The following is a 64,939-nucleotide window of genomic DNA, read 5'->3' as shown; positions in this document are numbered from 1 at the left end:
AATTGCTCAAAAAAGTTTATTGGTATCAGCTATTAAAACAAAATGTGGAAATTTTGGTGAGGTTGACTGCAGAAATTTTAAAAATGTACGGGAAAGTTTTCCTTTGAATCACTTGGAAAGTGATGTTAAAAATTGTCGCTCAAATCTAAATCAAACTACTAAGTAAAGGATAAGGAAATTTTCTAAATAGAAAACTTTTAGGATGCTAATGTAAAAGTTTTATATTTTCTCTGTTTGCTGTTTCGTCGATTGTTGGTTAACACTTCCATCGTTAGCAGCGTCTTCTACGTTATTTACTTACTTCTATAAAAAAACCACGTGGGTGTAAAATCAGCAAACAATCCCGCGCAGTGTGGGCTGGGCTCGAGTGCGTGTACGAATACTGAAACAAACTTTAACAGGCACTTAAACGGGGGCGTACCATGTTGTCAGTTACGCTATAACTTGTTTAGATTTTACGTCAGGTAACAGGAAACGGAGCCCCAGAACTAAACTTGACCCATATTAATTAACAAAATTTTCAGTGATACTAGCACATAAGATAGAAAGTAAGAAGTTCAAACTTTAAATCGAAATTTTCAAATTTATTGCTTTAGATGCATCTGATGCCTTGACTGAGTAATGAACATCAATTACAAAAAGCTACGTCCGTAACTGAGTTGAAAGGTTCTCGTCTTCGGCTTGAGTGAGATGTATAACGGATGTTCTAGTAAACTTAGAATAGAACTGATGTAAACCGATAGATGGTGTCAGAATTCAAACCTGTCGTTCGATTTGTAATTGGAGAAAGCTGACAAACACCGTACGAAAACAAATGGACACCTGAAAATAGATAGTGAGATGTGAATAATTAACTCAAAGAAGGAACATGACAATTATATTGTCTAACTGACGGTTTTTAATTATAACTCCAAACAACAATTTTTGTTACAGAAATAATTATTTTTTTAATTAGAAAATGAGTAATACAAAAATTTGGATGACTATTTATCGCAGGTCATATACGCGTAGTTGATCCGTTCAATTAACCTTAAATTGAATGCAATAATATCTTCTCCATACACCATCGTGTATTTCATCTGAATGTTTTTAATCTCGTCTTAGTGCTTGTTTTCCCAAGAATGAAGTTACAATCTCAACCTGCTTTGGTTTAATGTCAAAAACAAATGACCCTTCTTCTATGCACTATGCCGCTTCGACAGAACTTCCTTGAAAGCCAGACTTTTTTTTTAAAATTGTACTGCGAAAATTTCGCCATATCGATCTATCATGACGCTGTCCTTAAAAATGTTACACACGTAGAAGTCACAGTTTTAATACGGATGAGGCCCGTTACGACCTTTTTTCAATAGTTAAGGAAATCAGAGAACTGTATGAAATACAATTGAAAAGCCGATTAAATGGACAGTAAAAATCTGTAATTGATGTCCTTTAGTGAGGAAGAAGTCAGTTGACAGATGTAAAAGTGAAAAGGCCAGCGTTTTCATGGTTATAAATTGTCTTCTGATCTGATACAAAAGAACTGAAAAACAAAACAAAACAATTAAAAAAAAGCTAAAGATTTTACGAAGCAAATCAGTCGACCAGCCTTACCAAAAACGATCTTCGATTAAAAAAATATAACTTGACTAATGTTTCTGACGGGCTGTACGCAACCGAACTGATTTAAGCCTCACCTAAGTGGCATGTGTACAGAGGAGATAGGAATAGAACAAGGCGGATTAAACATCCGCTGATGTGGGTGGGGTATGACGCTGTTCAATATATAGATTTTTTACGTATAACTCGATAACTAATATAGAAAACCAAACTAACGAGATGCTGATTTCAAAACTGGTCTCATATCGAGCTGTCAACCAACTAATTGCCTAGAGTTCAAAAAATAGTTGGTATGTTTAAGGATTTTGATTTGGATCAAAAATGATATGAAGATAGATATTAAGTTCAACATGGTGCCAAAGTTCCTTTAATGTTAGCAGGTTAGCTTCACTCAGGTACTTTTTTTGGGAAAAGTTTTCACTTATCATGGAAGCTTGAAATTTCGAAAGTTCTGCTTTGAAAATATATATTTTTATGTTCTGTCGACATTATAGTTTAAATCAATTACCAGCTTACCCGGAGAGAGAGATGACGATATAACACCAGGACAAATCAATATTGCATACTCATTGTGACTAATAAAACATCACACGAGCACTACGAGTAACATACGAGTGACAGACGGATACATACGAGTGCATACGGCTATATACGAGTAACATACGAGTACATACGAGTGACTTACGGCTATATACTAGTGTCATACGGCTACATATGGCTACAATACGAGTGACATACGATCATCTACAGCTACATACGAGTTGACATACGAGTATATACAGGTACGCAGGAGCGATATTATCCATTTTTTTTATTTAAAGTGAATCAGGAGCCATCGGAGGTCCTACCAGATCGATACTGATACGATGCCACACAGTGTCCTTTACTTTAATCGGGTGTAGCTGGGCAGAAGGCTTTTCGAATTTCTTTAAAGTTCTCTAGCAAACAACGTAACGCTTGACAATTTCATTGTAGTCCTCCAGCAATCGAGCCCAATAGTATAGAGATGTAACCTGGAAGATAAACAGGTACACAACAGTTAAGAACGATAATTTTATATTGTAACTACAATTTTAAAGATCAAGAGAAGCATCACTGAATTTAGTACAAACCTTTTCTCTCGTCTTGTCACGGCCAAAGTGCTCGACGAGTTTGTCAGAGTGACGAGCTTTCAGTATCTGCTGCTGCTCGTCTCGGCTGTGAGCCCATCTTTTAGGCTGACCGTTCTTCTGGCCATTGAAAAAACAGCGCACCATCTTCAAGAGAGGAGTTTGGGCTTTCTTACGTAAATTCTTTTCTGATGTTTCGAAAATCGATCGGATACTCGTTATCGCGGAGATAGTAAAAAAACTTCGTTGAGCGCTTTCGTTTCGGCCATCGCTGACGGAGGAATCACGAGGGTAATGGTAAAGTAGAATGAAACCTTTTGCAGTAGGCGGAGCAACTGAATTTCATTGTGGAAATTACTCAGTGCCGATGACGCGTTTCACGCAAATAAACTTTTCCCTACTAAGACGATTGATTAGCGCCTTAAAGCGAATTAGTGTCTAATAAATCTATTTATCGCTTCATACCGATAATTTGTCAAGGATGATGTCATGTGTTCAAAAGAAAAGGTTGGAAGTAAATGTTTGTGAAAAGTGCAATTTACTGTCTATCATTGTAAATATTGGAAAATCAAGGAAATACTGTCTTAATGAAAACATTAATGATCCCTCTTTATCAAATGAGACAAACGGGAACGAGTTTTGAGTGATAAACTAAGCCCAGACTGCCACTGTCATTTTGGATTTCCGCCTGGGTAGATTTTGGTCACGTGCTAGGCAACGTATAATCAAGAACAAGATAGAATTTCATTACAGGCCTATTTATCAATTTGTGGTGTATAACTTTCGCATTTTAGTACGTAATGTTTATTTGAATCTTCAATATTCTTGAAACTTAAAAGAAAAGTGTTCTTTAAAATTCACTGAAAATCGGTAGCCAAAATTATTTGTCTAGGTGGTATTTGATTTTCGTGTTAACCTGTAATTTCGTTAGTCGCACGCACCTTTTGTTGCTTCACACAGAAAAAACAAACGATACGAAATGTAACGATCGATTTTGTTCCCAATCTCACGCCATTACAGAAAAAGCTTTTGAACACCTGTAAACTCCGAGCGCTTCGGAGTAAGTGATATTTTTAATGACTCTTCGGATCGTTTTCAAGTTCAAGAAATGTAATTACAATTTTATTGAAAACGAAGGTTGTTCTCTTTTTTTTTCAGTGTGAATCATCGCACGCCTGCCAGTCGCTGACGCCGCTTGTTGAAACTAAAACGAAAAAAAAACTCTTTTTAAGATTATCATCGGCTTCTTTTTCACCCCACCACTCTTCTCAGCCAAAAGGTCGCCATTTCGTTTGTTTGTTTACTCGCCAAAAACTATCAAATGCACTCAAAAGCTTAAAATCGAAAAAAGTTTACAGGAGTCGACCAATCGAGCGAGCGAGTGCCAATCCTCCACATCATATCTACAACTCGCTCTTGCGCATGCGCGCAATTCACGAGTTAAAAAGGGACACCCAGCATAAATGCGGCTCAACTAACCACAGGTATCCCAAGCTCACATCTCGGAAAAGCGAGCCATTAATTCTGGACACGTGCGCATTTATTCATGATAGCGTCTCACGGTGTGTGACGTGTGTAAGGTTACGGAACCGTTTGGAATTTGAACAGTTAAAAGGAATGGTCTGGGGAATCGAAAAACGGACTATTTACATAGCTAAATATTCCGAAATATGAACATTTTACACCTAAGATCAAAAAGCTTACTCCTTTTCACTGAGTTCACTGGACAAAGTTTCGATTGGAGTAAAGGAACTTATATCAGGTCCTTTTCAAAGTCTAATGCTGACAAGCAAACTCACTTCTCAGAAATATGAGAGTTCTGAAAAAAAGGTGTTACTCCCAGTTTAATCACGTTTCTGGGCATTATTCTCTGGCGAAAGGAAAAATAAACAACTGGTAAGTGAGGTCACTTATTATTATTCGTAGTTATAGTTTCTGCCCAGAAACTGTCAATTACTCAGCAGTAGGCATTGTGTAGCGTCTTTTTTTTTGCTTTTTTTTTTTCGAATTCCAGTACCTCGCACTTCGTCTTTGGAACTGTTGTCGTGGGGAGAACGATTTCTTATCTTTCATCTTCCTTCCCGAAATTTCGCATTAACAAAACAGGGAAAGCGTGGTCCGTGCTCTTCAAATTTTAATTAGTTACAAGTTTGAAGCGGGGGGGGGGGGGGGAAACGCGCCTCACGGGAAAATTCAGTGTCTTGGAGTAATGCGCTTAATCTTGACAGAGTATATCTGTAGCTGAAAATTTCGTTAGCCTTTTTGTTTGCTTCCCTTTAGGCTTGAAATAAAGCGATAATCTGCAAAACGTTTGCACTTTAATTCTGCCATATAACGATTCTTCCAATTCGCGGTTAAGAGTCACAAAAATAAAGGAATCATCATCACCAAGAATCCGAAGCTCATGATTTTTAAACATATTCTCCTTAAGAAATGTCGAGGCGCACAATTTTTCCAATCTAATTACTCCCCAGGTGAAACTTTGAAAAAATGAGATAAATTCATCGATTATTGACTACCAAGTTTGCCATGTTTTCAGCCAAAAAGTGTTTCTGAAGAAAATCCCTATTTGGTTCTTCTCCAGTCCAATTCACAACTCAGTCCATTCCCGCCCAGTAGAGTCCAGTTCAATTCACTTCAGCAGGGAAGTCCCATTTACAAAGGCATGTAGGGTCGAACATCAGTGTCCAGTTCCATGTGATCCATTCCTTTCTAAGGTTGTCCAGCTCCTTCCATCAAAGACAAGTGGCTGAACTCGCATTACCATTATAAGGACTGGAAAGGATGAACAAGAAAAGGGGTCAATGCTTCATTGGGGGTTTTTTTCCTCTCTTCCTTTCTGTTGTATGTGAGGAGGCCTGGGGGGAACAAACCAGTCAGAAGATACTGATATCCAGCTGCGTTTTTAGTAAGATTCTTTGTGGGTTGGAAGGAAGATAGGGTTAATAAAAGAGTCTTTTTTTTGCCTTTTTTTGTTTTTTTTAAGTTGAGCCTCGCAAAATTTACTTGAAGTTGACATAATTCTTAGTCAGTACTAACGTAACTAGCGGATTCCCTTGAAGTTGGGCAAGGTCCTTCCTCCAATTTTTTCTCTTTGTTCTTTGGTTTTCTTTAAATAAATATTTGGGCACTTTGCAGGTTAGTATTTTTTCTTCTTTGTCCGCTTCTTTAGTTTGTCACAAGTTTGGCCACATTTATACTTTGGCTCTTCATTAGCAGGTCTTTTGATGTTCATCAGCATCTCTTCAACTTTAGTGCATGTCTTTACCCCTATTTGCTTCCACTGCGGCCAATTACATGTTCAATTTCACTTGATTGAAGGGATCTTAAACACGGATCAAGCACTGTTTAACATAAACAAAAGTTTGGCTTAAAGGTTCAACCAGACTTCACTTCTTAATGGGAAATGGATTTACGCAATTTACCTGTGAGAGTAAATTATAATTGGGTTCTGGCTATTAAGGTTTTTACTCTGGACTGGAATACTTCATTTTCCTCTCTTTCCTTGGCCCAAGAATTAGCCGTAACATCACCAATAACGAATTTTTACTCCTGTAAACCAACGTTTAAAACTGCAGGTATACCATGTTTTAATCAAAGGAACTAAGTCCTCGTAATTTCAGTTTGTTTTTTTGTGCTGCAAGGAACAGGAACTCATGCATTAATTGTCTTTTTCAGATATAAAGATACTCTGTGGTTTTCTATTGATTCATTATGTATCTGAGTCAGAGAATCGTTTGTTTTTCTTCAACAGGCTGAATGGGAATTGACCTTACATTTTATAGTAAGCTTTTCCATCTGTGATTAATGGTGCTGTCTCTGGACTGAAAATGTTGTACATCAAAATCTCAAAATGTCATTAGTCCACTCAAATAAGGTCAGTAAAGTGTACATTTCCGTAGAGGAGGTGTTCATACTGTAATTGTTAATTTTGATACCTTTGGTCAATAATAAAAAGCTGAGTTCCTGCAATCATGGATTATTTATACCCACACTCATTAACACAACTGTGCGCTCAGTCTTCATTCAGTGAACATACTCAGCCATACGAGGGCAAGGGCTTCAGTATCTGTGGAACAATTAGTGATTATTACAGAAACTGTTTCTTCTTAAGTCATTGGCGTCTTTTTCAGAAACCTTAAGTAAGATTGTGTGGTGTTAAGTTATAAAATCTTACCTTTTTGTTTGGGCTAATGAGGACGACCTGTTTAGACATCCTCACCTGAATACGAATGTGCATCCCTGTTAAATGCTAATTGCTTGAACGAACAGGTGATATGCCTTGAGACTGAGCAGCAGTTTAATTGTCTTACTATTTCACAAACTTACAAGACTGTCGCACTAAATAGTAAAATGATGATCCTGCTGAATTGTAAGGAATTAACCTGACTGGTAAATTTATCAGGAAGTACTTAAAGTGCATGGTCCTTTGCAATTTTTCCTTCACCCTTACTGGGGGGGGGGGGGAACAATTTTCATATTCGCCAGAATGCAAGAATAGACCTCTAGTTGATTTTAACAAGTGGTAATTTAGTAATATCAATCAACTGAGTTGATAATGTAATTTGGCCACCGTTTGATAACTCTAAATTACCCTGTTATACTTTTCCCACCGACGCAGCACCACACTTTCGTTAGAAACTTACCCCCGTAAATCACTATTTGATTTTTGCTGCTTTAATTTGCTTTGGAATTTTTTTCAGATCAGCGTGTTTTCCTTTTTCAATTAAGCCACAAGTTCAGTTTCTTATTAGCGGCCGAGTTTCACGATACGTGGAGTAATTGATTTTTAGCCAAACATTGAAATGCAGTTATCAGTTAAAGGTGCCAAGTGTGGACTTAACGCGCACACGGACTTGACGCACACCGCAAATATTGGCTTACAAGGGAAAACCAAACGTTACCACTTGCAATTGAACATTTAGATTGTTTGACGTCCACGTTCCCTACTTCCACAAATAGATTCCATGTTGCCGTGTGCTTCTTGTTTTGGTAAGAAAAAAAGGCGCGAAAAATGTCAATGATGACGTCATCCCACGCGTCTGTCCTCCTGTAGATTATAACTAAGAACTAATCCAAACAAGTTGCGTAATTACGTTTTTTTAAATTATGCTTGCTATTATAAAATCTGCTAGTCTAGCAAAACTTAACAACTAGATAGGCTCGTCATTTTAAAATGCATTATTATTCCCTTTTCTTTTTACATGCACACTGTCAGGATTCTCACTTTGCATATGGTGTATCGCAGATTTTTAAAATAATTAAAGCAGTTTATTTGGTTGCAACAGTCGTGCTTTATAATCTATTTCGTTTTTAAATCGTGAATTTAGCGCATGCTCAAGAGCGAGTTATAGTTACGATGTGGGGAATGGCATTCGAATCGCCTCGCTCGATTGGTCGATTCCTGTAAAATTTTCTAGATTTTAGGCTTTTGATTGCATTTGATAGTTTTTTGGCGAGCAATAAACAGACGAAATGGCGACCTTTTTGCTAAGACTAGTGGTGGGTGTGAAGAAAGAAGCCAATGATAATCTTAAAAGTGTTTTTTTTTTTTCGTTTTAGTTTCAACAAGCAAAACCACCATTTTGGACTGACCTGATAAAGTTTTTGACATTAAAACTCTATCTTACTGATCCATAGCGTTGAATCTGTCGCTCAATTTTTATTTTCTGTTTGGGGTTTGATTTTCAGATATTTTTGAATTGTTTTTAAGCTCCTCAATATCAAGCCACTAAAGCAGAATAACTTACCCTGAGTTTCTCTTTCTGATGCCTGTGTGATGTAATCAGCAAATACTTGCGATACTCGAACATAAGATTTTTTCTAAACTCATAATAAATTAGCACATAATGCTTTTAGTTGATTGGAGGTGACGCTCTGTCGTTTATGAAAAACTACGAGATGACCAGAAAAGCGGAGAGAGGTATGAAAAATAACTTATATTGCGAGCTTTAAAGTGATGATATTGCAAAGCAACGTTTTTCTGGGAGGAAATAAATAGAATTTGAAAAAGAAGCCAGCAAAGATAAAACTTGGCGCCTACAGCTGATAACAATATTAATGACGTAACAGTGATAAGAAATAGCTCGCAACGATACCTGCAAGACTTTCTACGTCGACGAAATAGTTCCTGAGTGTATTTTAAGATGGAAAACATGTTAGAGGGAGATTTTATTCGTCAAATGTCAAATATAACTGCTTAGGACCCCTGTAGATGGCCTAAAGGTTTCGTGCGCCTCCCCATTTTTTGTCCGTTTTTCAAGGTTAGGCATATTTATTTTATATCATATTGTTGCCCTTTGTCTTTTGTGTCGTCGTCGTTTCGTTGTCGTCGTCGTCGTCGTCGTCGTCGTCGTCGTCGTCGTCGTCGTCGTCGTCGTCGTCGTCGTCGTGTTGTTTTTTTTTTCGTCAAATTTCGTTTTTTTTTTTGTTAATTTTTTGTTTTTTTTTAATTTTTCATATCATTTGCATCTATTTTTTTATTTTAAAAAAGTAAGAATGATATGCGCCCACTGCAAGACATTATTTCTCCGGACTGATGTAAGGGTTAGGGCTGAAATTGTATGGGGATTTAGAATAAAGTTGTACATCTGCACAATGTAAAATACTTCTCTTAACCTTATATTTTGTGCAAGATATTCTTATCTATATTTCGGTGCGCTCTCCCTACTTAGCTTATTATTCGAAAGTCATGTTTAAGCGTTTTTTTTTTTTTTTTTTTTTCTGTCGATTTAACGAAAAGGATTGTGATAATAAAATTCTTAATGGCGTTAAGTTAAGCTTTTGGGCTTTTGGGATGTAATTTTTATTTAGTTTGGTTAAGGTTGTAAAAGATGAAGAGTCACATACCTTTACAACTTTTTATGGAAATTTGGTCTCGCTTTTGCCCTTAATTTCTCAAAGGTGCATGCTCCTTGAAAGTTTCTAATGATATTGACCAATGTATCTTATCAATGGTGCCTAGTTTGAATAAACTGATATAAAGTTAAATTTTAATTTAATCATATACACACTGCATCAGAACCGAAACCACCAACACCCTTCCTTCCCATATAGGAAAAAAAACCCAGAACCTGGTAATTTCTACGTATAGGAAAATATACGAATGCACGCCTTTTATTAAGACCCCATTCACACCAGCCAAAAATGTTTAATTTGAACGGGATTTAGCGTGGTGAAATTCAGACACGGAGAACTGGAAAACTGAACTTTCAATAGTATTTAAGTAATCGCTGACTTGTAATTTCATTGTGCTAAACTTGAAGTCGACAGATGTTGGTTTAAGGTTCTTCTATGAAGGTGGGGGTGCTTCATATTCCTATTGTGCACGCTAATGGCGTCAGCAAACAGATCCCTCGAGAATATTTTTTACTTTTGGATTTTACTACTAAAAAACTGGTAATTTAAGACTTCGGCGGTAATTTAAGCTAAACATGGAAACAAGATCGTTTACAACGTAGCGAAATGTTTTCCTGAAACAAAATTATCAACGCACTGAAGCGTAGCAGAGGGAATATTAAACCTTTCACAACATTTAAACTATTGGGTTGAAAATGTTCAAGAAGCTAGAGTTGCTCTCGGTTACGCCTCGAGCAACTCATACTCATCTTTCGTGCTCTCCAAACTTCCCGCGTGCTTCATATCTCGATGAAGGCACGCTGACGTATGAACCAATTGTTATTTTTCACAAGTATGCCACCACCTTGACAGCTATGCTACAACAGGGATAAAGAAAACTTGTTTCACTTCACGTGTTCGTGAAAGACAAGCCGACAAAAACATAAACTGAACTACAGTAGTGAGCAGAGATGAGAAAATAAGCCACGCTTCGATGAATCGGAATTTTCTGTTCTGACTCGAAAAAGAAAAGGAAATCTTTTTTGGTTATTCCCCGCACGCTAGCCTTTTGCGTCCTATTTAGGTAAAAACAAACTTTTCGAAATATTCAAAAGTTATTCATGGTCATATGATAAAATGCTTATTGACTGAGTCAAGTCATACATAATCCCAATTTACACATATGAAGTTACCGCTTTTCCCAGGTTAGAAATCTTTGTTAAACACCGCAGTTTATATGATAGTTTGCATTTATCAGTCCGACCAGCTGAATTTTTTTTTCATGAAATTATAGTCAAAATAGATGTTTCAGTCTTTATTGCATTTGTTTTAGGCTTTCGTTCAGCAATTGTGTGCCTTGCAGACGTCACTATGAGGAAGTTAAAAATACATCAAACGCTCCTGGCCCTCCCGATGTTGCCTTAAAAATGGGCATAGGCATGGAAAGGCCTTTCTTTACTCTGAAAGTTTATAGAAATGAACAGAAAATTGTGGTATTTAAAAGGAAAAAGGCCTTTTGCACTAAGAAGAACCTCAATTTGGATGAGGTAATCGTGAACTTTGGAGACAAAGTATGAATTAGCCACTTCAAACCGTTTTGGGGAAATTATCCTGTCGAATTGAGGTTTGTTACAGATAATATCTCTAGTAACCCAATTTTTTCGCTTTTTAAACCTGATTTTAACTCTAAAAAAAACCCACACTCTGCACTGTGACAGCTAAGACTGGTAGAAAGACAATAATTCCAACCTTGCAAGGAAGTTTGACCGCGTTGAGCTATTATAAATACCGTCCCATATTCTTCTGTGATCTGACTTGTTTTCATCGAATCTCAGCGTAAGGTAAAGCTTTCGCTAGGTCTAATTAGAATTATTCAGTGAATGCTTAAACTGGCAAAAACTTTCGCTTGGATCGCGGACAGTACACATAATTGTCACAAACTCCTCGCATAAGAAAATTCGAAATACGCAACTAACTCGCAGCCAGCTGTTCCTTGAAAATAAAATGAGAGCTTTAGAGTTCTTTACTAGCAATTTTGAGAAATTTGGTCGAGCTCTCTGATTCTTATCGTGAGACAAAGTTTAAAGCTAACGGCGCCACAGATAAATTCAGCAGCACATTCGTGACTTTATCAATCACCGAAGTAGATGATTATTTTTTTCTTCAAATATTTTTGGTGTGGGAAACAGGGAGTGACGTAATCTTCGATCTTTCTCAAGTAGAGTAGTGAAACTCCACATGTACATTTATTTATCAATTGCTCTCGCCATCTTTGCGGAAAGTCATTAAGCAACACATGCACCGCACTTTCTATCGTTTACAAAATAATAACCAACTTGAAATGTTTGGAGAACCGTGTTACTGGAAAAGTTTGTGAATCACTCGCCTCTTGTGATTAACAACTTTTCGAGTGTTTTCCCAACGTTCCGAGTGGGGTATTATGCTGGTGGTAAACCGACAGAAAGTGTGGGTTTATTGCTTTTATAAAATAAACTTAAAACAAAACATATTGTGTTTCAAATTTCTCTGGGTTACCGATGCAATAAACGATAGGTTTTTGACCAATCTCGTTTATTTATAAAGCCTGATAACACAACGGTCTGGGAAATGTTGAAATAAAAATGTTGGATGAACGAATGTATTCAGCCTTAGGCAAAAAAATAATCCATTAGTAGTTGTGTCTTTCAGACCTATTGCAAACAGCTTTCCCCCTCACCTGCAGCTGTCACTTTTTTTATGTAAGAAAAGAAGAAAAAAAGGCGTCGATTTTGTACGTATTGGAAAAGACAAGTATAAAGCAAACTATAAAGGAGCCTAAGTTTCTAAAGAAACTGTGGTGCTGCGACGGCGGGGAAAAGCTGACGTTTGACCGGCTTTAGGAACACCTCTCTCGATTCTGTGTATGAACGCTGGAAGTTACATAGACCCTCTATGAAAACAGTTTTAAGTAAGGGAGGATACGACGACTATTCAATAAAAAGATTACTTTTAACTTTAAACTGATCAAGAAAGCCTTCATTTATCCATGTTTCTATCTATTCACACTGAATTCAGGGTAGACTGAAAACGCAAAAGAGTTTCAGAAATAGAATGACACGAATGAATCTTGACACTTCCCTTAATGATGCCCCAACCGAAGGCAATAAATGATGACCGTTTTGTGTATAATCCAACATTTTATTTTTCTTAGTCACTTTATTCAGACGTTGTCAAAATATCTTTTTGAGCCCATATGCATTGTTAAAGATTTGTTGAGAGAAAGGAGAATTTTCAAAATTTAGCTTGAAAGCTTGCATGGACAGCCTAAGTTTTCGATCGATTTCAATTCAAGCGAAACTTCAATTACTAAAATAATTTATTTAGGCGACAAAAGTGTGAAGGAAATGCCCTATAAAAATGATAGTCAATTTTAAACTTAAATCTATATATGCAAATTAACGTCCTCTGTAACAGGAAAAATATGAGATACGGAAAAAATAAAAGTAATATGAATTGACGCCTTCAGCTGATATGTTCGATCCAAGCTTCATGAGAAGTAAATGTGGAAACAAACTAGTGGAACTTTTCGGCAGACTGGTGTTAACGACAATAATAACAATGATAATATTAACAATGATGAAGAAAACGATGATTATGATTGTAATCACAAAATAGAAAAAACAGGAACAAAGAAACAGAGAAAACAGGTTTGACGGCTTACATTTATCTTCAAACGTTCGCTTGTCATTAATACTGTTTCTAATTTGAATAAATGTAAGTAAGTTGCTTGCGCCTACATCAACAAAATACTCATTGCATGTACAGAGTATATGGATAGCTTATACCTGTGGGAGATTAAAAAAAGTATCCGTTGATTGCAAAGGGAGACAATACAACTGTACAAGTTTAAAACTCGAACGGAAATATTAAATATGTTTATTTTTTCCGTTGAGAAATAACTTGCGGTTTGGACATACAAAAATTGGAAACGCATGCTAAATTACACCTGTATTTTACCTACAAAATGGAAAAAAAAAAAAAAAAAAAAAAAAAAAAAAAAAAAAGGTAGTTTGAGATTCTCTAGCAATACAGTCACTCGATCAGAACGATTATTTAGCTATAGAAATGCGTAGGCATTTTACGAGTTACCAGTATGATGTTTTATATTCAGTGTATTCTTCACTTGTCGTTAAGGGTTAAATATGAGGGTAGTATTCAAAGCAATTATATGTTAAGGAAGTAATGTGATTGTAACGCTGCCGTTAATCTTCATACGTCTTCATAAACCTCACTGTCCCTTGCTTGGTATTGGATAAACTTACAATTCGAGAAGACGAACTACGTTGGGTCACGCGGTTGAAAGTTCAAAAAAAAAAGCCATAAATAAACGAATATATAAAAATAATAATAGATAGATGATTACAAGTATATTTCGACAGTTCACAAACCCTGAGAGCGAATTAAAGGTGCGGGTGATGTAGTTTGCCGGAAAGGGGAAAAGGCCATTATTTTCATTTTGTTAATCTTCATCTCTCTTCATTTATTTGTTTATTCATTTACTCAATTATTTGCTTTTTTAATTTCTTCTATTTTCAGAAGGTGCTATGTCAAACTTAGAGCTACCAAGCCGAAGCTTACCTGCTGTCATAACTGAGGCAATTGCATGCGTTTCATTGAACATCACAAAACTCAAGCTTTATGCCAATTTCAAGGCTTTATCAACTGTTCACCTCTAACTGAGGCCAGTGTTTGTATCGCATTGTAACATCATAAGCGTCACTGGAAACAGTCTGGTTTGTATGGCAGCCATTAGAAACTCAAACCTGCGATCAACCACCAACCTGTATATCATTGCTTTAGCTGTCAGCGATCTGCTGTGTGGAATAGTACGATGCCGTTAGCTTCTGCCACGCTGATCTTCGGTAGATGGGTCTTTGGCGACGCTCTATGCCAATTTGAAGGCTTTGTTGATGTATTTGCCTATTATGTTACCCCAGCAACCCTTGGTTTGACAGCGTTAAACCGCTACATGAAATTGTAAAGACCCCAACTAATGTAAGTCGAATCGTTCATTATTCCATCACTGTCCCATTATTTTTTGTTTTACCGGTGCGAACATCGACTAAGCGACATTCCCTAAAGAGAGGTTTTAAAAACAACTCATATTGCGAGCTTTAAAGTGATGATATGTGCAAAGCAACTTTTTTCTGGGAGGAAATAAATAGAATTTGAAAAAGAAGCCAGCAAAGAGATAAAACTAAGCGCCTACAGCTGATAACAATATTAAGGACGTATCAGCGATAAGAATAGCTCGCAACGATACCTGCAAGACTTTCTATGTCGACGAAATAGTTCCTGAGAGTAATTTAAGATGGAAAACATGTTAGAGGGAGATTTTGTTCGTCAAACGTCAAATATAACTGCTTAGGACTCCTGTAGATGGCCTAAAGGTTTGGTGCACCCTAATTTTTTTCCGGTTTTTTAAGGTTAGGCATATTTTTTTTTATATCATAGTGTTGCCCTTGTCTTTGTGAATGCGATGGTGTTTTTTTCGTTTTCGTTGTTGTTGTTTTTTTTTTCTGTCAAATTTTGAATTTTTTGTTAACATACATTTTTCGTATTTAAAAAAAGTGGGGGAAATGAGTGCGCCCACTTTAAGACATTATTTCTCCGGACTGGTGTAAGGGTTAGGGCTGAAATTGTATGGGGATCTAGAATAAGAGTTGTCAAGATTTGTCTATGTTTCGGTGCACTCTCCCTTCTTAGCTTATTATTCGAAAGTCATGTTTAAGCGTTTTTTTTTTTTTGTCGATTTAACGAAAAGGACTGCAATGAAAATCATATTGGCGCAAAGTTAAGTTAATGGCTTTATTTAGATGTAATTTTTATTTAGTTTCTAAGGTGGTATAAGAATAGAGTGACATATCTTTACAACTTTTTATGGAAATTTGGTCTAGCTTTTGCTATTAATTACTCAGAGGTGCTTGCTCCGTTTGCGTTGAAAGTGTCTAAAGACGATTGTATTGGCTAAACAGCCGTGTAAATGGTGCCTAGTAAATGGTGCCTAGTAAATGGTGCCTAGTAAATGGTGCCTAGTAAATGGTGCCTAGTAAATGGTGCCTAGTAAATGGTGCCTAGTAAATGGTGCCTAGTAAATGGTGCCTAGTAAATGGTGCCTAGTAAATGGTGCCTAGTAAATGGCCTAGTAAATGGTGCCTAGTAAATGGTGCCTAGTAAATGGTGCCTAGTAAATGGTGCCTAGTAAATGGGTGCCTAGTAAATGGTGCCTAGTTTGAATAAAGTTAGCGGTAGTTAAAAAGGAGACTTTGGTTCCCTGGTCCCCCCCTTGCCGTATCAAACGACAAGAGTATTATCCTGAGATCTGAGAGAATTCGTGGGGCACTCCCCGGGGTTGGCTACTCCAGCTCGTGTCTGATCCCAGACGAACCTCTTCGACCGACTGGGAGTATCATCGAGCAACCAGCTCGATTCATTTTTGCCAACGGTTTAATAATTGAAGTTTTAAAATATTTACAATTCTATGTACAGCAGTATTTGTAATAAATGAAAGATTTAATTGAGCGGTTTATAATTAAGACAATTCTATATACACTGAGGGTTGCATAGGTCAGGATTTATTTGAGGACCTGCCTCCTTCAGAAAAAGAATTTAACTTTTTAAGAGCGCTTGTCTGCAGAAGTTAAACATATCGCGGCAAGGGTGGAAGATTCGATTTCTTTCTTATTTTAATATTAGATAGACTAGGCTATAACTGAAATCACTGGATACTTTTTTTGGCGAAACATTTTTTTATTTCAGAAAAAATTCAAATCACGAAATTCCGTTAAAATCGTCATTTTTAGCAGCAAATTATTACACGAGTTTGAGGGCTTCGCGTGCAAAAACGAATCACTATCTCGTCTTTTAAATACTCCAATCTTCTTTTTCGATCTCATAAGACCTCACAAAATGATTTTTGTAAACATTGCGCTCTTCTTTGCGCTTAAAATAATTTAATTTCGAAAGTATACATTTCTCTTCAATAAAAATACTTCGTGAATAAAAGTAATTTTCACCATGTGCTAAACTTCAAATGGATTAAGCTTTTGGTGGTTGAATTTCGACAAGATTTTCTCAATATAACTGTAAAAATTTGTTTGAGCAAATGATTGAGAGCGATACAAAAGCTTTTCAAAATCCGTTAAAATGCAGTTATTTGACATTTTGCGGTCAACATTCCAGTCGCGAGTCAAACATATTTTAATATGTTTCAACCAATATGAGGCCGAAAAATGGACATAGAAACATATTTATAAATGCTCTAACTTCATTTGCCGCAGAAGACCGATCCAGAGACCATTTTGGTGTGATTCATCATCATTGCTGTTATAATTATTTTTCTTAGTAATAAGTTTTTCTTCGAGTTGAGTCGCAATTTGGCTGAAACGAATATCGTAATCAAGTGAGGATACTTGATATTCTTATCATGTGAATTTTCTTAACCTGAGACGCCGAAAGCGTTCCACATTTCTTCTGATCGGTTTGGGCCTGGCTGATTTACTGGTTGGAGGACTGGCCACTCCTCTTTTTATAGCGGCATTTGAATCAGCTTCAATAACAGCATGGCGTGTTTTCAACCTTGTTGACGTGCTTACAAGTACATCGTCCATTTATGCACTTGCTGTCATTTCCGTCGAGAGAATGTTCGCCATCGGCTGGCCTCTTCGTCACAGAACTGCAAACTTTCGTGTTTATATCTGTGCCATTTAAAGCCAACATATTCCCCTTCGACACCTTAAAGGTGGATAGTGCAAATTACTTTCGAATTTGCCTATAAGAAGGCGTGAAAAGTGATACATAAGAAGTAATAAAGAATCACCACTTAATTAATCGATAACTTTATTAAATAAATAAATCACTCAATTTTAGCTCATTTGGTATAAATGTGCAATGTACTCCTCCATTTGGGTAATACGAAATATGAGAGATAGAGGGAGAGAGAGGTAGAGATGTAAATTCATTACTATCACCGTTGCCCGTTGCATTCTTCACTTTTGTATTATGTTAGTTCTTGATGTAAATTTTTAACGACTGTTGAACAGCCAAGTTGCCTCATATTGTACAGAATTCGTTATAATAAATATTGCATCTAAACAATTTGGCTACTTGCCCCACCTCACGTACCTCAATAGCTCATTGAACCACAAAAGGACAAGCTTATCGAGAATATATTTGCTTGAGCTATGACCGGGAAAGTCATTCATTTAAGTTTCTGCTATCTCTGAAAGCAGCTTGTAAAGCGGTAATTTAAACCAGGTGAAAAAAAGGCCGGATTGAATGTATAGTCTCAGGAAGATCGATGGCTCGTGTCGACTTCTTTGGTCAGTGTCAGTGGTTTAACGTCAATCTATACACTTGCAGTCATTTCATGGAGAGAATGTTTGCTATCGTAGGGCCTCTACGTGGCAGCGTCCGTCATTTCGTATATTGAAAGTGTGCTATTGCCGTACCGTGGATCATAGCAGCAATATTCACTTCTCTAACGATTCCTGACTTCGAGATAATTATAAACGTCTAAGTTACAAATTTCTTTTCCTCTTGTTCCTTCCTGACCACACCATTGCTAACGATGTGTGTCGCGTATTTTAGTATCTGGATAAAACAAAAAAATCCCCAAGGGAATCCGAAATCCCAGAGCTGCAAGAGAATCAAAATTAGCCAACATATTACTCTTCACTTTTAGCTTGATTCCATTTCAAATTTGGAATAATTTTGTTGTTTTTATAGGTTTAAGGATTTCATTAAAAGCGATGTACCTCATCATTAACTTTTAAAGTTCAGCAACTAGTTCAGCCATTTTAGCATAATTTTCCACTTCTTCTCTTTTATCAAAACGTTTACTCATCGGTGCCATCGTGTTTCCTTTCGACACCTAAGAGCTGGATAATACAAATCATCCTTGAATTTCCCACTAGGAACGTGCGAAAAGTACTATTCAATCACATTGCTTTTACCAAGCCATGCATCAAAAGTGATATGCATGCAACCAAACTGTTAGATAAGACACTTGATCCATTTTAGCTCATTTGAAATAATGTACAATCTACACTCGATTTGAGTAATAAAAAAAAAAAGTAAGTGAGTGAAAGAGATTCGGTACTATAAACGTTGTAGTGTACTCTTGTATATTATGTTAGCGCTTGATGTACATAGTTAATGACTGTTGAGCACATCTAAGTTACCTCACATCGTTCAAAATTCTTTGATCTAAGATTATAAATATTACGAATAAGAGAGATGGTAAGTTTTTGAGCTCGATGAAGAAATTAAGAAATTTTTTTTTTTCGTCTTGTTACGAGTGTGGGAAAGAAAAAATTCTGAGTCCCTGTGAAGTATCGAACCTCAGACCTTCGGATTCCGTGCTCCGATGCTCTACCACTGAGCCATAGAGACTCCACGGTGAGCGAGGTGTATTACGAAGTTTAAATGACACGCGTCCTGCATACTGCTATGATCAGTAATGTCGATAGCGTAATGTTTGTAGAAAGAGTCCCACGCTCGTGACAAGACGGAAAAAAAAAACTTATCATCTCTCTTATTTCTATCTATAAATTTGAATTTATAAAGGAGTCAAGTTTCTAAAGAAACTGTGGCGCTACGTCGGTGGGAGAGTATAACAGGGTAATTTAGTATTATTAACGAGTTGATAACGTAAATTGGCCGCCATAAAGAGTTTCAAATCTGACGTTTCAAGCAGTAGCCCGATACGTCAGGGTAGAGGGCAGAGTCAGGGCAGAGTCAGGACAGAGGAGCACGGCAAGTCGGGATGTCAATTGCCAGAACTACGCTCCGATTTAATGCTACTTGTAAAGGTCATTCAAAGATAATGAAAGCGTATTGCGTCAAGTGCAATATTCTGCTCCGTGGGCGTTTCTCTTCTCCTCGCTGTTTCAAGACGGGTCATGTATTGCGTCGCGTATGGTCACGTTTCCTATCTTTTTTTGCAACTTCTACGAACCGAAATTAGTTGTACCTGCGAATAAAAAACAAGTTCTTCATCGAAGCTAAAATTGAAAAACAAAAAAACAAACAAAAAACACAAGATACGAAGATATCGAAAAGCACGAAATAGTAACTAAATACCCAGGGTATTGAACCAGAACGAGTAAACTGAACGCATGATAAAGATTATCATTATCCAACTGCACAAAGTAGATTACAAATACCGGGCGAATTGAGTACAGATATCCTGCCATATTGTACAGTTGTTAGGACACTTGGTTATCTTGTACTGTAAAACAACCTGTTTAATCAGTCAGCTGCGCGCGTTATGTTAAAAATAATTGGTTCATGCTTTAAGCTATGCAACTTGAGAAGTTTGAAGAGCACTCATAAAGCAAGAGTTAAAACTCTTACGCTTCTCTCATGCTCTCTAAACTTTCGTGTGCATCCATTTGGCGATTAGCGAAGCATGGTTCTTGTCAGTTCGTTTACCATTAGAAACGTGGAAAGTTTCCCCGTAAAAACATCGTTTAAGGTATAAGGTCGTCACAATACTTTTCTCTGCGCCTCAATCAACTTATAATTGCTTTAATGCTAAACGAAATCATGAAGTAATCTTTGCCCAAATTCAGGTATGAATATGCATATGAATATACTCATTATTATTATTATCGTAATAATAATGATCATTATTAATAATATTTTTATTTTAAAAAAAATTATTTCAAGTGCTAAAATCTACAATGGAAGTATAATTCTATATTTTTTACATAAGTCGATAAAAATAAAATTTCAGATATAAATAAAAAACATTTTTGCTATGGAAAAAAAAACCAAACATATTTATTATTATTGGAAATAATGTTGTTTATAATAATAATAGTAATAGCATTTTTAGGTTATTACTATTATCATTATCAAAATAATAATATTATCATTATCGTTGCTGTTATAATTATTTTTCTTTGAAATAATTTTTTTTTTTTAGCGTTGAGGGGCAATTTGGCCGAAACGAAGATCTTAATCCAGTGTGGAGACTTTTGTGTTTAATAGAATTATAAACATTAATGTTAGAATTCTGTGAGGAAGCTAGATAAGCGTTATAGAAAGCCTTCCATGACCCGGCTTCCTTCTTTCTCATCTACCTAGCACAATCATAAATGAATGCACATCCGGTTCGCAGTTATTATACTTCTAACTCATAATCTGAGTGTAATATGTCTCAAATGACAACGTCGAATTTAAGGGGAGCTACATGAAACTACAATACAGCAGTCGTATTTGAAGATCTCATGCTCCAAGTTAAATCAACACAAATGCAAATGGCCCAAAAACATCATCGACAATGGCTGCAAAGCAGACAAGAACATTGAAGAAACCTGATCCATAAAATTATTTTGCCAGTCAAGAAGTCGGCAATGGCTTAAGCATCACGTGGGTTAATTAAGAACAGTTTTAGAAAATTTGAATTCAGTTTTGCTACACGCATAGTGGATTTTAGGCCATCCAATTGAAACTGATCGTTGCAGTTTGGATAAACGTTGATTATGACAGTCTCATTGAAGTAATTATTCCGATTTGTTTTAAGTCTTAATTTTACTTTCGTTTCGTTACCAGCTGCTCGGTTTATTTGGAGTCATCGCCAGAAAAACCTTCTTATCACAAGTATGATGATATTTTCTATCATAAATACTTCTAAGGCTATGAATATATTTCCTTGTGAGTGTTGCCATAGAGGATTAAGAAAAAAATCTTCTTGCGCACGCGTTCTTTGAAAAGCTGGAGTTAATTGTACTTGATATTCGTTAATTGTACTTGATATTCGGCTTTAAAGTTACATTTTAAAACACATTTCATTTGCCATTCAGCATGCATTTACGACTCCTATCGAATCTTGTTTTCCTCTGACCAAAAGACCTAATCGACACAACTCCACAGTCTCTCGAGTGAGAAACCTTCCCCATTTGTTTTCTGAAATTAATATTCCTATTTTCGATGATTTAGATGATTGCGAGTTGCGAAGTATTTCGAACAATGCGAGAAATGTCCACCCGTTTTTATGGAAAATTTATTGCTCCATCATTACTTCATTTTCTTGCATTTTCACCCTCAGTTTTCGAAACACCTTACATGCTCAGCCTTGTTTGAGTCATCGAATCAATCCCATAATGCCCGTGCGGAAAAAGAAAACAACCTAATCGAAACAATATAAATGTTCGCTACGACCGTCAAAAAATTCCTTCGCTTTCAAGTATTTGCTTGAAAATTCAAAGCCATAAGAAAACGGAAAAAGATTTGGATGTTTCCTGGAATGGGCCGCGGCCATTTTACATGGCGTCCGAGTTGGTTTATCCCGTGTATTTACCGATTCTTTAGGTGAAACGAAGTAGGGCGTCTGGGTTTATGTTAAAATGGTGCGTATACAGGGAGTGTTTCTGTAATACAGGTGAGGAATATATAGCCGAGAGATTGAATGAGGCGTCAATTCGTTCGGGCCCAGAGTTCAAGACAGGGGTCAATCAACCGAAAGCAGGGTAATAACTATAAAGCACTCTTTGGTATGTCAGTCTCGAGAACATGACACGTCCGCATGCCTAGGATTACCTTGGGCGTTCTCGAGTGAGGCACCAAAGGATTTGATATGGGCATACACCATCCTCATGTCGGCTCCACACCCAGGATTACAATCCAGAATGTTGCTAATAACTGCATTTTGCGAAGTGCAATGACTTGCTCAAGCATTTAAAAACAGACACTAACTGTGCACTACGATGCAAGTGTATGAAGGAATTGCAGGTGAAAATCATCCACAAGGCAAAATACTATGAATTCATTTAATCGCGATGTTATGCAAAATTTATTTCCAAGAAGAAAGTAAAGCTAACTTATGCAGGGAGTGTCATTCAGACTGTATACCAAATGTCTTTAAGATACTTGCTTTCGGCTGATTGTCTTGAGCTTGAGCCGAACCCGAAGACTTATTCAACTCTCGGCTACATGTTTTAGAACACTCCCTTATTACGCCATTTTACCATAACATATGCCTTGTTTCTACCTTAAAGAATCGCTAAATACACGAGAAAAATATATATATATATATATATATATATATATAAATCTTTAAATCTGTTTCCTGCCTTTTTCTTCCCCCGGCTCCGTCTTTCTGTTTCTGCTTCGCAATGCCGAAATCACCTTATCAACCCTGTATCATTGCTAAAGTTTGATGCTGTAGATATACATCCAGTAATTATGTAATGACCCTACAACGAAAAGTTATCAACCTAGATCTAAAGGAAATAAGAAAGAGAGCACAGGATGGAACGCTACATTTAACTGTAATATGATCTCACACCCTTTTAAACTACTAACCATAAACTTCAACTTGGGCCCCCCCCCTTTTTTGCTGCAGCACAAAATGATTGGTATATATCATATTGGCAACTTGGTGTTGAGGTGATTTCTGAACATACTGAAGGTAAATTGTACCGCAAGGAATGGCTCATGTAAACTCTGTGAGAAAAATGTGAACGTACTGTATGGAGATGACTTGAATTCCGTGAGTTTGTGTTAATTTTCTAAAATCTTTCCCTTTGATAAGTGTTTTTTTTGTTATTTAATTCTTGGCATCAACGATATTAATATCATGCCTGGAAGCACAGATAAGCACTGATATATACAGAGCCCTTCATATGGCCTTAATGAGCAGATGCTCCTTCAATCTTCATCTCTAATCAGCCGTTAAACAAACAGGAAGACATTGATCTTATTTCAGCTAAGTTAGGTCCCTCTTAATAATAAACAGCTGAGACATGGTTCTCTATTATAGATTTAAACCAGTTCGTGGCCTTGGCCCTGGTGTATTTTCTGTGTCCTACTTTTTTACTTCTCTGGACTTGAATTCACATTAACATTTTTTTAACACACATAATTTCAAGTATTCAAGGTATGTTATAGAAACTGCGAAAGTGGTTGAATATTATTGATATATATCTTGCATACAAATTGGAAGATACAATCCCAACTATAAAGAAAAATGAACAATGTTGGGCATGGTTTTTGATTTCTCTCATAAAGTCTTATGAGATTTAAGGAAACTACCTTGGTTTCTCAGTAATAAAATTTTTTATTTAACTCTTAAAGAAAAACATTTCAGGAGTACTCATGAGTACTCCATGATGTCTGTGGAACTTTTATTTTTTTTTTTTTTTTTTAGATTATGTTATTTTTTAAAAAAAAGGTTTCCCAGTTTGATGTACATGGGATGGAATTTTAAATCATGTTGATCTGCTTTTACAGTATGCAACAGGGGATGATGTTTTTCGTCATAGGAATTACTATGGCACTTGTTCAAGGTATGCAAAACAGAACACACAAGATACTCTATGTTGCTGTTATCCTTAATGGATACAAGTGTAATACATATTACATTGTTAGTTGTATAAAGCACTAGTCTCATTTAATCTTCACCATGATACAATGTATGTCAGACATGCATTTTGATTGGTCTTAGAATTGCTGTGAACTCAAAAATGAGCTTAGCAATTACTTATTCTTGTGAACTTAATGAACATTTCTGTAGATTGCTCACTTCATGTATGAATGTTCTTTGAAATGGAATCTGAATGATACAGTTTCATAGTTGACAGAAGAGGAATTACTAAGTCCCTTAAAATTGTTTGAACCAGTTCATTTATAGATCACTGTCCCTAAGTGACATTTGCTCACTCTTCTTATGTTCATTATTTTTCTGTAATTAGGTGGTTATGTCCGCAGACAAACCCCAGGTACAGAAAAGAAAACAGCTCTTAAGGTAAAGCTATGCCTGGCAAACAGTTAGGGAAATTGCCTGCTTTCAGTTTCACGATGAAATATATTTGTTAATGAGGGAAATAGCCTGCTTCCACTGTAACAAGGAAATAAATTTGTTAGTCAGAGAAATTGTCTGCTTTCAATTTCACAATGAAATATATTTGTTAATGAGGGAAATAGTCTGCTTCCACTGTTACAATGAAATAAATATAATTTTGTTAGAAAGGAGAGTTGCACTTTCACTTTCAATGAAATAAATTTGTTACAACCAGTCTAGAATGCCTTGAGCTCAATATAAATCTGATGGTACTTATGGTTCTCTAAGATCAACATAGACAGTTATACATACAATCATGGTAATAGTGATTTGCTCTTCTCCTTTTATGTTTGTTTGTTGACATGCAGGGTATGGCAGCCATCATGCCCGCAATGGTCATTGTTGGTTTGGCAAAGACCATCACCACACTTTACGTGGGGCTCACACTGTTTGCATTTGGTATGTTCTTTTTATAATTTTTATTAATGTTGTGGTCCTCATATAATTCCAACTTGATTCCAGGAGGAAAACTGAGCATCACAAAAAGATATAGAAAGTATATATTTATGTCAGTAACATTTTACCTCACTACTGGTTATTTTAGTCTATTTAACTGATCTCCTGGGATGGATGTCCTGTGGCCATCACAATGATAATAAATCAGTTCTTTCCATTGTCCCACTTCATTATCGACTGTATCTGCAAAGTCATTCATACAAATTTCAGAGGAAGTTTAAGGTAGTTTTCTTCCTTTTTTTTTAGGTTCAGCAACAGTGGTACCATGTTTGACAACCATGATTTCCCATCATGGTGAGGAAAAATTTCCCTCCTTCCAGTGCTTTGATTTCATTGTTAACTGATATTAGTGTTGGTGTTTGACAAAATTTGAAATCTATTTCAAGGTAATGCTGACCAAAAAGGAAAAATCATGGGGATATTCAGGTCTCTTGGAGCATTTGCTCGAGCCATTGGCCCCTTTGTGAGTTGTACAGGTATGTAATTGCACCTTCACTTTTTCTTTTTTTTTAGGTCAATTTGTTCCCTGGTTTGTTTTTGTATTGTATTTATCATTCAATTTTTAGGTACAATTGGTTTCCTGTATTGTGTTTTTTAGTCTACTGGAGTGTGGGGCCCTTTTGGTGTTACTTCGTTGGTGCCCTGCTGTTTATGATCCCCATGCGGATTTTGGTGAAGCTGCCTGCTTGAATGGGTTTCCAGGGAAGAAAATGAATTGAAGAGATCAGTTGAATAAGTTTTGTAAATTGGGAAATCCATTTAAGGGAAAGGGTCAAAGGTTTTTGTAGATTTCATTTAAACACAGATTACAGTTAAACTCCAATGTAACAGGGATCTCATTCTTACCAACGATTTGATGTTTAAGGTAGTGAAATTCATTGGAAAGTAACATTTAGGTTAGCGTTAGGGGCTCCACTCTTTCTCAGTTTAGCAAGAACAAGGAGTAACTGCAGAATACCTTGCCACTTTGGTCCACCTCAGTTAGATGTGTTGTGAGGCTTTCGAGAACGAGGCTCAACACAGTAGAAGCTATTCAATGACATGTAAATGAGTGGCAGGGTATTGTGCAGTTTAGCCAAGAACGGGTTCAAGTTCACTATTTGAGTCTCATGTGCATCAAATATATATAAAATTATCGAGAGGCAAATTTGGAAATGCGTGAGTTATTCTGTTTGTTGTCCAACCTGTCATGAATTATCGATTTCTTTATCTTGGAGATGCACCCTAATTCTGTTCACAACTGACTAATTTTCACAATATATGTATTTTAAAATGAATTCAAGGTTATAAAGATAAAAGCAAATCTAAAAGAGTAGAGCATGCGTGCCAGGTGGGATGTTGCGCGGAAGAGACGCCCAGAACAGCTGGCTTCCAGTATTAGGATAGTAAGACCTCTTGAATTGTGAACTTAGGTGATCAAAAAATTTCGTTGTCCTTGTAAGAAAATATTTTTATACAAATGTAATGGCAAAAACATGCCTTTAACAATATTTAACCTGTACCGAGACTAAATTGGTGCAGTCTTTATATTCAGTACGATTTTGTTGTTTAAAAATAAATAAGTAATTTTTAAACCCTCAATCGAAATCTCATGATGTTATCATTCTTCTAGTCATGGGGTTGAACATGTGCCATTCTTGGCTCATATCTTGGAATGATAACTTCTTCATAACTTCTAGATTTTTGGTCATATTTACTTCGGCCGATTCTTGCCCTACCATCTTTAATTATCCTTGGAATTGTTGCTTCGAGAAGTTGGTGAGGTTGTCCATGAATCCTCTGCATGCTTACACTTCAGGAATAAAACAAGTTACAAGGTGATGAAAAAGGCAGGCTGCGCGAGTTATCCCGCAAAAACAGGATATGTCTACCATTCAGGATGTTAAAATGATTGGCGCGCTTACTAAATTCATATTGTAAGATGGATGAATAGGTTGTTAAGAAGCAAACAGGAAGGCAGGAAGTATCTTCTGAAAATGCAATGGTGCTCACTATTATCGGTGTCTCTCCCCTGTAACATGAGGCATGGGAATAAAATAAAAGAGGGAGGACCGAATTAGGGGCGAGTAACAACAAGGCAACAGATGGCTCATAGTACGAGGATAATGCGAACCACTTCCGTATCAAGAAATGGCCCATTGTTCCGGGTCAACTTTCCAAACAAAAGTCCTGAGTAATTGGTAGTACTGAGGGACTTTGGCCGAAGGGAGGCGGGAAAGCTCGTAACTGATCGAGAAAATTATGGGAGTGACAATTTTGCTGCACTGGGGGAGTGGGTAGTGTAAATATGCACATATAGCGCTATGTAACACAATCGCGCTTCGCTCACAGGGATTAATTTAAAGCCGATGGTTTGCATAGCATACGTGTAGCCGTGCCCTCCCTCCCTCCGCAAGGAGAAACGGAAGGGAGAGAAGGGATTTCAACATTCGCGTCCTTGCGTGACTTTTGCGTTAAATATTAGCTTCTCAGATTTCCGACGATGAACGAAGGGGAATGATAAGGTTCTTAAAATTCAAACCAAAGCACTCATCAGTGTTTGTCGTACTTTTCCTGAGTATTTCAAGGTAAGCCCATCCACAGTATTGTTTGGGTAATTTGTGAAAGGAAAGTGTGGACAGTGATCTGATACATATAACCTTGCAGTCAAATAACCAGTATTTCTTCTTGAAACCTATCCGACCTGACATGTTGGGACATGACAGCTTCCCGAGACAAATTCTACACTTTGGATAAGTGCAAATTAAACAATTTCGACCGTTTTTGTAGAAAAAAATGTCTTCGATATTTTGTCTTTGTTCTAGAGCTACCAAGGACGGTAGTTGACGATAGAAGCGAGTGATAATAATTAGGAATTGTTCATTTCATTGGAATATGATCAAGGTTCACAAATGCCTAACATTTTGACCTTCTTTCAAGAGCAACTAGCGCTTTAGAATTCTTTACATTTATACAATAGCTCTATCTAACATGGATTTTATTATATGTCATGGGAATATTAATCATTTTGTTCCATATTTGTGGAAATACACAAGGTTCCTTTAGTATAACGAGGTTTTGTTCAGTCAACACTCGCGTGACAGCCAATCTCATGTCCCGCGTCTTGAGCAATGGCCCAAGCTGGGGGAGGCCGTACTTTCAGAGAATCCTGAGAGCATTTCTTTGAAAGCAGGCCTGCTTTGGAAGGCAGCAAAGTGATATTGCGTAGTCCTCTAATCATGGCTCTAAAAAATAAGAAGATAATATGGTCCAAAACGTTTGTGTAAATGAATGCGTTATCTCTACGTTTCTGTAAATGGAAAGACATCTAGTCTCGACGTTATCTATCGCTTGTCTTGTAACTCATCCTATGTCTTCGTAAACTTACCGCAGGAAAATGAGCCTTAGTACATGTGAAGTGGATCTTTCCTCCCAGATCGACTTTGTGGATGCAGTTCTGAATGAACTCCAGTTTCTGAGGGTTGTAGACCATTATCCAAACCTATTTGAAGGTTCACTTTTCAAAAACGCTATAAGAAGGTATGAGATGTTATGGCTACCCCTGTTCAAGAGCGCCAACGTCAATGGAAGAGAACTCCAGGCTCCACTAGATGTAGAATGGGTGTGGCAAACGCACATTTTGAATGGGGATGTTTATGAAGAGGACTGCAGAAACATTGTTTCCAGAGAAGTCGATCATCGAATAAGCACCGAATTTGAGAGAGAAGAAGCCCTATTTAGAGCACGAACACTTTGGGAGAAAGCTTATCCTACAGAACCTTTCGAGGTGGATCTAGAACAGCTTCCCAGATCCGTTCCAAAGTACATTTGCAACCTCCAGTGCGATTTACAAGAGGCTTGTTGTCGTCTACGAAACCTATACCACAACACCTCTCTTCCTCATTATAGAGACTCATTCTTTCTCATGTCCTCCTTGCGACGTTACAAGCAGCATTTGATCCTGACGAAGGAGAACCCGGACAGTAATTTGGTGCCATGTTGTGATGTTGATCTCATCTGGAAAACGCACCTTCTTCACCCTTCAATATATAAAGCAGACACGAGGAAATTCCTTGGATATGTCCTTAAACATCCCCAAACAAAAATTGGTGCTTTGGAAATTTCCAAACACCTGTCGCTTGAAAGTGACACTGAAGCAACATGGAACAAGTACGACATGGCTTTTACAAGACCTGGAGCCATCTTTCGCGGTGAGTGTCCCCCGCCTCTTCTATTTCAAACCAAGGCAATTCTTCATAATTTGGCAGTGTTTGAGTTTGCAATGGAACTTTCGAAGTTTGAGATAGAAAACTTTGAAATTGACAAAAAATTTTCCTTCGCGCTTCAGCTTGATAATGAAACAGCTATTTGGAAAAAGAAGTTAAAAGGCGGCAGTCACATCCTTGAGGGAGATCACCAACCACTTGCTCAATTTGTCGTTAATACGGATGATAAAACCAGCATCACTCTTTCCTTCCATCAAAAGAAGTTGTTTTCCAAGACTCCAAAGCTGTGCCATACTGTGGACTTAGCTGACTGTTTACAAACTGCCATCAGAATGGAGTCAGAAGAGAACATATTCCGAATACCCATCCCACTGTTTGGTCCTGCTAATAGAAAAGCATACATTACCATTAAGACATGTGGCTTACCCAAACCACTGAGTTACAGATTTACTCTTAGTCCAGAACCAGAGTCTGCGAAATTTTTGCATCCTGCAGATGTAGTTTCAACTCCCAGAACGGTACTTAGGCGTGAAATACTCACGAAACAGAGGGTGCCTTGCGAACTATCAGTTTATCGAGTGTACAGCTATAGTGGAAATGGTGCATTCACATGCCGTGTTTTGAACGCCGAGCAAGCCGGAGTCATGGTATTAGAAGTCGTTGATGGTGATGGAAATACCGTTGCCTCAGCTCAAATGATCGATAACAATGTATTTCCCAGCTCTTTGGAACCATTAGAAGACCCATCCAAATGTATCACCAGGAGCATGTCGGACAGCGAGACAGCCCTGTTAATCAGAGGACAAGTGGACTGGGCAGTCTGCATGGGAACGAGGCAAGCCAACGAACAGTCCCTGGATGAAGAGCGAAACATTGTCCAGATCAAATTTTTCAGACTTGGAAATAAGCAAGGCTGGTGTGAAGTGCGAAAGACGGAGCATTTGCTATTAATCCAAGTTAATCGAAACGAAGAAATTTTCATGGCTGTGAATCCAGATGAGGGACTAATAATTTTGCCAATAAACTTGGAGGATGTTACGGAATGTGTTGCTACTGCTGTTGGTGTGATGTTGTTACCTTCATTGTGCTACATTGCAAAACCACAGGATAACCAGCCCGGCGATGCAGATATTACCAGCGTGGTTCTCCGCTGTCCAAGTCTGTCTCGTTTCAGCTCGTCTTGTGCCACAAATTTAAAGCTACCGTAACCTTAGTTGAAAATTATTGGAATATTTACCGCGAAATAACGCTGAAGCTACACAATAATCAAGGAAACTTACACAGTTGACTTCTGCAAAAATTTTATTTTCTTTGTAATCTTATCCTTGGAATGGTAATGAGGTCTATGGTTACCTTTTCTAGTAGTTTATTACGGGAACAGCGTACAAAACTCTTCTTTCCTTTACATTACAGTTTTTATTCACTTTTCTTCAAAATTCTAAAATTCTAACAGCCTAAGGCATACATAACATCAAACCTGTTCACGAAAACGATTGCAAACCCTTGTGAAGACCAAGGTTACAAAGTAAAAAAAATTAAGTTCAGATGAAAACAATTTCTAGGGCTAATAATCGGTACGATAAGAGTTAATTTTCCCAGAGCCTATTTTATAATGAATCAGTCAAAACAATTTACTGGCTGAAGTTTAGCTCACTTTATTTTTCACAATCCATTAATTTCTAAAGAAACATACCAGATGTTTTTTACAAGACCAGCTTGTTAATATTCATTCAATAACTGTTTTATAACGTCAGTTCATGGTCACTTTTAATTCAAGGTGTAATAGTTCCTTTATTAACTGGCACATTGGCATTCAATTGTTAGAGGGGGACACTTGGTAATGAAACTGGCTTCCCAGAAGCCCATTACTGGTTCACACTTTGGTCGAAAGTGCTTAGGGATCACGTGGTTACACACCGGATGTAATGAACGACAAATGACCTCCGCCACCATTTTGTTTCTACATTTATCAAACTTAGTCACTCTTTTTGAAACGCAGCCATGGGCATTTCTAGCCGTACGGTTATGTGCAGTTCTGTACTTCACCAATTCGTCGATCTCATCACCCCAGACGTGATCATCGATGATGCGCTCCTGGGGTTCAAGGACATCATTTTGCGACAAAAACAATTGATGTTGGAATGGCTGTTCGTCTTCCTCTTTATTAAAGACAGGTTTGGGAGAAGCCAAGGCGAGGGAGCCCAATATTATGGCCATGGGTAAGAGTATCTGAACATTAAATGCAATACGTAACCATAATTAAACTGGTGGCTTTTAAAAATCACATCACTCTCAAAAATTTCGGAGAGAAGCCAAACTGTTTCATGGCTTAAATGAAATTCGGCCTCTTCAAAATATTTTATCCTAATTTTTTAATCAAAAAGAAGAAAATCATGGGTCGTTCATTTACACGAGGACTAACCCAAACCGCGGTTTTACGCAAGCAGTGAGCCTTCTTATCCTCTATAAGAGGGTTGTTTTCATTAATGTCCTTGTACTGCTAGCTTTCGGTCCTCTTGACATTGATCGCAACAATAAATGTTCAGATGAAAGACTCAGCTAAATTCAAGTTAGTTTAGAACGCGGTTTTGTCACGAAACGGCTAAACTTTGTTTAAATGACTGGCCCTTTAGGTTCAAGAGTAAACTTTTAAAACTTTATGTTTTTAAACCATGATTGTATTTCCTTACTTCTCTAACAACAGCCATTGTAGTTTCCACTGGAAGATCTAACTTGTTTTCCGCTTGTCTTCTGTAATGTGTTTTCTATAGAGTCCTGATTATCCAGAAATAATTACAAACCCAAGTTACATTGTAGAAGCATCGAAAAGCCTGACTACACTTGCTAAGTTAAAATATTTGTTCGTATCTTACGTTCACAAGATTTGGGGTCAGTGAATAACACTGTTAGCAGTAAAGGATGGTAGTTTCTTTTTTCGTTACCAAAAGTGTTTTTAGGTTGGTTGTACGATGAAGAGCTAACCACTTCATAGTTAAACGGTTCAGAAAAGCGATTGAAAAAAGGGAATCGAGGAGCTTCCTAATCCTCTAAAAAAATATAAAAACAACTGCTAGCTTTCTAAGTGTTCTCTCTCCGCTCTTGGCGTGTTAATGCTGTTTGAATACAGCCGCGATTCAGAAAACGCCGGCAGGGCTAAATGGAGTCGAGTAGATTGAAAAAGAACGCCACCAAACGACAGTGGACATTTTACAATGGGAACCGTAGATGACTTTTAAATTGGCACTGTATCAATGCACTGTAAAGCTATGACTCTTCTTACCTTTAACTCACAAGGCCGTGATTTCCAAGTTCTTTTATGCTCGGGAGTTTCAAGTCAATTTTGGCGAGGTTGGGAACGATTTTTATACCTTTCTGCGCTCATTAAATTCCAGAGCTCGAGTCGTGTAGGGTGAAGCATACTCTTGGCCCCACCCACCCACACGAAAGGAAGTTTAATCAGTTTTATCCTATTTTTAACTGCATTTTACTTTTTATTTCCTTATTGGACACGCTGCTTGGGTGAGATGGGATGATATGCTCGTAATGTACTAAATTGTTATTCAACGAAGCACACAAGAAATGAACTCCGAGAAATGTAGAACCAACATACCGCCAAAATAGTTTTAAAAATTGCTCAAAAAAGTTTATTGGTATCAGCTATTAAAACAAAATGTGGAAATTTTGGTGAGGTTGACTGCAGAAATTTTAAAAATGTACGGGAAAGTTTTCCTTTGAATCACTTGGAAAGTGATGTTAAAAATTGTCGCTCAAATCTAAATCAAACTACTAAGTAAAGGATAAGGAAATTTTCTAAATAGAAAACTTTTAGGATGCTAATGTAAAAGTTTTATATTTTCTCTGTTTGCTGTTTCGTCGATTGTTGGTTAACACTTCCATCGTTAGCAGCGTCTTCTACGTTATTTACTTACTTCTATAAAAAAACCACGTGGGTGTAAAATCAGCAAACAATCCCGCGCAGTGTGGGCTGGGCTCGAGTGCGTGTACGAATACTGAAACAAACTTTAACAGGCACTTAAACGGGGGCGTACCATGTTGTCAGTTACGCTATAACTTGTTTAGATTTTACGTCAGGTAACAGGAAACGGAGCCCCAGAACTAAACTTGACCCATATTAATTAACAAAATTTTCAGTGATACTAGCACATAAGATAGAAAGTAAGAAGTTCAAACTTTAAATCGAAATTTTCAAATTTATTGCTTTAGATGCATCTGATGCCTTGACTGAGTAATGAACATCAATTACAAAAAGCTACGTCCGTAACTGAGTTGAAAGGTTCTCGTCTTCGGCTTGAGTGAGATGTATAACGGATGTTCTAGTAAACTTAGAATAGAACTGATGTAAACCGATAGATGGTGTCAGAATTCAAACCTGTCGTTCGATTTGTAATTGGAGAAAGCTGACAAACACCGTACGAAAACAAATGGACACCTGAAAATAGATAGTGAGATGTGAATAATTAACTCAAAGAAGGAACATGACAATTATATTGTCTAACTGACGGTTTTTAATTATAACTCCAAACAACAATTTTTGTTACAGAAATAATTATTTTTTTAATTAGAAAATGAGTAATACAAAAATTTGGATGACTATTTATCGCAGGTCATATACGCGTAGTTGATCCGTTCAATTAACCTTAAATTGAATGCAATAATATCTTCTCCATACACCATCGTGTATTTCATCTGAATGTTTTTAATCTCGTCTTAGTGCTTGTTTTCCCAAGAATGAAGTTACAATCTCAACCTGCTTTGGTTTAATGTCAAAAACAAATGACCCTTCTTCTATGCACTATGCCGCTTCGACAGAACTTCCTTGAAAGCCAGACTTTTTTTTTAAAATTGTACTGCGAAAATTTCGCCATATCGATCTATCATGACGCTGTCCTTAAAAATGTTACACACGTAGAAGTCACAGTTTTAATACGGATGAGGCCCGTTACGACCTTTTTTCAATAGTTAAGGAAATCAGAGAACTGTATGAAATACAATTGAAAAGCCGATTAAATGGACAGTAAAAATCTGTAATTGATGTCCTTTAGTGAGGAAGAAGTCAGTTGACAGATGTAAAAGTGAAAAGGCCAGCGTTTTCATGGTTATAAATTGTCTTCTGATCTGATACAAAAGAACTGAAAAACAAAACAAAACAATTAAAAAAAAGCTAAAGATTTTACGAAGCAAATCAGTCGACCAGCCTTACCAAAAACGATCTTCGATTAAAAAAATATAACTTGACTAATGTTTCTGACGGGCTGTACGCAACCGAACTGATTTAAGCCTCACCTAAGTGGCATGTGTACAGAGGAGATAGGAATAGAACAAGGCGGATTAAACATCCGCTGATGTGGGTGGGGTATGACGCTGTTCAATATATAGATTTTTTACGTATAACTCGATAACTAATATAGAAAACCAAACTAACGAGATGCTGATTTCAAAACTGGTCTCATATCGAGCTGTCAACCAACTAATTGCCTAGAGTTCAAAAAATAGTTGGTATGTTTAAGGATTTTGATTTGGATCAAAAATGATATGAAGATAGATATTAAGTTCAACATGGTGCCAAAGTTCCTTTAATGTTAGCAGGTTAGCTTCACTCAGGTACTTTTTTTGGGAAAAGTTTTCACTTATCATGGAAGCTTGAAATTTCGAAAGTTCTGCTTTGAAAATATATATTTTTATGTTCTGTCGACATTATAGTTTAAATCAATTACCAGCTTACCCGGAGAGAGAGATGACGATATAACACCAGGACAAATCAATATTGCATACTCATTGTGACTAATAAAACATCACACGAGCACTACGAGTAACATACGAGTGACAGACGGATACATACGAGTGCATACGGCTATATACGAGTAACATACGAGTACATACGAGTGACTTACGGCTATATACTAGTGTCATACGGCTACATATGGCTACATACGAGTGACATACGATCATCTACAGCTACATACGAGTTGACATACGAGTATATACAGGTACGCAGGAGCGATATTATCCATTTTTTTTATTTAAAGTGAATCAGGAGCCATCGGAGGTCCTACCAGATCGATACTGATACGATGCCACACAGTGTCCTTTACTTTAATCGGGTGTAGCTGGGCAGAAGGCTTTTCGAATTTCTTTAAAGTTCTCTAGCAAACAACGTAACGCTTGACAATTTCATTGTAGTCCTCCAGCAATCGAGCCCAATAGTATAGAGATGTAACCTGGAAGATAAACAGGTACACAACAGTTAAGAACGATAAATTTATATTGTAACTACAATTTTAAAGATCAAGAGAAGCATCACTGAATTTAGTACAAACCTTTTCTCTCGTCTTGTCACGGCCAAAGTGCTCGACGAGTTTGTCAGAGTGACGAGCTTTCAGTATCTGCTGCTGCTCGTCTCGGCTGTGAGCCCATCTTTTAGGCTGACCGTTCTTCTGGCCATTGAAAAAACAGCGCACCATCTTCAAGAGAGGATTTTTGGGCTTTCTTACGTAAATTCTTTTCTGATGTTTCGAAAATCGATCGGATACTCGTTATCGCGGAGATAGTAAAAAAACTTCGTTGAGCGCTTTCGTTTCGGCCATCGCTGACGGAGGAATCACGAGGGTAATGGTAAAGTAGAATGAAACCTTTTGCAGTAGGCGGAGCAACTGAATTTCATTGTGGAAATTACTCAGTGCCGATGACGCGTTTCACGCAAATAAACTTTTCCCTACTAAGACGATTGATTAGCGCCTTAAAGCGAATTAGTGTCTAATAAATCTATTTATCGCTTCATACCGATAATTTGTCAAGGATGATGTCATGTGTTCAAAAGAAAAGGTTGGAAGTAAATGTTTGTGAAAAGTGAAATTTACTGTCTATCATTGTAAATATTGGAAAATCAAGGAAATACTGTCTTAATGAAAACATTAATGATCCCTCTTTATCAAATGAGACAAACGGGAACGAGTTTTGAGTGATATAACTAAGCCCAGACTGCCACTGTCATTTTGGATTTCCGCCTGGGTAGATTTTGGTCACGTGCTAGGCAACGTATAATCAAGAACAAGATAGAATTTCATTACAGGCCTATTTATCAATTTTGTGGTGTATAACTTTCGCATTTTAGTACGTAATGTTTATTTTGAATCTTCAAATATTCTTGAAACTTAAAAGAAAATTGTTCTTTAAAAATTCACTGAAAATCGGTAGCCAAAATTATTTGTCTAGGTGTTATTTGATTTTCGTGTTAACCTGTAATTTCGTTAGTCGCACGCACCTTTTGTTGCTTCACACAGAAAAAACAAACGATACGAAATGTAACGATCGATTTTGTTCCCAATCTCACGCCATTACAGAAAAAGCTTTTGAACACCTGTAAACTCCGAGCGCTTCGGAGTAAGTGATATTTTTAATGACTCTTCGGATCGTTTTCAAGTTCAAGAAATGTAATTACAATTTTATGAAAAACGAAGGTTGTTCTCTTTTTTTTTCAGTGTGAATCATCGCACGCCTGCCAGTCGCTGACGCCGCTTGTTGAAACTAAAACGAAAAAATAAACTCTTTTAAGATTATCATCGGCTTCTTTTTCACCCCACCACTCTTCTCAGCCAAAAAGGTCGCCATTTCGTTTGTTTGTTACTCGCCAAAAACTATCAAATGCACTCAAAAGCTTAAAATCGAAAAAAGTTTACAGGAGTCGACCAATCGAGCGAGCGAGTGCCAATCCTCCACATCATATCTACAACTCGCTCTTGCGCATGCGCGCAATTCACGAGTTAAAAAGGACACCCAGCATAAATGCGGCTCAACTAACCACAGGTATCCCAAGCTCACATCTCGGGAAAAGCGAGACATTAATTCTGGACACGTGCGCATTTATTCATAATAGCGTCTCACGGTGTGTGACGTGTGTAAGGTTACGGAACCGTTTGGAATTTGAACAGTTTAAAAGGAATGGTATGGGAATCGAAAAACGGACTATTTACATAGCTAAATATTCCGAAATATGAACATTTTACACCTAAGATCAAAAAGCTTACTCCTTTTCACTGAGTTCACTGGACAAAGTTTCGATTGGAGTAAAAGGAACTTATATCAGGTCCTTTTCAAAGTCTAATGCTGACAAGCAAACTCTACTTCTCAGAAATATGAGAGTTCTGAAAAAAAAGGTGTTACTCCCAGTTTTAATCACGTTCTGGGCATTAATTCTCTGGCGAAAGGAAAAATAAACAACTGGTAAGTGATGTCACTTATTATTATTCGTAGTTATAGTTTCTGCCCAGAAACTGTCAATTACTCAGCAGTAGACATTGTGTAGCGTCTTTTTTTTTTTTTTTTTTTTCGAATTCGACTACTTCGAACTTCTTCTTTGTAACTGTTGTCGTGCGGAGAACCATTTCTAATCTTTCATCTTCCTTCCCGAAATTTCGCATTAACAAAACAGGGAAAGCGTGGTCCGTGCTCTTAAATTTTAATTAGTTACAAGTTTGAAGCGAAACGCGCCTCACGGAAAATTCAGTGTCTTGAGTAATGCGTATTAATCTTGACAGAGTATATCTGTAGCTGAAATTTCGTTAGCCTTTTTGTTTGCTTCCCTTTAGGCTTGAAATAAAGCGATAATCTGCAAACGTTTGCACTTAATTCTGCCATACGATTCTCCAATCGCAGGTTAAGGTCACAAAAATAAAGGAAATCATCACCAAGAATCGAAGCTCATGATTTTTAAACATATTCTCCTTAAGAAATGTCGAGAGAACAATTTTTCCAATCTAATTACTCCCCAGGTGAAACTTTGAAAAAATGAGATAAATTCATCGATTATTGACTAACCAAGTTTGCCATGTTTCAGCAAAAAGTGTTCTGAAGAAAATCCCTATTTGGTTCTTCTCCAGTCCAATCACAACTCAGTCCATTCCAGTCCAGTAGAGTCCAGTTCAATTCACTTCAGCAGAGTCCCATTTACAATGCATGTAGGTCGAACCTCAGTGTCCAGTTCCATGTGATCCATTCCTTTCTAAGTTGTCCAGTCCTTCATCACAAGACAAGTGCTGACTCGCATTACCAGTATAAGGACTGGAAAGGATGAACAAGAAAAGGGTCAATGCTTCATTGGGTTTTTTCCTCTCTTCCTTTCTGTTGTATGTGAGGAGGCTGGGAACAAACCAGTCAGAAGATACTGATATCCAGCTGGTTAGTAAGATTCTTTGTGGGTTGGAAGGAAGATAGGGTTAATAAAGAGTCTGCTAGTTGAGCCTCCAAATTTTACTTGAAGTTGACATAATTCTTATTCAGTACTAAGTAACTAGCGGATTCCCTTGAAGTTGGGCAAGGTCCTTCCTCCAAATTTTTTCTTTGGGTCTTTGGTTTTCTTTTAAATAAATATTTGGCACATTTCCAGGTTAGGATTGTTTCTTCTTTGTCGCTTCTTTAGTTTGTCACAAGTTTGGCCACATTTATACTTTGGCTCTTCATTAGCAGGTCTTTTGATGTTCATCAGCAGCTCTTCAACTTTAGTGCATGTCTTTACCCATATTTGCTTCAACTGCGGCCAATTACATGTTCAATTTCACTTGATTGAAGGGATCTTAAACACTGATCAAGCAAGACTGTTTAACATAAACAAAAGTTTGGCTTAAAGGTTCAACCAGACTTAACTTCATTATGGGAAATTGGATTTAAGCAATTTACCTGTGAGAGTAAATTAGAATTGGGTTATGGCTATTAAGGTTTACTCTGGACTGGAATACTTCATTTTCCAGCTCTTTCCTTGGCCCAAGAATTAGCCTTAACATCACCAATAACGAATGTTTAATCCTGTAAACCAACGTTTAAAACTGCAGGTATACCATGTTTTAATCAAAGGAACTAAGTCCTATTAATTTCAGTTGTTTTTTGTGCTTCAAGGAACAGGAAATCATGCATTAATTGTCTTTCAGATATAAATATACTCTGTGGTTCTATTGATTCATTATGTATCTGAGTCAGAGAATTCTTTGTTTTCTTAAACAGGCTGAATGGGAGTTGACTTTACATTTTATAGTAGCTTTTCCATCTGTGATTAAGGGTGCTGTCTCTGGACTGAAAATGTGTACATCAAAATCTCAAAATGTCATTATTCACTCAAATAAGGTCAGTAAAGTGTACATTTCAGTAGAGGAGGTGTTAATACTGTAATTGTTAATTTTGATACCTTTGGTCAATAATAAAAAGCTGAGTGCATGCAATCATGGATTATTTATACCCACACTCATTAACACACTGTGCTCTCAGTCTTCATTCATTGAACATCTCAGCCATACGAGGGCAAGGGCTGCAGTATCTGTGGAACAATTAGTGATTATTACAGAAACTGTTTCTTCTTTTAATTTCATTGCGTCTTTTTCAGAAACCTTAAGTAAGAGATTGTGTGGTGTTAAGTGAGAAAATCTTACCTTTTTTGTTTGGGCTAATTAGGACGACATGTTTAGACATCCTCACCTGATACGAATGTGCATCCCTGTTAAATGCTAATTGCTTGAACGAACAGGTGATATTCCTTGAGACTGAGCAGCAGTTTAATTGTCTTACTATTTCACAAACTTACAAGACGTCGCACTAAATAGTAAAATGATGATCCTGCTGAATTGTAAGGAATTAAACTGACTGGTATAATTATTCAGGAAGTACTTAAAGTGCATGGTCTTTGCAATTTTCCTTAACCCTTACTGAACAATTTTCATATTCGCCAGAATGCAAATAGACCTCTATTTGATTTTTAACAGGGTAATTTAGTAATATCAACTGAGTTGATAATGTAATTTGGCCACCGTTTGATAACTCTAAATTACCCTGTTATACTTTCCCACCGACGCAGCACCACAATTTCTTTAGAAACTTACCCCCGTAAATCACTATTTGATTTTTGCTGCTTTAATTTGCTTTTGAATTTTTTTCAGATCTGCTGTTTCCTTTTCAATTTAAGCCACAAGTTCAGTTCTTATTACGGCCGAGTTCACATACTTGGAGTAAGTGATTTTTAGCCAAAAAGTGAAATGCAGTTATCAGTTAAAGGTGCCAAGTGTGGACTTAACGCGCACACGGACTTGACGCACACAGCAAATATTGGCTTACAAGGGAAAACCAAACTTACCACTTGCAATTGAACATTTAGATTGTTGACTCACGTTCCCTATTTCACAAATAGATTCCATGTTGCCGTGTGCTTCTTGTTTTATGTAAGAAAAAAAGGCGCGAAAAATTGTCAATGATGACGTCATCCACGCGTCTGTCCTCCTGTAGATTATAACTAAGAACTAATCAAACAAGTTGCGTAATTAAGTTTTTTTAAATGATGCGTGCTAGTATAAAATCTGCTAGTCGAGCAAAACGTAACAACTAGATAGGCTCGTATTTTAATTGCAGTATTATTCCTTTTCTTTTTACAATGCACACTGTCAGGATTCTCACTTTGCATATGGTGTATCGCAGATTTTGAAATAATTAAAGCAGTTTAGTTGGTTGCAACAGTCGTGCTTTATAATCTATTTCGTTTTTAACTCGTGAATTGCGCGCATGCGCAAGAGCGAGTTATAGATACGATGTGGGGAATGGCATTCGCTCGCTCGCTCGATTGGTCGATTCCTGTAAAATTTTCTAGATTTTAGGCTTTTGAGTGCATTTGATAGTTTTTGGCGAGCAATAAACAGACGAAATGGCGACCTTTGTTGCTAAGAATAGTGGTGGGGTGAAGAAGAAGCCAATGATAATCTTAAAAGAGTTTTTTTTTTCGTTTTAGTTTCAACAAGCAAAACAACCATTTTGACTGACCTGATAAAAGTTGTTGACATTAAAACTCTATATTACTGATCATGCGTTGAATCTGTCGCTAAATTTTTATTTCTGTTTGGTTGATTTTCAGATATTTTTGAATTGTTTGAAGCTCCTCAATATCAATCCATTAACTCAAATGTAGGGCGGCAGAATTTGCACTTCATTTTATTAAATAACCGTTCAATATGAAGGTTCACACACTGTTCAGACAAGCCAACTCGGTGTTTTTATATGAGATTAAAGACAAGTATTTCAAACTATTTTAGTCTCTTACGTTATCACATCTCAGTCTAGATCCTTCATCACTCACGCTTTTTCCACCTTATTTTCCACTCTCGTTTTTCCACCTTTTTGCCAATGTCAAATTAAAAGTCATTAGGGATGTTAATTGCGACAAAAAACATGTGCTAAGCTATAGTTAGAATTGCCTTTCCAAGTAAGCAAACCGTGGCACATAAAAAATGAATAAATTTAACCTATCCCAGTTTGGATGCAAAATCCAATATCTAATTAATTTGCAGTTGAATAGGAAAACCTCGATGTGTTTTCTTACTACAATCATTCTAAGGAACACAAACCAAATTTTGTGATCAATAGCCACTTCAGTGTGATCTTTTTGACGTCGTGTACTTTTTCTTACAGCCATCCATTTTTAATAAATTTTATCGATCAAAAAAATGAAAGGCAATGGAGAAAAGCAGGTGGCACTATTTAAGTTTCTCCCCATAGGTATTCTGTGCTCTTTTTTCTATGAAATGTTAAAGGTTTAAGTTCCCTTACTTCACTGTTTTCTTTTCATTTGTTTGTTTTTTTTTTAAAAATCTTACTACTGTTACCAACAAATGTGAGGGGCAAATAAAATGTTTACAGTTATGAAAGACCTTATGTTAAAAACAATTACACGAAGAGCGCGCTTGGTATTAATATTCTAGTATACTAGCACCCCTACTGCCAATTTTCCCTTCACTGCGCCATACAAAAGTCCCCCCTTGAAAAAGAGAAGGCTTAGATCCAAACGTCCCCTGTAATAGATTCTTTAACTACAAGCAGTTGTGAAAACCGCGCTGGAAAAATAAAAATCTATGTCGCGAGCCAGGCAACTGAATTTTAAACTAGGGCTGTTGAGAAAGGCGGCTTTCAAAAACCACGAAGTGAAATATAATTTCACATACTCTTTTTTAAAGTAAGCGAGACACAATTCCCTTCCCCCCCCCTCAAAAAAAAAAATTGTGATTCAAATTCACTAAACTTTTTAATTAACCCTAACCGAGCGTGATCGAAATGATAGATCTATGGCCAGCAAACTGGAGAGAAAATATTCCGTGGCGGTTACGACACATGCAAGCAGGTGAACCTACACAACGTTGTGAGATCGTCAAAGCCTCAAAGGTTCCCAATATGCGATTGACTCAGTGAACTTTGCGTGACTGTGCAGTCTTGTGTGTACTTTGCCTGTAACAATTCTTCGATTCCATTGGATTTAAACATAATGTCAAACAAGCGCCCCTCTTAAATAAGCATCCCCTTCTCCCTCACTATCTTAGATGGTCATAGATGGTCTTAGATGGTAAGGATGTAAGGAACACCTTTCCCTTTTGCCTTTTTATCTATAAATTTTTAAGCTTTAACTACAGTGGAATCAGTACTGGGTGATGATAATAAATGCCCCCCCCCCCCATCCCCCTCGATTAAGTTTCCTCCTTCCAATAAGCGGCCCTTCTTTTAACCGAAATTTAAAATTATCGCCCGGTTCGTTATAATATCAATCTTGGAGAATGTGGACGTTGGCTGCAGGTTCCTCAATAGAATGGTTGTCATACATATGACCTCGTACAACAAAACAATCTGGTGCACTAACGGTTAATCTAGAGATAACCTTCCAGGCTAAGAAAACACTCACAGATGTGAATCTTGCGCTAATAGAAAGACCCAAAGTCTCGTGCAAATAAAGCGCTTAAAATAGCGTGGTTTGTTTTGTAAACACTTAACCGTTAGATGGAGATTTATTTAGTGGATAGCAAGACCCAGCCTTCGAACAACCGAGGCCAGGTGGACAGCAGAGTTAAGTTTTCTTACAAGTTTAGTTGACTATTTTCCTATCATTTCTGCCGTTAAAACCCGTGTAAAAAATTACTATGCTTTACTTCACATTATATTTTACTATTTTGATAGAGGCATTCGGGAGCTTTTTTTTTTTTAAACGAGAACAACTACGGCAAAATTGAAGTTTTGTTACTTCCCTTTCAGTTGATGCTTTTTTTGCAAAAAACCCAACAATGTACTCATTGAAACGAAGAAAACCCAGATGTTAATTTGCCGTTTGCGTTTACCATAACAAAATGTGCCTGTAATGAATTGTGCTAATTAGAAAAATCGTGCGCGCTATAGACCCGTGCAGTTAGACGAGCCATTCAGGGAAGACCTCAATAAACCACGACGAACGACTACGACAAAAATTGAAGTTTCGTTACTTCCCCTATCAGTTTATGAATTTTTTGCAAAACTTTTGTACTCATTGCGAGGCCCTTCTGTGTTTTGTCTTGGAAGAAAAATGAGAGAACCCAGATGTTAATTTGCCATTTGCGTCTACCGTAACAAAATGTGCCTCTAATGAATGGTGCTAATTAGAAAAATCGTGCGTGCTCAAAATCCGTGCAGTTGGACGAGCCATTCAGGGAAGAGTTCAATAACCCACGTGTGCGCATAAGTTTTAAAAAGCGCGCTTTTTCAAATTATCAGCTTAAAGAAATTCTACTTCAGTAATCAATTCTTGTCACAATTTTAGCCCTTACACAGTGTTTTCTCCTTTGGAAGCCCTCTTTCGTTTCTCGTTTTGTCAAACTTAACATCACGTATCATTTCTGGTAACGGACGGAAGCAGGTAAGTGTTTATCGACGCCTATGTAAACAAGTAAAACTGTGTAAACTAATTCTAAAAGGAACCTTAGCCATTTACAAATTCAAGAGGGGTTTTAGGTCGAAGCTTCGTCCCATGAAACCCTTTAATTCTTTTTAGTCGCTCGTCTTTCTGCCTAGTTGTTCATTACTTAGTAGTACAAATTCTAGTGCGTATTTTTTTGCTAAACTGGCTTCCTTGAAATTCTTCTTTGAAACTGTTGTCGCGCGGAGGACCATTTCTAATCTTTCATCTTCTTTGCTGAAATTCCGCGTTAACACTGTGGCGAAAGCGTGGTTCGTGCTCTTAAATTGTGAAAAGTTACAAATTTGAAGCGAAACTCGGTGTCTTAAGCTACGCATATTAATTTTGATAGTGAGTATATCTATAGCTTGTTCCTAGAGGCATTAGTTTTGAACATTGTGTGGGTAAAGTTTCCGTACAGCCCCATACTATTGTAAACAAATCTGTTTTCCCAGTTTTTGTCATTTTTTCTCTATTCAAGAACTGAATGCATAATGTAATATGGGGCTGTGCGTCAATTCTCCCTTTGGCTGCTAAACATTTCCTTCCAATTAGTTACAGGAATTTGATATCAGATCAAGATAACAACATCTACGAGATAAATTTGAATATTCTCATTACCTGTTTGCTGGATAATGCGTAAATAAAATAGGAAGAAGTCCGCTCGTTATGGAAAGTAAAAAATTAGGCACACACTTGTGTGTTTTTTCTTTTCAATCGAAACATCATCTGAATGATAAAAATTTCAGTACTACCCTTTTTATTGAAAGGAGGTTTGTAAATTCTCCGATATTTTAGACGAAACACCCCTTTTTCAAAACAAGTTTTGATTTTGGGGCATTAAAGACTAAAAGCCCTTTCCTTATCTCAGTTAGCTTTTTTAAATCAAGTTTCAAGTTTATTAAGTTTGCAGGAAAATCTTTGTACAATAATCACCTCCTGCAAATAGCGAGCTAATCTAGGCAGGCGGTGTTAAGGACATACAACACGAATTACAAAAACACGAATTATGCGAATTACTCGATTTTGCATACATTATTTGACAAAAGAGGGAAAAGGTGATAAAAAGTAAATTAATATATTATGTTTGAATTATAATTAAGATGCCTTTTTTATTTCAGAAATAAGAGTGCTAGTGTCATGATAACTATCCAGACTTCCTAGAGTTGCAAATAGTAATGCTTGAATTTTCTTTTTGAATATGTGCTTCGGCAGACTTCGATAGCTTTCGGGAATACTGTTCCAAATTTTAGCCCCAACGATAGAAAAAGAGTTTTTATGATGATTTTTTAAATTCAAATCTTGTTTACATGATTGGCAATTCTCCATTTTTTTTTTTTTTATCTGATGATTTTTTAAATTCAAATCTTGTTTACATGATTGGCTTTTATCTCCTATTTGCTTAAGATTTAATTTGCCTGCCTGTTTACTTCTTTTTTGGGCTTGAAATTTAAATTCAATTCTACGTCAAGATTCTCCCAATTTCGCAAGGAAAAATTAAAGGTACGCCTCGATGTTTACTCATCATGACACCAGACGAAACTGATATTTGGCAATTTGAAGAGGGTTTCGCTCTCAGACATTAGTCATTTTTTTGTAATCTTAAAACCAAGGAGTTACTAACATTTAATTTCTCGTTACATCATCACCCCTTAATCACAAGTTAAAGTCACAAATAAGGAGAAAGGAAATAATCACCAAAAAACGAAGCTCATGATCGTTAAACACATTCTCCTTAAGAAATGTATAGAGTAGAATTGAGAATAAAAACACTGATGTAAAGATGTGAAGGGTTAATTAAGGAGTGACTCGAACTAAATCTTATTACTCACGAGGATTACTCTGGAAAATGTTCTAAATTTATCGCATGTTGACCAACCAAGTTTTTCAATGTTTCAGTTAGAAGTGTTTAACAGAAAATCCCTGTTCAGTTCTTCAATCTCAAAAAGTTTTTCAATCTTCATACTCACGAGGGTTACTCTGGAAAAATGTTTTAAATTTATCGCATGTTGACCAACCAAGTTTTTCAATGTTTCAGTTAAAAGTGTTTAACAGAAAATCCCTGTTCAGTTCTTCTGACATGTGCGATGGTTGCGAACTCAGAATATGATTATTTTACAATGTTTTCCCTTCCACTATGGACCACGATGATTTCACGTGTTATTTATTTCATTAAAATATCCACAATATCTTTATCATTTAGACTTGCCCGACACCGGCTCCAATCCAAACGCCGCTCAGTCCATTCCAGTCCAGCTAGTCCACTTCATTTCAGTAGAGTCCAGTTCATTGTGCATTTAGTCCAAAACTCAGCGTCCAGTTCCATGCAGTCCAGTACGGCCTGATCAAGTCCACGCCATTCCTTTCCACGTGGTCCAGTCCATCATCACAAAACAAGTGCTGACTCTCGTTACCAGTGTAACTCGCATATGGACGGGAAAGCATGGTGAAGAAAAAGGCCAACGCTCTATTGGGTTTTTTCTTCTCTTCCTTTCTGTTGCATACGTGGAGGCTGGGAATAGATCAGTTAGAAGACGCTGATGTCTGGCCGGTTAGTAAGATTCTTTGTGGGTTGGGATGAAGAGGGGGTTGATAAATAATGCGCTGGTCAAACCATAAAATCCAAATTCTACTAGAAGTTTTCATACTGCTGATTTGGCTCAAAGTAGTTGAAGTAAAAACTTTAGCCAGCTTAGTTAGCGGGTCCCTCTGAGGTTGGGCGAGGTCCTCCCTCCAAATTTTTTTCTTTAGATTTTTTTCTTTCAGTCGAATACTGTTCGGCACATTTTCGGTTTGGATCGTTTCTTCTTCGTCGCTTCTTTGGTTTGTCACAATATCGGCTTAGTTTATACTTCGGCTCTTCATCAACAGGTCTTTCGGTGTTCATCAGCTGCTCATCGACTTGAGCGCACGCCTTCGCCTATAGTTACTTCGACTGCGGCCAATTACATTTTCAGTTTCGCTTGATTGAAGGATCCCTAACACGGTGATCGAGTAAGACTGTTTAGCATAAAAAAAGTTTGGCTCGAAGGTTCAACTTGATTTTCACGTTGTTATAGGAGATTCGATTTAAGCAATTCAGTTATGACAGTTAATAAGAGTCGAGAATTAGCCTTTGAGAAAAGGTTAGGCATATATTGATGAAAATTGAGATCGTGTTGCTTCCGGAGTTCGGCTTCACTTTTGGTTCGAATTTCACTTCGGCTTTTCGTTCGGCCTTTCGGAACTTGTTGGGATCTTCAGTTCGGAATACAAAGGCGATGGGAAGCGACTAAAAGTTGTTAGCAAGTTGATGTAAAAACTAAAGCACCTTCTGCGACACTATGGGTGTTCAGATGATCGGGATGTCGATATTAATGACAAGGAATATTCGGAGTTTAGTGGACGCCAAATTTTTCGTCTAGGGTGCGCGTCCTCTCCTGCTGCTGTGGTGTTATTTTGAAAAATCTAAGTTAATTTATTGATGTAATATGGTAATAGAAAATAGAATATAAAATCCCATTGTCTCTGTGTTCTTTTCTTTATTTTTGGGATACACAAATTTATATGATATATTTTTCGCGGCGCCCTGTGAAAATTTCTGTCTCAAGAATTGAGTTAAAATACGAGCGCCTCCGTGTCTTTTATTTATTAAGAAACTAGTTTTAAATCTTACTAACACAATTTCAACTGCAGGAGCTGTATACTGGCCTATTTTCGGAGGCTTAAAGTGTCAATTTCGGGGCATTTGCTCGAATCGTGAACTGGATTGTTTTAACGACTTTCCAATCTGCCAATGAAAAAGCCCCGGAAGCAAAGTCACCTCGGTGCTAACTGTGCGTTCGCCCATTTTCGGAGGGTTTGGTAGTTGTCTTACGTTCAGCCGAAGTAATCCATTGTCGAGTGGAAACTGGTCTTGCGGCTTTCAGGTGTAAGATTTCAAAACTTCGCTCTGTCCATTTTCGGGGACTCGCCAAAAGTTTTTAACATTTTTTTTTACTTTGAATTTCCCATATCTGCGGCTCAACATAAGCCCATTTTCAGGGGCTGTGGATCACTGATATGGTAAGTGAGGAATTCTTATAATTTTGGCATATTGATTTGTTTAAGATGGGTTTGTTTGCTTGATAATTCAATAAGAGTAAACCTGATAATTTGAAATAAACAAAAACAATTGATCCATAAAAGATGAATTTAGGAAATAAAACGTATATTAATAACTAATAACATTGATAAATTCTTGATGAACTAAATAAATGATGAATAAATAGGAAGATGAATAATTATATAAATAAATTGATATATAAATAAGTTGATACATAAATAAATTGATCAGTAAATACAGTTTTATTGTATGGTCAATGTATTAACAATCTTCTTTGCAGAATATAAAAATGCAGTACCATGTTGTCTTAAAAGTTTGCAAGTATTTTTTCTCACAAGACTTAGTTTTCCCAAGACACCAGCTGACCTTTGGAAAGAAACAAGCAATTACACAGTCGCTAGTAATTCATGGCTGAATTTGTAACACTGGGATATCATTAGAGCAGGACTGGAATGGATAATCATAACAACAAGCTAAGCAACAGTTGCGTGGAGAATCTAAAGCTAGGACATAACCACAGGTACGTTAAATTTCTGAGTGATGGATTAGCTAGTCGGAGCTTATTGTCTTCCTTTATCAAAAGTACTACATAGTATAGTATAGTGTTGGATTTAGAGTTGTCTCTAGTTTGCAAGAAGGAATATAAAAGAAAAGCGGGCATTTTTTGAATTGAGAGCTTGGAAAATTGAATTACTGCAGTTCAAAATAAGCCCAATGTCGGGGGCTGTGCATCTGGAAACGTGCAGTGTAGTTTTGTGTAGATCAGTCTAGTGAAGTGCAGTGGACTACTGTACTGTATGGTGCTTTCCAGTTCAATCCAGGGTACTGCAGCGTGGTGCAGTTGGGGGAAGTCAAGCGCAGCCTAAGACAGTCCAGCCTAGTGAAGTGCAGTCCTGTCCAGTCCAGTCCACTTAAGTGTAGTCCAGCCCGGTGCAGCCCAGTTCAGTGCAGTGCAATGCAGTCCATTCAGTAAAGTCCTTTCCCGTCCAGTCCAGACCAGTTTTGTCTTGCCCAGTCAAGTCCAGACCAGTCCCGTCCAATCAAGTACAGTGCAGTTCATTTCAATTCGAAACAGCCTAGGTCCCTTACAGCCAACTGCAGTCGAGTCTAGTTCAGTCAAGTGCAGAGCAGTGCAATCCGTAACAGCCCACTCTAGACGAGTGAATTGCAGTACGGCTCAGTCAAGTTAAGTAAAACGTAATGCAGTGCGGTCCCGTCCAGTCGAATTAAATGCCACTCAGAAAAGCCCATATTCAAGTTCAATTACAAGTGTAGTCGTGTCCAGTCTTCAGTCGTAATGGAAGTAAATGATAGTTAAAGCAGACTGTCGTCCTCCAACAAAAGTTCTCTTAAACAGAAGATAAAGAACATAGCTAGAAAAGCCTTAATAAAAAAAGGTGTTCTTGTGAAATGCAACGTTTTCTTAAAAAGTTTCTAGGTTTTTTTTTCTCTCAAGACTCGGCTTTCCAAAGACATCAGCTGACTTTTGGAAAGACAAGCAATCATAGGGTCGCCGGTGATTCAAGGCTAAATTTGTAACACAGGGAGAAGAGGAGGACTGGAGTACTCCATGAAAAGATGGTTATAACAACAAGCTGAGCGACAACTGCCAAGAGAATCCAAAGCTAGGACATAGCCACAGGTATGTTAAATTTCTGAGTAGTGGTAGTATTGTATGGTCTAGTCTAGTCTAGTCTAGTTTAGTCTAGTCTAGCATAGGAGTTAACGTTGTCTCGAGTTTGCTAGAGGGAATATAATAGAGAAGCGGGCATATTTTTTTGATTTAAGAGCTAGAGACATTTTAAATTTCTGCAGCTCAAGATAAGCCCGTTTTCAGGGGCTTTGCATCCTCAAGAAGGTAAGTAAAGAATTATTATAACGTTGGGATACTAACTTGTGTAAGATGGGTCCGTTCGCTGATAGGAAAACCCCGACGCGTTGTATAGAGCAGTTGGAGTAAAAAGTTATCGTCGATCAGCGCCACAGGTCATCTGTGAAAGGTAAGTCCAGCATGTTTTGGTGTTCAGATGTTTTCTTTTCAGCATGACCTGGTGGCTCACTTCGGATCACGTCATAAAGAAGTAGCGCATCAAACGCTTCATAGGTAATATGTAATCATTTGTAAGATTATTCTTGGTTCTGGACTATCTGAAATTTTCTGTATACAGAATTTGTTAGGTGGCCTCCCGACTCGTTGGTTTAATGACGACGTTTAACAACTCACAATGTGACGTGTTTAACATTTCAACACTTTTTTGTCTCCTGACATTTTTCTATTTTCAGTGGAGAAAAACTTTTAATATCCAGTGCTTTGAAACAAGGCCCAATCAGCAGCCCATCAGAAAGGTTACAGATGAAGATTAAGTGTACGTATTAGGTTATGGGACAATTCAAGGACAACTAACACGATTTCTAGTGTTAAAGTTCGTATGCTCAAAAAAAGGATTATCTCAAATAATGGAAACTGAAACTAGCTTCATAATATAATTTGAATTAGTTGATCTTTTCTCAAAACAGCAGTACTGATTATCAGTCTTTATTGGTAGTCTTTTGCATAAAAGTCAAGTGTTGTTTAATGTAGTGCCATCAACTCCATTGCAGTTTAGGCAATCCAGAACAGTCCTTCCAAGTTACGTCCAGTGCTTTGCAAAGCTCTGCCATGTGATCTAGTCCAGTGGAGTACATTCACGTGCAGTACAGTACAGTCTTGTTCAGTTTCATTTGGAGACGTGCTATACAGTTCGGTGCAGATCAGTCTGGTGGGGTGCGATATAGTGTAGTCAGGCTAAGAAAGTCTAGTCCAGTGAAGTGCAGCACTGTCCAGTCAAGTCCAGTACCGTCCACTGACGTGTAGTCCAGTCCAGTCCAGTCCTATGCAGTCCAGTCCACTTTAGTGCGGTCCAGTCCATTCAGTGGTGTCCAGTTCGATCCCGTCCACTCCCGTCCAATTCAATTCAGGCCCTTCCAGTGAAATGTATTTCAACTCGGCACAGCCCAGGTCCATAATAAGTCAACTGCAGTCGAGTCTAGTCCATTCAAGTGCAGTGCAGAGCAGTGCAATCCGTAAAAGCTCAGCTCAGCCAAGACCCGTCCCGTCCAGTCCAGAACAACCAAATGCTGTCGAGTCTAGCGCAATGCAGTCCTGCCCAGTCAAGTTAGGAACAACTTAGTGTGTTGCGGTCCCGTCTAGTCGAGTGAAGTGCCATTCGGAAAAACCCACATTTAAGTCCAATTTAAATTATACCTTGATAAAAATATAACTTAAAAATAAACAAAAATAATTGATCAATAAAAGATGAAATAAAGAAATAAAATATAACTCATTTAGTGATAACAGTGATTATTTCTCAATTGAATTTTTAAGGAGATAAAGAAATAATGAATAAATAAGAAGATAAATATGTAAATATATTGATTCATAAATAAATTAATGAATAAACGTAACTTCATGGTATGATCATTGAATTTATTATTTTTAATGCAGAATATTAAAATAAAACGCAACTTTGTTTTTCAGGAATTTTTTTCTCACAAGATCTAGTTTTCCCGAGACACCACTTGACCTTGGAAAAGAAACAAGACTATCACTGGGTCGCCAGTGATTCATGGCTTAATTTGTAATACTGGGATATCAATAGAACAGCGTCGGAGTGCTTGATGGAAAGTTTATCATTACAACAAGCTGAGCTACAGATGCGAAGGGAATCCACCATACGGCGCGTTTAGGGAGCGTTCCATTTGACCTCTAAGGGCATGATCAAAAGGCCTTACTTGCCTAACCATTCTCCTCTTTGGAAGTAAATTGTACGGTCTTGAAGCAACAACGACGGTGATTTATTACAAGACTTTAAATGGCTAAACAAGTGAAATTATTACACTTGCGTTTACTTATTGTATCGTATAGTAAGGAATAGTGAAGGAGTTAAGGTTGTTTTGAGTTTGCAGGAGATAATGTAAAAGAAAATTAGGTATTTGTTCGATCCGAGAGCTTGGAACATTTTAATTCTTTGAGTGAAGTGATTTCAAGATTAATTAAAAGTTCAGTGGACTCTTTGCAGATTAATTGGTTTCCGCTTTCAATCAAGTATCGAAAAAATGCGTCTGTGAATATTTTTAGTTGAAAAATGATTTATCTACTGATTTGAAATTGGGTAAAGAAGTTGATCAACAACTAAAAGAAGAGATAACAGAAAATATCAATTTGTACCAAAAAAATTAGTCAATTATCTGCTACTGGTTTTTTTTAGAAAATCTAGCTAATTGAATCTTTTTACTTTATTGGAGATTGTCCATTTTCCAATACCTTTAGGCTATTTTTCTTTTTTTATCTGTTTTCGTAAGTTTATTCCCTATTAAAGATTAAACACATTTGTTGATTGCTGTACACTCGTTCCTCTATATTTTTCAGTAATTTTCTTGCTTTTTGCTTTAAAAGGGTTAGGTGGTCTCGACTACAGGGAGCCTCCTTTTGAGTACTCCAGTGATTTAAAATATCATAAGCGCCTTTAGAGCTTGCTCCCTTGTAATACCCCCATTTGGAGCCACTCTTGTTTAGTAAGCCAAACTCCCTGCTCATCCCAGATAACCTCGTTTCCTGAAGCAAAATGTTTTGCCGTTCTATTTGATTCTTAACCCATTCATAAACAATGTATCTGAAAGCTGATTTACAAACGACAGTTGACATTTTCTTGACCTTATAATAAAATTGCAAAGGGTTAGGGTTAACCCTAACCCAAAATTGGTCATGTCAGCCTCGGAGACAAGTACAGGAAACTTTAACTATATGCGTTTCAACGTGGGAAGTAAAGTAGAAATGCAAAGGTAATGATAGACTTCAAAAATTTAGAGTACCCAGAAAAAGTACTGTAAAATATAAAAAAATCATTAAACCTAAACCAGCGAAATATATATATATAAAAGCAATAGTAATTGTATGTTACCAAATTGTTGTCGTCATATTGCTTCATTTAGTAGTGGATCTTGGAAATTGATGCATAAGGCACCAACTCTACGCTTTAGCCTAATTAAGCTGAGAATTTTTTCAAGACCAAATTATAAATATTCCATACTGAGTATAAACATGCGATCATGTCGTTGCATGAATAAGTGCGTGAGACAGACATTTAAAAAAAAGCGCAGGTCTGATGATGACGCAGGGAGAGGGTTTGGAACCTCTAATCCGCCCCAGATTTACATGTTTTGGCTCCCAAAGGAGCGATTTTTTTGGGAAACAACAGTTTTTCTCGTTAGATGGAAACTCCTGTACCAGATATATAAAGAATTTTCATGACCATAAAGTTTCGTTATTGAATCATAGTGGCTGAGAAGTTAAGTTCTTCTTGCGAAGAGTTAGATATTGATTTATATAAAATTGTGGGTATATTTATATCACAAATACAAAAAAATGCTGAGTAACTGAATCTTGAAAAATTCAGTGGACAAAGAAAACAAAATTTAGAGGGCTATGTTTTCGTAAACATCTGAATTTAATCCATTTTATTTAGCTGTCTTTGACGACATTGAGATGATTTTCCATACAATTAACGATCCTTTCAATGAGCTGGACTGATTATTTTACTCTTTCGAGCTGCGAAGCGCACCATCTACACAGATGGTATTTGAAGGCTGCTCTTGATAGCCAATTGCATCTTTCTGGGAAGGACAGTTCTTAAAGGCCGAATTTCGTGTTGCTTGGTTATCCATCCTCGTTTGTTTCATTTAGGAAGGCTTTTGAAATTACGGATCAATATTTGTTCCCGGGAAACCGAGCTCAATATAGATGACTCGAGCTCGAAAGCCTACCCGAAATTATAAATCTCGAAAGATCAATATTTGTTCCTGGGCAACTCGATATAAGTGACTCGAACTCAAGTCACAACCATTGTAATCGAGCTCGAATCGAATCAAGTCGTCACACAGTTCCGGGTCCTCCAAAGGGCGTGATTGGCCTTCTTCTGGAGATCTCTAGAGCAGGCATCCTGTAGCCGCCTCAAAATCCTGCTCACTTCGTTCGGATTTTACCTGAGGTGCCTAGACATTTGTCGCTGAGAGTCCTCGGCGGGAAAAAAATGTAGATTGTGAGTTGTAATTTACCAAAAGGCACTCTTGGAAACTCCTCGAAGAAGCTGTTGGACCGCAGACTTCTTTTCTTCTGCATCCACTGCAACGCCTGTGCGATGTAGAAAAAAAGGAGTTTCGTACAACTTTGAAAAGTTTTAAATGGTTCTAATGATCGGAATGACTTGCACGCCAGGTGTAATGAAAAAAAAAAGCACGACCAATCAATCCGTAGCTTTTTAGTCCATTTTTGATTTTGCCTTTGTTTATCAATCCAATTATCACATGTAATAGCTTTATTTTTTAGTCCATTTTGTCATAAAGTATCTTTTCTTTTTAGTAAGATGGTCTCAAACAATTTTGCACCTATCCAAAAAAGAAAAAGGAGAAAAATCAAGAAGACACTTTGCGAGGGAATTGTGAACATGTTTTGTTCCATAGATTTCGGCTAGAGAAACCAAGAGCCATAGTCAGTTTTATTCAACCACATCAGAATTGAACTATGAAACCGTGATATAATTACTTGCTCCAACTTTGACTTGACAGAAAAAAAAAAATTTGGAAATAGTTTTTGCAAAGAAAGAAAGACAGAGAGAAGGAAACGTTCTTTTAGAAATGCGAGTTCACCGAAGAAAAACTGCTTGTACGGTATTCATCCGTGGGGCAAAATTTGTTTGAAATGAGCTATACTTACCAGGAGGACCTATTTAGCCTTTGGATAAAAAAATTACTCCTTCTCTTTTGTGTGCCGCGTTCCTGAACGAAAAACGGAAAAAGGGAAACGTCCGGTCTGGAAAAGTTTAGCAGACCCGAGGCACGAAAAATGATTTGGTTCTTTCTGGCTAATTTTAGGAACGTGACCTTTCATCCCCCCCTCCCCGTGGCTTTTTTTTGTATGAAAATGCCAGTAAATTTATTTCAACCCCGCGTGCTATAAACTCAATAACTAGGTCAGTGGAAAAATGTGCAGTCTCGAGGAGAGGAGACTGCAAATGAAAAATTGAAACACTCTTCCACGCGCACGATAAGAAAGTCTCCACCAGTAAGCGTAAGCATATATTACTGAATCCGCGAATTTTTACTTGTTCCGAGATGTTTGGTCATTGGTGCCGCAATAGTTTTAGCTTTGCTCCGAAACGACCGCCTATTCCGATGTCGCTTCTGCTAATAAAATTACCTCTTCAATCCGTTCTGTTCTAAATAGTCTATTTTAAGTGAATTTTTGTTGACTCACTGGTGAAAACCGTCCACGTGGCCATCGTTTCTTTCTTTCACATCCATCGCGTTATTACACGGTGTGCAGCGAAGTGGATTGGCTGGAAGATTCCTGTTCTGTAGCCAGTGGATTACATTCGATACAGGACCTTGCTCTAAGGCCGTATACTGACGTAAAGACATGTTCTATTCTTGTAAAAAGAATTCAATGTTCTGGGTTGGTAAAAGATATTTCACATTAATGCGCGTTGACGCCTTTTCACACCTCTGGAGTTGTTGTTGTGACACTTAACCCAGTGGCGTAGCTAGCGTTCACTGGGAAGATGTGGTGGAGTTTGTTTTCGTGCGCGAAGGGCGATCGTTTGGGATCAAGGATTAACGACTGCTAGGACGCTTAAATGTTTTCTTTCTTTTTTACATCGGCCAAAATGGACTTAAAAACTACAGATTGGTAAGTCTATATTATGTCTGTACCTTATCAATTTATTTTGAATTGTCGAATATAGATGTGATCGCGCGTCGTCTCAACTTGAATATTAGTGACAGATTTACGCTGAATAATTTAAGCGACTGTTTTTGTTTTAGGGGTGTCTTCTTTCCGCCTTTTTTATGATTGAAATCCGCTGCGCCAAGATTTGATTTATTTCACAGTTTCGTTGTTGCTTTATTTAAACGTGAAGCTGAAAAAATTGTTGATGAATAGTTACCTAGTTAGTTATTGATCAACCGAACAATAGAGGGCTTCAGTTTTCATGTTAGTTGGGGTTCTTTCGACGATTCAGTAAGCGCGTGCAGCTGCAGTTTCTACACACTATAAACTTACATTATGAGCTCCAGCAAACGTGCTTTTCAGAGGGCCGTGGTGTTATTGAAAAGGAAGAGGGCTCTGTTTCTGGGAACGCAGAAATGAGTCGGCTTATAAACGCTAGGCGGTTGATGGACATTACCTTTACAAAAGGAGAAGACCTTAGCGGGTGAGTCTTGTTTCTCTTGTCACTCGCTTCTTCTGAATCATTTCGCTTTAAGGTGTAAGTTACTTCGAACTAAGTCGCTCTATGAAGTTTCTGTTGAGTTGATGACGCTTATTGATAATTGTGTAATATTTTCCATACGAAAAAAAAATGGATTAAGTTTATTTAAATTGTTCAAGTGATATTGGACTCTACTTTGCCATCTAATGGATAATGACACCTATTTCTCCGGTTCAATTGACCTTAGACTGAACATTGTTCGCGTCGCTGGCGCACAAAGCAGAGAGCAACATAGGACGGTAAGTTAAAAACTAGACTTACACCTATACTAGACATTCAACGCTGCGAGCCCGGCAAATAATTTTTACCTCTGGAGAATACTTAACCATTTCGTCTGAAAGTTCCGATGCGAAAACGTCGAAGGAAAGCCGTCCACCACAGCGCAGCGGGTGTATTGTACGCTTAATTTCGGAATCGACGCGGTGGTGAACCCACATCAAATCTAGTTCCAAAACGTCATTTTGACCTACTTTATAAATCTGATAAGGTATCACGGAAGGAAATCTCTTTGTTTTCAATCTCTCGCAAATTTCATGTTTAGTTATGAGAAAAAAACAAAATAAAACAAAACTAAAATCTGTTAACATCTGAAAGTTATTTTTTGGTGCCTCATTTACTTCGGTGGACACAAGTAGAAAACAATTTAAGAGTAGAAGGCGCGTGCGGGATTGATGATACGTCAGATTTGGTTTTTCGCATAATCACTTTTTTGGCTTGCGTTTTAAACTTTAAAGATTTCATTTTTTGCTGACTTTCGGTCTATTTTCGCGAAATTTGGAGATGATATCCAAAAATAAAAGGTTCCTTAACACTTTGCTCAAAAGCTCTGCTTCGAAGCGTTAACGCACAAATGGCAGAAACCCTTTTTGAGTTCAATATGTGAAGACCAAGTCCCCAATGAAAAACGAACATCTAAGAAACTAATCTTGTCGACCGTCCAGGCGTTTAAAAAGGAAAGCTCCTTTTCCGCTGAACGATCAAAATTTTAAAAGTAAATTGAATGAGCCACATTATTCCTTATTAGACTCCGCGAAAATGTAGACCTTTAAAGGGATAGCTCGAATAGTTTGTATGCTGTTTTCGCTAGTGCGCTAATTTTCATTCTCTGATACCTTAGAACACCTCTGCTAGGAAACGCGCTTACTCAGCTATTTCAATGCTTGCATAATCAATGGAAATAACCAGTTATTCTTAAATTGCTTTTTCATACTGTTATCATAACCTTTGATGAAGAGGTTGGAAGAGTGAAAACCAAACTTTTTCGAGGAGGAAAAAAACAAAGTTATCCACATATTTGTTATCCTCTCAGATAAAATGTAAATTTCACACTGGTCTTTAACCCTTAAACTCCCATGAGTGACCAAGACAGAATTTCTCCTTACAATATCAATACAATATCAATCAGACATGAAATATGAAAAAAGAAAAATATCAATTTGGGAATAATTACCGTAATTTCCGTCCAATTACCCGCGCGGCAGATTACTCGCATCGGTCAATTTTAGGAAATAACGAGAAAAAAATTTCAACAGATTATCTGCACTGGCAGATACCCCGCACACAAAAACAAAAAAAAAATCATCGACTCGTACAAAGTTCCTTCAGTGTTTTTTTTGACATGTTATCCTTTAGCGTGCAATTAATAAATTTTCACACTTTTTGTCTTCGCTGTTTCATTGAGAATGGTACCAATTGTATAAATCTGTTCTAAAAGAATCGATATCACGAGATCTACTGAGTCGGAGAAATCGCTTGAAACTGGAAAATACTCAAGCTAAGAAAATTTCTCTGATGCATCGAATATTCTGTCGCGCTAATTAATTATGCGGCGCCACGAAATGAACATGTTAGCATCATTTTCCATTTGAATTGCCCTGAAGCCAGTCTTTTCACAGTAGTTGAATTCTTTTATTTTCAAGTTCACTTCCCGTGTAGGTGAGAATTAATTATTTTTTTAACTTAACAAAGAAACAACCTGTGAAATTGACAAGGTAAGAAAGTAAGAGTACGAACAAGATAAACGCTATGTTATCGAGTTTTGTATGTTTTCGATTTGCATCGGTTTTCATCGAGAGCAGTAAAGTCTCTTATTATAATAAGCAATCTGCACGAAATAAATGAGTTATTGCACAAGTTTTTTGAAGAGTATCTGTAGTGTATCTCATCACCTGTTTTTTTCCTGTTTATCGTTTTTAACTACACTGGAAGCTTTAAAAATTATTGTATTACCCGCACTTTCCTATAACCTGCACCAACAACTGTTTGTGGAAAAATTAACAGATTACCTGCGGGTTATCGGCCGGTAGTTGATCCAATACTTAGTTCTCTGAACTAATATTATGAGAATTGTATGATTGACAGTAAGGAGACTTGCAAATTTAGATCTAGGCGTTAAAGGGTTAAAGAATATTGGCCCCTATGATGGCAGTATGTTCTAGTGTCTCTACCTTTTTCAGGCAAATGTTACCTATGTGTAATTTCTGCAAGTGCAATGTTTAAGGAAATTTCCAGTAAAGTGAGGGACTACCATTCAAAACTACAATATAATGAATTGTTATGATATGATGATAACAATCCCAAATATTTCCTTACACCAGGTTAGAGTTATTTGCATCATACTTTAGAGGACATGTCATGTCAAAGGTTGTGACTGCCCTCCAAGATGGTGTAAAGCTGATGGAATTATTTGGAGGATCAAGGCAAAAGAAAATTTTCCTGTGGCCTACAAATCCAGGTCAGTGACTTAGCTTTTTATTACATAAAATTATTAGCATAATGTCTTTCTTTCTCAGTCCTCTTCATTCCAGTGAAACTGTTTGGTCTCATGTCCTCCACTTCATGCCATAGAAGTTGTCTCTCCCCCATTTCTAAAATTTTTTTCTTACATGTAATAGTCCCCTACTATTGACTTATGTCCTCAAAATTGGCCAATTGTGGAGTTTGAAGCCCATCTACATTTTATATCCCAAATCTCAAAATACTTTACTGGTTACCAATAGACAAAAGTCCCTAGGCAAACCAGTGCAGGTGTTTTCCCTTCAATGACCCAACCTAATCCCATTCCTCTACTAGCCCAAACTAATCCCGCTCCTCCACTAACCCAAATTAGCCCCACTCCTCCACTAGCCCACCCTAACCCCGCCATTTCACCTGCCCAAACTAACCCCACTCCTTCACTAACCCAACCTAACTCTGCCATTCCACTTGCCCAAACTAACCCCACTCCTCCATTAACCCAACCTAACCTGCCATTCCACTTGCTCAACTTAACCCCAATCCTCTACTAGCCCTAACGAACCCCACTCCTCCACCAGCCCAATTTAACCCCACCCTTCCACCAACCCAAACTAACCCCACCCCTCCACCAGCCCAACCTAACCCCACCATTCCACTTTCCCATCCTAACCCCAATCCTCCACTAGTCCCATCTAGCCCCACTCCTCCTGTAGCCCAACCTAACCCCACCCTGCCATTTGCCCAACCTAACCCCACTCCTCAATCATCCCAACCCAGCTTTACTCCCCCACTAGCTCAACCCAACCCCGACCCCAACCCCAGCCCCACCCCTCCACTTGCCCAACCTAACCTCAACCTTCCATCAACCCAATCAAACCAGACCCTTTCATCAGCCCAGTGCACTGTGTCATCCACTTCAGAAATTGAAGGTAAGTAATTTTTTCTTTCCATACACTACATGGGACAAAACAAACAACAGTACTGAAGAAATACATGCACAGTTGATTTGAATGGCAGTTCTTTAATTAGTGATATCCAGCACACACCTTAACAATATTTATGTTTATTATCCTGAGAGAATATAGCCAACTGCAGCAATTCATGCATGAAGGTAAGTGGGTGTATACATCTTGAGGCTGTAGCTGGTTAAATTTAATCCTCTACCATATTCCAGGTCATGAATGATTCATGAAAACTATGATACTCATGGCCTGATACCAAGAACTTGTTTAAACATCCCTAACTGAAACATGACATCAAACTAAACAACCTGTAATGATTGTGATTGTTTCCTTGTTTAACTGTCAGTAGCAATTTTTATTTGCACTGATGCGCATACATTTAAAAGATAATGATTTGCCTGAAATTGTAGGATTGCAGATGACCAACCTCAAGGTATCACCCATTGATACAATAACCCACTTGTTCTAAATTGTACCATCATTAGATATGTATGCCTTAGTAACCATCAGACTTTATTTGTGGATTAGTATAAATACGTTAATTTTTATAGGTATATCATCTTTACTCTCATTGATTGCTGCACTGGCTGTATGGTGACAATTATTTCGTGTACAGTACATCAATATGTTTTAATGGGAAAACATTTAAATGTAGCTGGTGTCCTTCAAGAAGACCTCAGCTTAGTGGAAGCTGTTTGTCAAAACCATGGAAAAGGTACTGTTAATTGGAAAGGTATATAGGATACACACAAGGGGTGAAAAAACTGTGTTTCCCAACATGATTTTCACAAAAATGGAACCAAATGTATTGCAAAAATTATCAAATTATAATCACTTGGATACAACTTACTTGTTTAAACCTAGACTAACAGTACATGTTGCATTTCTAAGGAGACACATAAATAGTTGGGTGAAAGCCCTAAACAGACAGGATTTCTTCAACACAGGTTTTACAATGGCTTGCTAGGCTTCGTTCTTTTTTGGTTAGTTCAGATTGGAAAGAGAGTGAGCATTACTGCTCGCCCTGAAGGGCAAGCTGTGACTAGCATGTACTAGCCCTTGAGTCATTTTTACTGGCCCAAAATGTTGTAATTTAAATGAATCTTAAAAAAAACTGCCTATCCATTAGGCAAGTAACAGTAAGAATCCATTAGCCTGATCAGAAAATCCACTGTACCCTTGAGTTGTAGATTTGAGTCAAAGTGTTCATAGAGAAATCGAAGTTACATTAAGAAGACTTGACAGGGTGGAGGAGGTGCTCCTATGTGAGAGGGAGCTTTATGACAACTATGCTAGGTTGGAGCCCCTACAAGTCTTTTTAAATCTCACCTTTGATAAGGTTTGTATTGACTATTATAGCCTGAGGAAATATAAGGTATGTGTGGAAGGTTCCATACCTGTACATTTTCAATTGTTCTATGTTCTTAATTTTCATTTAACAAAACAATGAAATTAAGGGAAATACTGGTAAATAATTGTCATCAATCTTCACTTCAACAAATATTTTTCTGTCAGCAAGAGAGTGAAAGTCCACAATGACAAGGAGGATCAAACCACTAGGATAGACGTGGAGGTGAATAGTATAATATTACATATCTCTAACATGTCTCAAACATATCTCTACAATATGCTACACCCCATTAAAGCCAATTCATAATGTTTTGATATTAATGAATGATGAAAGTATAAGTTTATGTAGGCAGAAAAGCCAGGCCAATGAACATGGAGAAGTATGTCCTGGAGTGTTGACCCTTTCACTCCCACAAGTGACCAAGACAGAATTTCTCCTTACAATATCAATACAATATCAAGCAGGCAGGTGATGAGAATAGAGACAAATATCAATCATGGGATTATTAGTTGATCCAATACCAAATTCTCTGAACTAACATCATAAGAATTGTATGGCAGATAGTAAGGAGAATTACTAATTAGATCTTGGGAGTGAAAGGGTTAACCCAATCTGCTAATCAAATCTTACAACGTTGTGCTAGTGTCTTTGGTGATGAGTAGGGGAAAAACTTCTTATGACATGTCTTGAAAACAATAATTTCCTATATTGCCTACATACTACAAGACCAATCAGTGGATAAAAGAAAGAAAAAAATCCTTCAATAAAATTAGGTAAAAGTGTACATCCTCACGAATAGAGAATATTGAAGTCAAAGTAATGACTCTGTAGATAGCCCCCTAGTATTACTCGTAAAGGCAACCTTTCAGAATCACTGGATAATTGCTGCAGCTATTTTCTGGCCAACAGATCTCTTTGGTGTTTTAATTCCCCCCTTCTTTCTGCTCAGAATGAAGTCTGGGGAGTTCAACATAACAAGACATAAAAAATATTTTTCCCTTTTAACTTGATAGGTGAGAGGTAGGGGGTCAGTGGGTACTGCATGAGGACAAAGAGGGCATAACGATAATCCTACCGTGTGGCAGTACCGACTGAAATGCAAATTCAAGGCAACTGCCCTTTTCCAGGTATTTACAATAACTTGTGTATGAGTAGTGAAGATGAATATCCTTTAAGATCAATTATTGGAATGATAAACACAGTGCTTCTATCTCTCTCTTCTAAGGATTTATGAAAATAAATTTTATTCAAGATGTATAGATATTTTATATATCTACATGGTCACTTACTTACAAGTATTAATTTCCTCTTTTCTTTGATAAATATTTCTTGATCAGAGGAAATAAAACTGAGTTGTATTGATTTCCAGTTTAACCAAATATCTGTAATCCTCTTCATCTCAATACATGACAAGAAAAGCCAGCTTCATACCACTAATTCTAGTTAAGAAGGCAACCCACTTTCTAAAGGAAAGGAGCACCCACCCACTGCAGGCTATTTTGTCTCTTTCCTAGTCACACTTCGTATTAAAGACATTTTTTTAAAGAAATTTCTTTCTTTAAATGAAAGGAGGTGTATGACTGGGCAGGGTCACAACAGAATGTGCCCCTAAATTTTACCATACAAAGACAGAAACAGGTGGTTAAGAACCAAGATCCCCTTCTGAGTAAGGAGGTGCTGGATATCTTGCGAGAGGGTATGTACATAAATTAAAGTTGTATCTATTATGTAGATTTTTTCTATCAGCGGTAGCAGGCTTTCAGTCAATTGTTCCTTTTGCTTGTTAAACCGTGCGTGATTTTAAGTGTTTATAGGAGAATTTTTTTTCCACCCACGGCAGTTTATTTACTTTAACACATTGGTTGAAAAACTCTCATTGTTTTTAATTGATAAGTCTCCAAGATCAGTCGCTAAGCACGTGGAATACAAGTATCGCTAAATTAATCAGATAAGTGTCATTTACTTCTTTATAATACTTCTACTTTTGGTTGACTTAGTGTTTGTCTTCAATTAGCCATAGACTAGAGAGTAGATACATGGCCAAATTCGAACCAATCAAGTACAAAACAATCACTTAACAAATACCATTTAGATTTTTGAAAACCAAAGCAGTACTCGTAAATTTATTACCAACCTGAACAATACCACGACCACAACCCCAACCCCAACTCAACCATCATGGGTGTATGGGTGTGTGTTTGGGTTAAGTTCAGGGTTTGTGTGTGGGCTTGGGTTAAGTTTTGATTTGGGTTTGGGTTTAAGTTAGGGGTAAATGGTTTTTGTTCCAGGATAAACGGAGGCAGAATTTCGTACCAATACAAAATGTAACAATTATTTTACCCAAAAAAACCATTCCTTTAACTGCCAGCCGACGATAAGCATGTAATTCAATTGCCACACAGTTAATGATGGCAAATTGTGAGATTCCTTGCCTACATTTTCATATGCAAATTTTTGCAGTATTTTAATAAAGTTAAGGTTATGATTTACATATTGAAGATGAATAAGCAACCTGAGTGTAAAATATAAGTGTGCAACATCAACCAGTGAAACTTCGCTTAAAGACTTTGTAAGACAGCGTGCGACATAGCCAAAAAGAAATAATGCCTATGACTTTATTACTTGAATTTTTCTGAAACGCCATGTGAAATAACTTAAAAAAACCGATCTTCTTCTCTTCAACAACAGGCAAGTCGACTTCAAGCTTGACTTCATCAGGAAGAATTCAACTTACCGAAATTAGATCTATTAACCATAACAGTTGTATAAAATTGCTTCAATATCTTGTGTCTTGCAAATCGACTGCCACTTCATTCTTCAGGGGCCCTTCATTATCCCCCTACCCTCTTTCCTGGGGGGTTATCGAAGTGTTTACTTTAGGACCTCCTGTTCACACAATGCCTACAACAATTAATAGTTGATATATAAACGGCAGTTAATATTTTCTTTACATTTATTGTAAAAGATAATTTAAAAATTGGTCATGTAAGAGTCGGATTCAAGAATGGGAAATTTGAATGAAATGCGTTGCAAAGTGGGTTACATTATCGGGCCCTATACCGCTTTTTTTTCCTCAACATAACTATCCATATCCTTTTGGATGGTATATGTTTGGCATTGGAACGCTGGCTGATGAGAAGAGTATTATTTCATAATTGGATGACACACCAGATTTCTTTCCAGTTCCAATCATTTTAGCAAATGATTTGCGAGCGTCCCTGAGGAAATTAAGTTCTTTGGATCCAGAATTTCTACGCAAATCAATATTTTTAAGTCTCTGGTCAACTTTTCCCTTTCTACTCCTGTTCTGCATCGACTCTAGGCCAGAAAAAGAAAACTAATGCATATAAACCTAAGCTTTCCGGCTTTTTTGATGGAATTGCGATTCCTTTGTTTGAAACTTTGTCACTGTTGTATGAAAGTTTAGTGACGTTGAAAATTCATATCCTCCTTCATCTTTTAAGAAACGCGTTCTTTTTTATGAAAATTTTTCATATTGTCAGATCAATTAGAGGATGATGTGCAGATAAAGAGACTGAATAATGTGAAATACTCAAATTATCAAATATTGTAGCTGGGTACAGTTTTGCGACTTGGTTGAATTCTGATATTTGTTGGCCCAATCTTGTTTATTTGTAAAGTGTAAGCGGTTCTCGTAATGAAAAAACCCATTTTA

At 37.3% G+C, this 64,939-nt stretch overlaps 2 protein-coding genes, 1 long non-coding RNA gene and 1 pseudogene across 3 annotated transcripts; all 4 read left to right on the top strand.

The window, feature by feature from the left end:
- The first annotated feature begins 23,822 nt into the window (after window positions 1-23,822).
- Window positions 23,823-26,469, top strand: LOC136281811 (major facilitator superfamily domain-containing protein 10-like). The gene is made up of 6 exons (XM_066168833.1): window positions 23,823-23,878; window positions 24,284-24,336; window positions 24,741-24,831; window positions 25,135-25,182; window positions 25,275-25,364; window positions 25,487-26,469. Exons 1-6 carry the CDS (start codon window positions 23,824-23,826, stop codon window positions 25,576-25,578), a joined length of 429 nt encoding a protein of 142 aa, XP_066024930.1. The 5' UTR covers window position 23,823; the 3' UTR covers window positions 25,579-26,469.
- An 894-nt stretch (window positions 26,470-27,363) lies between these two features.
- On the top strand, window positions 27,364-32,011 carry LOC136281122 (uncharacterized). The gene is made up of 2 exons (XM_066167329.1): window positions 27,364-27,455; window positions 28,261-32,011. The coding sequence occupies exons 1-2, from the start codon at window positions 27,385-27,387 to the stop codon at window positions 30,299-30,301; spliced, it is 2,112 nt and encodes a 703-aa protein (XP_066023426.1). The 5' UTR covers window positions 27,364-27,384; the 3' UTR covers window positions 30,302-32,011.
- A 5,406-nt stretch (window positions 32,012-37,417) lies between these two features.
- LOC136281127 (uncharacterized) lies at window positions 37,418-41,739 on the top strand. Its single transcript, XR_010717563.1, has 3 exons — window positions 37,418-38,288; window positions 39,108-39,227; window positions 40,034-41,739. It is a non-coding gene; the product is annotated as an uncharacterized lncRNA (long non-coding RNA).
- Window positions 41,740-58,848: 17,109 nt separating this feature from the next.
- The window catches only part of LOC131799245 (uncharacterized), a 10,387-nt pseudogene continuing 4,296 nt past the window's right edge, over window positions 58,849-64,939 (top strand).

This window comes from Pocillopora verrucosa, chromosome 1 (assembly GCF_036669915.1).
Source record: "Pocillopora verrucosa isolate sample1 chromosome 1, ASM3666991v2, whole genome shotgun sequence".
NCBI classification, from domain to species: Eukaryota; Metazoa; Cnidaria; class Anthozoa; order Scleractinia; family Pocilloporidae; genus Pocillopora; species Pocillopora verrucosa.
Note: the sequence above shows the minus strand (reverse complement) of the source record. Positions and strands in the feature narration are given on the sequence as shown.

Coding starts and splice junctions, on each gene's coding strand:
- LOC136281122 (XM_066167329.1), top strand. CDS start 27,385: ATGATAAGGTTCTTAAAATTCAAACCAAAGCACTCATCAGTGTTTGTC. Junction 27,456..28,260: donor CTTTTCCTGAGTATTTCAAG/GTAAGCCCATCC, acceptor AACTTACCGCAG/GAAAATGAGCCTTAGTACAT.
- LOC136281811 (XM_066168833.1), top strand. CDS start 23,824: ATGCAACAGGGGATGATGTTTTTCGTCATAGGAATTACTATGGCACTT. Junction 25,183..25,274: donor AACCATGATTTCCCATCATG/GTGAGGAAAAAT, acceptor ATCTATTTCAAG/GTAATGCTGACCAAAAAGGA. Junction 25,365..25,486: donor CCCCTTTGTGAGTTGTACAG/GTATGTAATTGC, acceptor TGTGTTTTTTAG/TCTACTGGAGTGTGGGGCCC.